Genomic DNA, 60,948 nt, shown 5'->3' on the forward strand with positions numbered 1-60,948 from the left:
AAATGGTGTTCATCAACACTCAGGCTCTTGCAATGTCTATTCATTTAATCTCAATGGTAATATTTAAAAATCCAAACTTAGTTACTAATTTTTAAAAATAATTTACATTATAAATAGAAATAACAGGTTATTTAGCTTGACAACATGCTTGAGGTGGGTCATCCCATTAGCTGAAGAGACACAAATATTCTAGGGAAAAAAGAAATAAGCCTCCAATCATTTTTCTCCACGGACAAACTCTTTGATGCAGAAATCCCAGCAGCTGACATACCAGGCTCCTCTGTCTCAGCGCACCAGCAACTTGCAGCAAAGACAAAGGTCTGTGCAAAGCTGCCGTGAGGCAGGCAAGGTTGTGAATGAAGGATGCTATCAGCCAGCCTGGGGGTGTGTAAGGGGGCCTTTATTTTGTGACTGTTGCACCCACCTCAGCTGACACCTGATCAGTGCACACTAAGGTGGTTATGTAGTTGTCTTGGAGCCAGGCTCAAGGTTCTCACCAGACAGAGGGTCTCCATGTGGAAAGCAGATACTCAGTAACTGTGCCATGCTTCAGATAATACCCTTTCTTCCCTGACCTTGGCTACCTAAAACAATGAGACAACGTGACAGGGGAGTCACCCCACATGTGCAAAACAGCTACGGTCTGGTTGCCACTGCTCCAGCACCTGTTTTGCCCAGCACCTCCAGTACCTGCAGGTATGTATGGCCAGTGATCGCGAATGAAGATTTGGGAAAGGTCATTAACCCTTCGAGCCTACGCAGTGGATTTTTTAGGTGAGACACAGTGTGCGCTGAACTGAGCCCACCCTTTAATCCTGAGGTTCATCTGCCGGGGCCGAGCGAAGCTCGGACAGTGGCAGTGAGGTCCTCAGGACATAGGTTTGTTTAGAGTGACCTTCTCTTGGATGGCCTTACAGGGCTGACGAGCTCCATCTGCCCGGGGTACTCCTCTGACCGGGAAACGAACCCGGGTCGCGGCGGTGTAAGGAGCAGGAAACAGCTCTGTGACCCTTTTCTAGGGACCCTGTGGAGCAGAAGGACTCAGCCAAGGCTGCTCTTCTCCCTGGCCCACGACATTCCTGCCTGTGCTGCAGCCAGGAGACATTCCTGTGTCTCCTCATGCCAGGGAGGGCAGGTGAATACAGTGCTCACACATCCTTCCGTGCAAGGATGCAGAACAGGGTCCAGCCCCATCTGCATACCAGCCACAGCAGCTGGACACACTGAGGCCCTCTCTGCAGCCCACCACCTCAGCTCCAACTCCCAGGGCTAAAAATACCTTCTTACTGCCAGGCTGGAGCCACAGTGTAATGAAAGCTCAGCCAGAGTCATCAGTAGAGATGGAAACCCTCCAAATTCAAAAAGCATGGGCATTAGCAGCCTCAGCCCCCCACAATAAAGGGTCAGTAAAACCCTTCCTCACCTGGTCCAGCCACTAAAGCAGGCACTGTACAGATAGCACAGTGAGGAGGAAGAAGGAAGACTGCACTTCAGACTGATAACAACCTTTACGTAAAAGCAAGAGAAATGGCTTATTCACCTGACTTTTGCTTTTTGCCATGACAGGCTGGCTTACACCTGCCTTGCCACCACACAACAGCCCTCAGCAGGCATCTGAAGTATTGTATGAGTTACCAGTGCAACCATCACACACCAGCATTGTCCTGACACAGAGCACAGCTTTGAGGCCAGGTCAGCTTCACACGGATTTTCTCAGCCTTCACATCACCCCACTGGGTTGTTCAGGTCCATACCCAGGTTTTGGGGGTGCATTACCCCTCAGAAACCATGCAAGTATGTGGGAGGATGCTGGCTGCTCTTCCCAGAGGGTAGGAAATCCCTGCCCTTCCTTCCTAGGTATCCTCTAATAAAGAAGAGAGGCAGATAGGCAACCACAGATGTGCAGGGGGGTAAATGCTGCTTTACACAGACACAATCTCCATCTTCACATCTCTCCCTATGTCACCAAATAACCTGGCTGGCACCACCACCTTCTCAGAGGTGCCTGTATTTCTCTCAGGAGAGTGTTGGTAATAGCAGGATTGAAAACTGCTGTTCTGCAAGATATTTAGAGGCTCAGTAAAAGCAGACTTCAACAAAATAAAAACCTATTCCAGCTAATCCAAGTGTCTAAAAATACAGTAGAAAAACTGCACTGCTGTGATAAACCTACATGCATTTATAAAGTCACAGAATGGCATCACAGTCACTGAGCTGAAAACTTCAATGACGATTATTAATAGAAGATGGTGAAAAGTTCAGAACTCACACAGAACAGGTATGAAGTTAACACAGAGCTCCTGACAGCCCATGGACTGCCCAGTATTCAGTAGTTATCTGAAATGCAAAGCCAGCACATTATGAAATCATCAGAATGCTGAAGGAGGCTCTGACTAGTCCAAAACTCCGGGACTGTGCCCTGCCGCCAGGGAAGCCTCCTCCACAGACTCCAGAGGAAGGGGCTCACCTCATGCCAAAGGAGAACACTCACTTTTACAAATGGGACTCAGCAATGCAAACCTCAGCACAGTCTGTATTTAGTTGCTCACAATTTTGGACCTGATACTTTCCACGAGAACCAACATTTTCGGAAAAAACTCAAGGCAGCTTGTATGCTTCCTTATTCCTGGATCTGACAAATTCTAAAGAGCCTTTAGCCCTACAATCTCCTTTTTGATGGGCCACAATAAACTATTTAGCAGATGTTTGGCATGAAATTTAAGATAAATGAGGTTATGGAGCCAATTTATTTGCAGCCGACAGTAGTCAGGTCAGCCAGTTTCAGCAGTAATTTTCATCCCTAGAAATCATCAGATCAACAGAAAAACCCCTTCAGTAGTTCTCCCACAGGACCCTCAACAGAAGGAAAACTCCAAAGTAATCTCCTTCACATCTAGCTGTGTTACCAGCTGGAGAGCTCATAATTTAAGCAGATTATTTCAGAGAGAAAGTAACATGTGCACGAACCCTGCAACAGCCCTGTGTGACACAGGACACAACAGCTGCCTTATAGATGGGTGCAGGCAGCACCTCAGAGAAACACTTCTTACAGGCAAGGAGATCTTGCCTCACACTTGCTACACGGAGGGTACTTGTTGTACAAAACCACCCACTGACACACACATTTTTCCCTGCGGCTCAACACCTACTCCCAAACAACAGTGTAGGCATGCCAACGATGTCCTTCTGGGGCACTGAGCCAGGGGTGCCTGGCTTCACCCTCTCCCTGCCAGCAACCCTATCACCAAGCCACTACTACCTGCTGCAAAAGAAACTGCTTTATTTCCTTTTATTTACCAAGAAAAAACAGCACAAAGTCCATCTAATCAGGGCAAATGCACACAGTTATTATCAAAGTTTCTGCACCTTGATAACCAGTGCCAACACGGAGACCCAGTAGATGTCACACATTGGGAAATGAAAGGATTTCCCTCAAGTGTTGAAAATAGTGTTATGCAAAACTATTCTATTGTTTCATAAATATCTTCGCAGGATATCTGGACATGTGTCACCTTAGGCTGCACCTTTTGAGGTGTCTGAAGGTCATTTTTCCCCAAGATTTTTCCTTTTTCCTGCTTTGCAGCTGTCATATTAATTAAGTAAATCAATGTGATAGCTTTATTCATGTTCAGTAAAGAGCCAGAAAGACTTTTTGTTCTGGGCCATAAGCCTTATGCTACAATGTGATGACTTCTATCCTGATATGACACACCTTGTGAAACAAAAAATTGCAACAAACACTGCCTGAAAATATTCTGTCCACAGTCATTAGGCATAAAAACTCATATCTCCCAAATGATCTTTCAGACTTTAAATTAAAAATAAAATTACATTTAAAAAATAAAAATACAGCCTAAGGGAAAAAAGTTACCAGAATACAATGGCAAGAGCTTCAGTTCAGCCATCACCTGAACTTCGGAGGCCTGTCATGTAGATTCAGCTTTAAACCTCATGACATCTAATATCAGCACTCAGTAGACACACAGAGGTGCTGACACTTGAGGGTGCCACTGGTCCTACTCACTTAGCTCTACAGATTTTAACTGGATTAACATTAACTTTTTTTCCCATCTTGCCATACTCAGACCTTGCCCACTCCTGGTGAATTTTTTCAGCATTTTTAGTTATTTGCATTTTTGACTGTTTAAGCAGTCAAAGGTGGCACCAAGCACCTTTGTGGACCATGCCTTTGCTATAAATGAAAGCAGTCCCTAGCAACAGAGCTTGAAGGAGGTAGAAGAACGAGGTAGACAAGGATTGCTGCCGACAGCCAGACCCACTGTTGACTTTTCCACCTGCAGAGCTGAGTTACTATGGGACGAGGAGGTGGGCTTGGAATTGGGATACTCACACTGCCCTTGTCACAGAGCCTGGCACCAAACTGTGGGGATCTGAACAGGATTAGAATCTGCAAGTGCTTCTCCCCTGAAATTGCACTTGCAAACACTAATTCTCTTCAGGACATTATTTCTGTTCTTACCTGTTAATTTTAAAGCTGGAAATGAGAGAAACACACATGCTTACTCCCACCTTCCCCAAGGGCAAGGAACACAATGGTAACACACGAAGAGCCGGGTGGGGGAGGGAGTCACCTGTTGTCACCGAGCTCTTCAGGAGCTCTGCAGGGAGAGAGGCACCTGCTGCCAGCCAGCCCCAGCTCTCCTCTCTGAGGCCAGGACTGATGGAGCCCCTCTGCCTGCTGGTCCTTTGCCACCTCCATTGTGCCCTGAAAGGGCGACCTTGGGTGACCCAGGCCACGTTTTCCATTTTCCCCCAGCCAGACAGACAAAAGCAATGGAAGATGTAATATGTTTTGCACATTTGCCCAGTGCAATTAGCAACAGGCTCTTAGCCGAGGGGCTGCATTGTCACACTCAGCTGGAGCCAGCTAAGCTGATTTGTCTGGGCTTGCAAAACTCCCCTTTTACAGGCCAGTGACTATGGTCAAAGGACAAACTGACAAGGTCTCATCTTGGCCCCAGCTGCCAAAAGATCCACCCCCTCCACCTGGCCCTACAAGGAGATGGGAATTTTTGAAGACTACTAGGTTTCTTTCTCACTGCTGGACAACCAGGTCTATATGCTGCAGGAGCTTCCAGGCTCCATAATTCTCCTGTCCAGGGCTGGAAGTCTCCTGCCCTAGCCTGGCTTGCCAAGTGGCTAAAATACCCATGCCAGCACTGCAAGCCAGTACTTGCAAAATACAGGATAGACAAACATAAGCATAACCATCACTTACTGTTGGCCCAAGGAAAAATGCTTGGACTCTGGTAAGCATAGAGTGTTCACCATAAGGCACGAAAGAAGCATCAGCTCAGCAAACACAGGATGCTCCATACCTGGTCACTGCAAGTTTGCTAAAGGAGATGTTGTATTAACAATAACAACAACAACAACAACAAAAAAAAAAAAAAAAAAGAAAAGAAAAAAAAAGGGGGGGGGAGAAAAAGCTCTCTTCCCGCCAAAAATTATGCGGCAGCAGGTCCACAGAGTGTCTGCCAGATGACCCGCTTGTCACACTCATAATTGCTTCCCATCTGGTGTCTGGAGCACACAAAGCCTGGCCGTTTGCCAGCGCAGGACGACGCACAAACTGGCCTACTTCTGGTGACACGGGCCCTGCAGACACCGCTGATCCCCTGTTTCCGTATGGCTGAGGAGAACGTGGCATTCATTCGTAAATTGCCGGCGGCTGATTTATCCGGCTATTCGACCCCGCTCAGCCCAGCTAACGCGCTTCCCCTTTGCTGCGCGGCGCAGCCCCGGCCCCGCTTCCGCGGCGAGTCCTCTCAGGCACCGAGTTGCCACAAACACACACCGGTCAGAGTGAGAAGTAGGCGAACAAGGACGGTGTCGGCCCACACGCCACTCACCTTTAGGATGAGGGCATCAAGACAACTCATCCCTATATGTATGTGGAAACACATCCTCAACTGCTCTGATTTACAAAGCTGATTGCTCTTCCAAACTCTCTTTCCACCTAACGTGTATGCACAGCTCATGTCATTCACACAGTTCCTACAAAGACTTCTGAGATACAAAGTATGACCACAATAAGCAGTGTTCTGAGGTGTTGGGCTTTTTTTTAATTTGCTTTATGGGTTTGTTCTATTGATTATTTTTTATTATTTTTTTAATGTCTACTGTTGTAAGAACTTGATACTCTCAGAAAGCTGAGCAAATATTCTTTAACCTATGGGATGGACTACTTCACAGAGGAGGGCACAACACACTCTAAAGAGTGCTCTAAAGATCTGTTGGTTGTGCAACAGCCAAACACCACTTTTACAAGGAGTAACTCTGACCAAATAACTGGCCAATGGTCAGCAAGGAAGTAAATGCTAGCCAAGTAGAATTCTCCCTCCCCAAAAGTGAAAAGCACCCTTTCCCATCAGACTATAACACAGGACAGTTACAGATATACACCACTGCTAGCCAAGACACAGCCCATTCCCATCTTGCTTGTGCTAAGGGCATTAATGTCCATCTTCTCTGCATCAGAGGGTGTGATGACACAGGAAATCAGAAGTCAGGTAAATAATCCAGAAGACTCTAAAAATAAACCCAAATTAGAACCCAAAATTTCTGTAAAAGGCAATAGCAGGTAGACAGGACTGCCACTGCAATAGCAACTGCATCACTAGGTGACACAGCCCAACAGCAGGCACTGTCAGAGGACTCCTTTCAGTTCTGTACCTCACAAAAAAAAACCCACACAGCAATGAAGCAGAAGAGAAAATGAAATTAAAAAAGAAAACCATACCACCAATAAAAGCTGATACTGAAGAATGCTATATTGCACATCTGTTACTCCAGATGCAAACAGAAGCTGCACTACTGAGGTTTCTTCATAAGCATTAAGGCGATATAGTGGGTATGAGCATTTAGATTTTTTCTTCGTACAGAAACGTAAGATTGCGTATAAGTGTCCAAGGCTTACCTGTTCCTCCAACACATCACGCTAGCAGAACTACAAGGATCCCATTGTTCCCTTCAGCTGCAGGGCAAGAATCCAACCCACTCAAGGGTTAAGCTGGCTGTCTCCAGGGGAAGCCACACAGACCAGTATGCTGCAGCTTCAAGAGGGACCAATCTTTTGGCTCAGCTGGCACAGAAACAGTAATCCACAGCTTCCTCATGAAAGTAAGCATTTAAGCCTATAAAGATTCAGCTTATCCAACGTCAAGGAAACTTATGAAAAAAAAAATTGGATGAGGTCTAGCATTAGAATACATCACTGTACTTTCTGCCTAGGTAGTGAACCTTTATCTGAATATTTGTCATGAAAACAAATGCAAGAATCAATATGTTTCAAAATTTTTGCTGTTTGCATTGTGTGTCACCTTGGTCACAGGTATGGTGCAACTGTGGTTCGTTAATATTCAGTGTTAAAACCTCCATTTCACAAAGCTTGATTCACTTTCAGCACTGTATCAGTTTTAGTTTTGCACAAATCTAGTAGAGTTATTCTCACGCAAAATCAGAATAACAGCAGTAGGAACTGGGCTTATTCTCACCAATCAATTCCTTTAAGACCACTTCTTCCAAGTAAAAGTCAGATCCACAAGTAAAGCTTCCAGAGTTTTCAAATAATGAAACTTAGTGTTGTAGTTACTACCAAATTTGCCGTACTGGTTGTCCATCCACTCTACTTTGTTTCATTGAGCAAAGTCAACACAGAAAAATGAATCAGTCACATCATTAGACTTCACTTTCCTTTACCTACATTTCACCTTGATTTCAGACATCAGCAGCCAGCCACAAGAACAAATGCTCTAGTCAGTCCACTTCACTTGTCCCAAGTGATGGAAAACTTTACACATGCAAACATGAGCAGGTCTGCAGGTTATTCATACAGTGGTCTGGCTGTGACAGCCAAATCCCCAGCAAAGCCCCCATAACAGTCAGAGTTTGCTTATACAGCTAAAAGCTAGAGGACATAAATTACCAGGACCTATTTCTGAAGAACTGACTTGTGTTAGTCCCTCCTGTCTTTTTCCTTCAACAGATTACCTTAATTATTTGTCATTTATATTTTGTCACAAAACTGGAAAAAGCATTACAAATTTTGTATTGAATGCCAGTGCTTCTCTCAAAATAAGAGAGTTTAAGTCTAACACTAACTCAAATTAATACATGTTTGTGAGAACTAGTAAGGGAGGGGAGAAAATAAAATCACATTGCACAGCTTACACTTGCATTTACTTCTCAAGACTCAGGCACATATACCAAAATACTTCTACCCTACGAATGAAAGGAATCTAAAAAAAAGCTTTACACTATGAACATTCATCTCAAATTGTCTCCTATACGTAAGTATTTGTGTTAAAGCTTTGAGAGACAAATGTAAACTGATAACCAAATACAAGCAGGCTTACATGCAGTTGGATTGAAGCAGGTATTACCAGGGGACTCCATCCCACTTTGTAACCCATTGATTCCCATGACTGCTGTCTCTGCCCAGTCCAGAAAGGCAGGTTTCACAAGCACACATACAAAAATGTTTTCAATAAAAGACACTTACAGTAACCTGGTACATAGATGCTTTATTTCTGACATTAACGTGGTCTGTATTGTGAGATTCTCTTATATAAAAGTAAAGTTTGTAGTACAACAAAAACTAAGATAAACAAGGCATTTGTTGCACATTATGTCAAACCTTAGAAGAAAAATATGGAGTAATATGTATCTAGGTTTCATGCAAGTTTGGCTGCTGCATGTACAATTTACCTATCAAGTGAAAGAAATGCAAATGCACACAACATTCAAAAAGTAATAAGATGCCTGACATATGAAAGATTAAAACCTTCCTGCTAAAGTAACAAAGTAGGAGTTAACTAAACGATCCAACCAATACCAACAGAAATTATTACTACTTACCATAAATCTATGCTTAAACTTGGTATAGGTAGTTTTGGTGATACCGCTTCTACTGAAATATACCATCCAGATTCTAGATATTAATTCTCTCTTAATGTCTGATTTCATTTTTTGTGAATTAAATGATGTCTCCAGCATTGAATGTTGCCGTTAAATCCCTTCTGGTAATGCATACCTAAATCTAGTACTGCCAAGAATTCCAATTGACTCCACTAAATTGTCATAGGTGAGGAGTAATCCTGGCATGATGGGCATTTTCTGATCCCTTGCTTATATAGGATTCCCACCCCCCTTGAAATTTTGATGTGAATTAAAAACTGCTAAAAATGTTTGTGCCTACTACTATCAAAGCCAATATCAAAAAGCTCTTAAAAACAAGGATTATATAAGCTTTGAGATGTTTAAAAAAAAGTTTAAGAACCCATTACCTTCCTTGTGCCACTCATCACATGTTAAAATTCTCCATAAATAAAGTCTTCTCTACCATCTTTGATATTACAGCGTTAGGAACACTTTCCACACCCTGCATAGTACTGGTTGATCTCATAAAGTTAACTAGAGAACCTGACATCATGTAATTTTACATACAGTGCATATGATGCTCGCTCTTTCCATCTCTCATAGCAGCAAGCCGATTCTGCCACTATCTGTAGCAGCACCTCCGGGAGTGGAGAGGAAGAGTGTTTGAATTATAAATAACTAAAACTACAGTGTACAGTTCTATTTACCTGTCAGTATTTGTTGAGAGCACACCATTATAACCTGCTCAAAATTAACTACGTAAAAAATCTCTACAACAAAAGCAAACCAAAACATTTCTTCAAAACCCAAAATAAAGACATAAAATAAGTGCAAATACCTAAAATAGGCAACTAAAGCAAGTGTTGTAACCTGTATACCTTTAAATAAGGACAAAGACTTTTCATAAATAAAAGAATGTTCTCTTTGCTCTTCAAACATTTAGTCAGTATATAATGGTCAAAGTTAAGTGCAGATACAATTGTTTTGAGATCCAAGGTGCCAAGTTTCTTTAAAAAAAAAAAAGAATAAAATATATATATTGAAAATGCATTAGTTTTTAGTTCCTATGCAGGACAAAGTACTCCTGGGTCTCATGTAAGACCCCACCATTTCTTTCTAAATATATTTAAACAAGGAACAGGAACAGTTGCTGTATAATACAGGTATACCTTGTCATTATGTTGTAGACCAACATGATTTTAGGGCTATAGTGCAATCCTTACATAGATGTAACACGTACAGTATAGATTTTTACACTTCACTGTAATTCTTCTGCTATTCCATATATTTTAAACTTGTCCTTTTTTAATTTTAGCTGTTTTAACAGGAAACAACATTGGCCTCTAGACAACCTGCATACATATAAATATCTACATTTAAGCTTTGAAATGGAAATAAATTATAAAAACAGAATCCTCTCCAATTTACAAAATTTTCCTTGTTCCTACATACTGTACAATACATTCAACAATCATCTCATTTTGAGATTTATGAAGAAAATACTGATGCTTTACACTAAACTTAATTCACCCCCCCTTGCCTACTTCTAGTACCATTTGCAAATAAATATATTTAACACTGTAGTTAATTCCATTGTTTTGCAGCATACCAAAAAAATTAGTAGTGCAACTTTCTATCCTTCCTTTGTACTTCTTTCTGTTGTGTTTCTTTATATACTAGAAAAATGCTACATAAGCAAAAGCATATTCAGTCATGTATCTTGCTCATTTGAAAACCAGTAACAACCTATAAACCTACTCTATATTGAAAATGCTCTAACAGATAAAAAATGCAATGCAAGTCAAAAGAATAAATACGAAAAATAGACCTAGAAGCTCTATGTTGGCAATACTGCAATGCATTTTCCCCTTCTTTATATTATGGTAGGGCATTACTCTTCTAATATTTAAGCAATACATTGCAGAACTGTTTGCAATATCCTTTTGCAAAGAATGCAAGAGCTTCATGTCTGTTCTTTGTCAGTCAAAAAAAGAAAGGAAGCTTTAAGGTAGCTTTAAGGTTTCCCTTGGCAGACTCTCTCAAAGACAAGACTTAATTCACATGTATCGTACGGGAATCGCATTCGACATTGTTTCAGTTTCAATGGAAAGAGATGGTTGTCAGTTGCAGTGACCATCACAGTATCAGAGATCTTGAATTGCTGTTGGTAGCTGTGTATGTGCTCAGATATCGCCTCGCTTGTTCAGTCATGATAAGCTGGTCTTCTGTTTTTCCATAAACAACTGCTTCCCAGTCACGATTTGGCTGCATAAAATAAAATTCTGTTAAAAAGATTCTTATAACAAACTAAAATACTTGAGCAATTCTCATACAACCTTTCAGAGTATTAATAAATTATCAAAGTCTATCAATAATATATATTACTGAGAAGGATCCAATTCTACAGTACAATACCTAAAAACTGCGACAAAGCTCCCTCTCTACCCCTTAATCCAGCTCCCCAGCACTGCATTCTGTGTTATGCTTCAAGTTTTAACACACAAAGTGAAAAACACTCTTAAGAAGGTACTAACTAGTTCAACAATACATAAAAGGGAAGGTAATTAAGTTATCTTCTCTTTGAATATTTTCCCCTTTAAATGTGCTAAGTTCAACAGGCAGAAAAACCCATTATTGACAGTTGTCTGGAGATACCAAGGAAGGCAAAATGGTTTGGCAGCTGAAAAAGAATACTGTGAAGAACTTTACTGAACCCAGTGGCAGCTGTGGATGAATGGTCAGATTTTTTTGGGAATACATTAAAAACGGTAAAGGAACTGGGAATAAAAATGATGAATGGAAGAATAATTGAGCCACTAGTCCTGCTTCTTCCATGAAGCAAAGCTTGCACCTTTGCATGATTTACTGAATCTCAAGTTGATTTGTAGCAGCTCTAACTTGGACCTGACACTAGCAGATTGTAGCATGATGAAGAACGCAAGATCCTCTTCCTCCCACATTGAGCTAGAAACTGATCCAAACGATCAGTTCTACATATATATTTATGGAGAAAATGAGCTGTTTGAGTTCCTCTATAAATTTAGCAGAACTTGATTCATGGAAGGGACTTGGGGCTAGAGAGGCCACAAAACTGAGTGGGAATTTCTCTGGGGAGAGAGAAAAAAGAAAAAGATGGTTCAATGAAGACATTTGTGAGTATAGTATGACTAAGCTCCCCTTTCAGTATTCTAAAGAGCATACTTCTGGGCCAGATAGATATATTTACCTTTGCTGCAATTCATAGCAGTTAATCCTTTTTTTTATTTCTTTATTTTAATATCACCATTAAATGAACTTCGTTCTTCCTTTTCATAAGAAAAGATCAGAAAGTAATACTGTTGTCTCTATACTTAAAAATATCATCGGTAAAGCAATTAAGTAGGACAGGGAAGAACAGGCTCCAGGTGCCCTGTCTTTTTTTGGGGATTTTTTTTCATTAATACAGAGCTGTAGATATTCTAAAAAGACAAAAACTTTATACATTAACTCCCTATGGGAAAAACTGGAACTGGTACAAAGTCAGGTCAAAGAATCGTTTCCTAAAGCTGGTGATCAAGACACACAGAGGGAAAACTAGGTTCCATGGTTTTACCAGTATGGAAAATATACAGAGGTACAAGAACGGGCATGTTACAAGAACATTTACCAAACAGAACCTGTGGATGAACTCTGCTTAATGAATCCCACTGGGCTTATTATGAAGTAAGCATCAGCCAAATTTGAGAAGCTTAAGTGCTGTAGAGGTTTAGTTTGCACCAGGTCAAGTTTTTTTAACTCCTAGTCTTGGGTACCCAGACCTGTTTTGTAGGTTTCCCCTATCCTGTTTTTTCCTCCCCACATATAAATCTTAGAGACCACTCAGTCAAACATCAGGGTTGTATTTAGAGAACTTAGCTATGAACTTTGTGGACAAATAACCAACTTACAAGAAATGAGGATCATGGAAACACTGATGGAAACTCGATCACTGATTTGAACAATTCTAGACATTCGGGCAAGACAGAAACAAAACAACAAAAAAATTCTTTGTTAACCTGCTAACAGAGCTAACAGAATTCTTTGCATCCAGACCTGAAGAGCTTTCTCCATTTTGACATTTTTTGAAGCACATGCATTCAGTTTCTTCTTAATTACTGCATTTGCTTTGTCTGCTGGATTTGTATCCTGTTTTTCTGATGTCAGGTTACATCTGTTGTCCTGTATTTCCAACAATGGTGTCATTAATAAAGATGTGGTATATGCATTTTTTGACTATTGACAAAAAAAAAGGTAGGGAACAGGAATAATAATTAGTATTTAATACAGAAAGATTTCGACTGCTGTGTTCAGAGAAGCCAAAATCTAAACAAAGCAAATACTATCAGAAAAACCCTAGGAAAGAATCTGAAGAGAAAAAGTGATGAACAGTATATGAAGAACTAGCATAGCAGGGTCCATAGTCAATACTAAGCATAGTACAACAAGCAGCTGCTAGCATGATTTAGGTATTACTGAGTAGACGGCTTCTTTACTCTAAAGCCACACTACAGCTGGTAACGTTTTGTTAAGAACAAGAACTTGATAAAGTGGTAACTACAGAACAGTTTTAAAGAAAAAAGCTTGTAATTCACTTCTAGCACAGCTCTCGTGAAAGTCAGGGGAAGGAGATTGGAGTGGAAAACATAAGATCGCATCAGTTTCAGGGGGAGGAACTGCTTTAAGAACTGAAATAAGCACTGGATGGATCATTCCAGAAGAGTTTTATATGCTGATAATGTCTATGGAAATAAAAAGAAATTAATCCAGCTTCAGTATACCAAAGCATAAGAAAGGTATATGGCAATTTTAAAGAGCAAAATTAGATGAAGTAACAGTGGCCTAAGTACTTGTTTGCTTACAAAAACACCCCAATAAACTTAAACCATCTTTAAGTATTTATTCTACCTTAGACATTAATCCTAAGTTATTGTCACAGGGATGCACCATTTCTACCTAAGGATTGGTACCTTTTTCCTTTTAAAATCAGATACTACCACTATGTTCCTGTTGCACAGCATTCCTCATGAAAATGGAGGAAAAGGAATTTTTTCCCCAGTCCTCTGCTTTTAATAGACCACAACATCACAGTGTATCTTGGTTTTAGCTTAATACCCTGGACACTGGTGATGCACAATACATCGTTGTCACAACAAGACATAACTAAGAAAACACCAGGCAATTTGTTTGTGGTTGGAAGGGCTGCAGCACTGCTGCTCCTCTTAAGAGAGATGTTCTCAGGGAAGTGGGAAATTCCCACTAGGTGGCAGAGCACCCAACACCCAAGCAGATACCTAGGCTTGGCACAGAGTCTACAAAGGCATTTAGGAAGGGAATTCAGGAAACCAGCTACAATAATCAGAAAGCAGTATGACTCAAGCACCTTAAGCATTCTTTTTAAGGACTTTGGCTCCTACCTCTTGAATATAGTCTTGTACCTAATCAAGAATCACTCTTTCAGAATTAAAAATATACAAACATTAATTTAAGAAGTAGACTAAAGTTATTCTACAAACTACAATACTAAAGATTAATCTATTCAATCATTCAAAACATTGAGCTACTTTTTAAAGGAAAGAAGGACCATCAGCCCCATATCTTCACGTCTTGGTTGCTGAGGCAGAAGTATTCAAATTCCTTCAGGCAGGGGTAGCACACAAACCTCATCTTTTACATGCTTGGTATTTCTTAAAATATTGCACTATATGAAGCAGGACAAACATGCTGCCTAATATGCAATTAGGTATCTTCAGAACATATCTGTCAGACTGTCAAGTATGCAAAGCACAGGAGCAAGTGTCATCTGGTATATTACAGAGCTTCCACATGCTGTGTATGGTTAAGTTTATAAGTAATCAGCATGGGAACAGCTGCAGTACCAAACCTGCAAAGCATTCACATTACTTTACCAGTCCTACTCTGAAGTCCTGGAAGAAAGAAGTCACGTGTGAATTCAAGCCCAATGTTCAAGTATTTCTTAAGTATTTAAAATAGTATTTCAAACTAAATGTGATTTTCACTTTCTAGATATATGAATCTAGCCTTAATCCAAAAACTGTATTTTAGTTCACAGAACAAAAGACACACAGTTCAACATTAATACTGCTGCCAGTGCTGCTCTTCAGTAGTTTAATACTTACCTGTACATCTAAACTATTATCTTCTGTGAAGCGCTGGGCACCAACTTCTTCTTTTTCCTGTGAATCTAGGACCAGTGATTTTCTGACTTTTTTAGAAGAGTTGTGCTGAAATAAACATTTTGCAGAGGAAAATTGTAAAATATTATTTAAAAGCAGTTATTTTCTATTTGAAATTATTATTGTCGTGTTACCTCCTGCTTGCAGCTTTTATACACAGTGTCATCTTCCTCTTTGGGAAATATATCTGTTCCAGTTTCCTCTTTCAAAACTTCCCTAATGTCTTCCTCCGAGAAGGCAAGTGGTTGTGACTAAACGTTAATTAAAATTGAAAAAGAAAATACAGGAAGTCTATTAGTTGTTAGTTTTTACCACATCCTATGTTCAGCTAATGTAGGCTAGAAAAGAGATCTTGCAAAATACAGCAGCAGATGAAAGGATTTAAGCTACTGTAGTTAAAAACTTCAGGGCTACATTTCACAGCTATGGAGATTTTTTAAAGTTAATTTTACTCCGCATTATTTATAGCCAGATAAAAGATATACATGCCTCAAAAACGCAAGGTAGCATTGAAGAAGACAAACTATTTGTTTGCATTTATTAGTAATGGTTATCCACTGATAGAAGGGGTAAAAATACTTTATATATACTAAATACCTATATAAACCCATATATACATATACATGCATACAGTACTAAAAAACTGTACCAGGAATGTATGACTTGTTGGGAAAGGAATTTATATCAATTTTAACACAAATCTTTGCATAAGACATTGATCGTTCTAAATACAGTGCAGAATTTCACAGAAGCCATACAGATGGCTCCTTTGTGTACCAACAGGAGAAGCATTCCCTTAAGCCCTCAAAATTTGATTTTGAACAGGAGGTTAATAGTGGACAGAAACAGGAATGCCAAACCACTCCATTTGCATAGTGAGGGACTGTGAATCTATAGGGTAACACAGATGGTGCCAAACCCTGTGGCAAAGTCTGAGCTGCCTTCTGTGTTTGCAGAAAAGAAGTAGTCAATATATATTGGCTGGAATTTTTTCAGAACTTGAAAAGCATATGTCTACTGAATTCCAAAAGTTATTACGCATTAACATACCTTAGCTAGGTTAGGAAGAGAACAAAAATTGAATTCATTTGGAACAAACAAACAAGCAAAAAAGTAACATTATCCATAGTCAATAAATACAAAAAAAACTCCTGTGACAGTCAGAAGAATCAGAGGGTCGTGAACTGCTATATTAAGACTTTTGGATTTAGGATGAAAAAATTACAGATGTCACTCAAGTTTACCACACTGTGGTGAACATCTAGTTTCAGTCCTAGCACTGCAGAAGAACGAAAGCCAGAAAACAACTCAGCTCTTACATAGTCCAGAGGATTCAAACATAATGCAGTTTTTCAAGTCAAACTTTTAAAATAACGAGGCCAGTCATACTCATCTACAGCAGCTTGCTCTCACTAGATTACGCAGTTGGAGGACCCACACCCATTCACTCTCTCACAATTTTTCTTTGACAAAACAGAATGCTAAAGTATTCAAATTAAAATCTCAGACAATTATGTAACCACCTGTAAGGTGATACATAAGGTTATACACAAGGAGAAAAAAACTCCTGATGGTTTCCTGGAAGACCCCAACACCTGGGAAGGCATTTCCAGAAACCAATAAGAGAGAAGAGTGATATGAAGGTAACACTGGACTTTTTTTGCAAACATCTTGCCAAAGGGAACACAGGAAAACAAACTTTGGGCCTATGTCATTTGTCTATCACCCCAAAATTAGTGTATTGCCACTCAAACTGCCTAAGAAAAAGGTTATAAAAAGAGACTGGACATAAGAAAAAACGGGGGAGAAGTTCCATCAACGCTGTGAGAGATGGTTGATGAGCTAGTCTTTCTCCTTCCACTCCTGGGGATGCCTGGAAGGTGAGATGTATCTTATGCATGTTAATTACTTGCTTCTAAATAACTAGAGCTTACTTTTGTTTCACAGTATTCTTAGTAAGTTGCTTTGCTTTAGAGTGTATGCTTATACCTTGCTTTATTATTATTACTACATGGTTTAAATGTGGTTTTGCAGTTAAACCCTATTCCAGACAACACAAACCCTATAAATTGTCACAAATTTGTATCAACAAACGTGTTAATTCGTGAGCTGTTAAAGTGAGTCTGGTTTTAGGTGCTGACAGTTTCGTTGATGACGAAATAACTCACAGGATAAACTTGCTGAGGGGTTTCTCTATCTCTATGAAGTGACATGAATCTGTTAAGCAAAGGGTCTCACCTAAGGAGACGCTAACAGACTGTATTAGACACTAAAAGGCTTTGATCTCCTGGGAGGACACTGATAGACAAAAAATAAATTAATACAGGTTGGACAGAAAATTCTTCTTTTCTGCCCCTTTTAACATGACATTACCTTATAAGAGGTAGAGTGTTAGCAAGGCTAGACAAATTTAAAACAACTCACAAATATGAAACCAATGCATTTAAGATTACTATGTACGTAATTATGGAATATATATACCAAATTACCATTCAAGAAGAAAATGCCTCCATACTACACTGAAGGATATGAGTCTAACAAACAAATCTGAAGCATTTTTGATTGACATTCTAGGATAATAAGGCAAGTAACTGAAACAACAGCAGTTAGAAAATGCTTTTTAAGATCACACTGAGACTTACAGCACCTCAAAACCAAGAGGGAATTTAGACTTCAACAAAGAAGAAAAGAAATAGCATCATCACATACCATAAGTCTGAGAGGACCATACTTTTTTTCCTGAGCAGCCAAAGCATTTTTAAAAGGAGTTGGTGTCCTCGGTGTTGAACCCAAAAGAGATCTTCTCATTGTGGGAGTTCTAAAACTATTCAAGCATAGAAAAGTGTTCATACATGCATTTTAATATTTTATCATTAGTAATGTAATAAAATTAATCTAAGAAACATTTTAAAATACCTTAATTTGCACAACAGATATCACCGCTATGAATCTCAAAGTATTAAGATCACCACAGTATTACCCCAGGTGTATTAAACTTTAATTGGATTTTGACAATATTTGTTTTCATTTGAGTAACACCACCAGACGTTTAATGTAATAATCCTACCCCACGTTTTCCTTTTGATCTTGTGGTGTCATTTCCTTGTGTAGAGGAGTTGTAATAAGAACTTTCTGCCCACAGATTGGAGTCGACGTAAATGCAGGATTTTCAAAGTTAAATTGTTCATTTCCAGAGCAAGTGTTGAAAAACTAAGAAAAAGAGAGGAAAAAAACCTAACAAACCTTATAGGACAAAGCTTTACCATTGTACTGAACAGTAAAAGAACCCCAAAATTATACGCATATATCTGAAAGGCTTTTACTGACAAACCCAAACACATTATTTTTGACTTACACTAGAAGACATTTCACAGAATCACAGAATCGACCAGGTTGGAAAAGACCTCCGAGATCATCAAGTCCAACCCTTGATCCAACACCGCCGTGGCTAGTAGACCATGGCACTAAGAGCCACATCCAGTCTCATCCTAAAAACCTCCAGGGACGGTGAATCCACCAACTCCCCGGGCAGCCCATTCCAATGTCTGAATACTCTCTCTGTAAAAAATTTTTTCCTAATATCCAACCTAAACCTCCCCTGGCAGAGCTTAAGACATGCCCTCTTATCCTACTGCTGGTTGCCTGGGAGAAGAAACATTTATTGCTGAAACCTTGATTTTCCCCTTAAAATCCCTACTGCTTAATTAGGTCACAGAGACAAAAGGTCTCTATCAACAACTATTTGCATGAGAAAGTGTGAGCTCAGACACAAGTTGGTCGCTGCTGCTGCCGCCCTCCCTCATCACTCTTAAAAACAGAGGAAATAGGTTTATTTAACGATTTATGGTTTATTCTTAATATATTTACCCTTATGCAGATGTTTTAAGAATTTTTTTGACATATTTGTTTAGGCTGCAACATATGACTAGGGAAGAAACTACTTATAATTTATAACTTGCTCACTGCAGTCCTCAAAGTCAGCCATATTTAAGAATAAACTCACCTGTGATGGAGAAAACGGTAGTGTTTTCACTGGTGTACGCTTTAGTGCAACATTGACAGCATCATTACACAAGCCATCATTCAGATCACTAACTGGTGATTGCCCAACACGCAATCTCTTTTTCTTTCTTAGGATAGCAGGTGGATTGCTGAACTTAGTTAAGTTTGAGGTTGTTGAAAAAACGGTTTCTTCGTCACCACTGATGCTACTACTGTGGTTTTTGCCATCAAGCATAACGCCAACATTATACTGGCACTCAGGAGCTCCTTCATTGTGTTGAAGCCGCATGAGTTTTACTGGAGCTGACTTGACAGGAGATACAACAGCCTCTGAAAGCTCAAAACAGGTGACATCACTCCACGCTACCGGATCCTATGAGGCAAGATGCAAAATACTCAAAACACTAGCATGCTTATTCAAGGTTATTTCACAATGTCCAAGCCAGTCTATCAGCTCTCTACCTCCAGAAGCCATATACTGAATTATTCTCCCTGTAACTTTCATACAATCCTAAAACACTGAATATTTTAAAAAATAATTATGTTTAAACAGCAATAAAACATTCGATATGGCTGAAACTACAGACAAGTACAAAATAAGGTAATTTTAAGAGTATTTTACACATACTCTGTAAGTTGATATTCCTAAATAAACACTTCTTTTTAAGAAGAAATACAAACTTACAATTTCCATAAGATCTAGTGTCTCTGCAAATTCTGGAATGGTTTGTAGAGGTGTTAACATTCTATTTGCTTCAACACCCAAATACTTAGGTGGTGAATTCTGCTGAACAGGTGTGATGCGAGCCTCATCCATGCTGTAGAAATCACTTGTTTGTTCCTCAAGGCTACTTAGTGTATTAGGCATACAATCCTCCATGACAAAACTTCCAGACCAACAAGGTAAGCTTCCAGCTTGCTAAAAAGTTATGAGGAAATACATTAATCTTATTCAACTTCAAGGTTGAAAAGAGTAAATTATGTGACTGCAGGGCAGGAAAAAAAAAGTAGTGTGTGGGAAGACTACGCATAAGTATTAATTTTTGCATTTTCAAATACTAATAATGTGTTTCAATTAATGCAGTTAGTCTTCTCCTTACATTAACATACACAACATTTTCAAATCGTGTAAGATTTTTATCTTACCTCTCATTCATATCTCATACATGCTTATAACTTAGATAATTATGGGTTGCATTAGAAGCCATCTCTGATCCAAGTTTTCTGTATACCTGAACACCAGTATATTATGAACTAATCTTCACTAGAGAACACAGGTATATTTCAAGATGTTTGTAGAATGCGAAACACTTCTTGTTTGATCCGATTTTTTTAGGGCAGATTCTGCATTAATAGTTTACTTAGCTTCTAAATGGTTATCCCATTTTAGTAGACTGCTTAGTACTCAAGAAACAGATTTTAATTTTCACTGGAAATCTAGAAGCAAAACAGATTCCACTAGATAAGCAGAACATTCCACTGTTTCAAAAGAATGTCAGCGATAGCTCCACCACATAAAACTGGAAGTTCACCTGTAATCTAAATTAGCAATCAATATGGTTGGGTTGGTCAGGTGCCTGATGTTCACAGCCTTTTGAGGAAATCAATGACTGTCATCTGCAAGTTACCCTAATTCCACTGAATTTATGCATAAATTGAGTACAGTGCCTGCTTATTTACTGTTAGTCATGTCCAAATGTAGATATTAGGTATTATAATATATAATACCTAAATATATAATACAAATATAATATATAATATAAAATTATAATCTACAGGACATTTTGAAATTAAATAGGGCAAAGCCTATGTATTTTTCACCTGCCTCTGTTGAGCAGATTATCAACATTGCTAATCTATAAAACTGAACGGCAGGGATATCAAATGTGTTATCTCTTGAAGAGGATTAAAATCCTGGGTCTTAGGAACAACTGCCAAACTGCTGGTCACATTTCTACTGTCTTCACAGTTTAAAAGGTTAAAACTGCACTAAAAATAAATTGTCTCAGTCCTAATATATAGATTTTGGTTTACAACTCAACAGCCATAGGTTTGATTTTAGAAGGTCAGGTGAAAAAAACACACTAAACCAAACAACCAATTGCTGAAGATTAATCTCAGTAATGCGTATCAAATATTTACAGTCCTTACAGAAGACATTTGTTTTCTTCTGATTTCAGTCTCTGCTGACATAAGTAGCAATTCGAGTTCCTTTATTTTCTTTTCTTTATCAGGATCATCGTCAATAAATGGCTGCTGAAAAATTTAAGAAAGCATTACTATTTTCCACTTCCACTACCCCTTCACAGTAAAAATTCTACATTACAACATAGCTGTATTTTTAACAGGAATCCACACATAGAGGATGATCCACACATGAGCTGTTCAAGTTGTATCATATTTTGTAGTACAGTAGTCACTCACAAGCAAAACAACTCCAATTACCAGGAGGTGGATCTGATGTTATAGTGGTATACAAGGTAGTATTTCAACACATTTCTAACATGGCCTGTAAATGGTCAGTGTGCTATAGCTATGTTCTATCGTTAATAGAACCAACGATGTTGGCACATTGGAATATGTGTTCATGTTTTTGTGTGCTTTCTAAAGTTTTGAGTTATTTATCCTCACTAAGTGTGTAAGAAAGTGTTTCAAGTTAGCATTTGCAGAGTGTCGACACAGGCAGTCCTACCGCTACTATCAGAAAAGAAAATTAACTAATTGGCTTTGGTTGGTTCGTTTGTTTTTAACCTCCTTAACACTTTCCATTACTGTTATAAACAGGTAAGTAAGGACATATGCCATGAGCTTCAAAACTAGTTATAATCCTGAGTTTAGAGAGTACTCTTCCAGAAGCACAAAGTATCATATTTTCCTGTGTATAGCAATCCATAATGTCAAAGGCCATATGAGGCTTTGTTGTGACTTGTATTCTTACACCGAATCAGGGAAGAAAATGCAACATGAAACAGATGACCTGCACAAGAAAACTTCAGGTTAGGTAAAGAGCTCTGCAGAATGCCTCTAACACATCTAGCACAAACAAAACATGCATTATTCCCTGTGTCAAAATAATTTTTTTTACTAATTCTAAAGTTGCAAAAGTTCTTCCAAGGAGTCATACCAGAAGCAAAGATCTACATTCAGTTCTGCAACATGCGAGGAATTTCAGATATATTCCAAGCAAGCCCAAAGAAGCAAAAGGAAATAACATATCCAATTTTTATTTGTTTTAAAGTTCCTCAATACTTCAGCATTCAGAATGCTGCAAAAGAGCACCTTCAACTGATTGAAAAACATTTATCACTGAGAAAGAAATAAAAGCTATTGAGAACAAAAAAGCACAGTCAGAACTGTAAGTCACAGTAAATAATTTTAACTGACAGTTTTTCAGATATATTTATTACATATATATAAGTAGTACAGTCCTGCCTTAAATGTCTCATAAGGTGGTAATACTAACAGGTCACAATTTTAACCTCATGATTTAACAAGTTTTAAGTCATATTTCTGTCAGAAATAAGGCCAAACATCATGTTTCTGGGAAATATAGAGAGCTCCATTTTTCCTATCTAGAAATACCAATGATGCCAGCAAACCTAATTATAGAGGAACTTATATAAATTTAGGTGAATGATAGACTAACAGATATATTGAAGATACAAGTTTTTAAACTCTTCATTTTACCATATAATATGCAGTAAATTCTCTTTAATCTATGAAGCCTGTTAACAAATTTACCTGAACTATGTTGGAAGATGATGGAGCATGTTCTAGACAGTTGCCTTCTGGTGAGGCATACTGATATGCTGGAATCTGAAAAGACATAAAACATTTTACAGACCCTCAATAAAAGGAGGCTATAAAATTATCTCTAGTTTATTGTATGTAAACTATTTATTATGGTTTACAAATCCTAAGTTTCCATAAAAATCACAAAAAATATTCAACCCAGCTTCAGTATTTCAGATTTATTTCTTGTTCCAAACCAAACAAATTATTTGAAACTTGGAAATACCTATTACTCTGAATTTTGAACTTACATGCGTCTGAACAGGCATATAAAATTGATTCTGAGTGTGCAAGTGTTCCATAGTCAGACAAGGTTGGGGCTGAAGTTCAGAAGAACTAGTGCTTTCAGACTTTATAACACTTTGCAAATATCCTTCCTGTTCCACTTTTCTCCGCATTGTTGAATTCCAGTGATTTTTAATTGAATTATCAGTCCTAAAATGAAAGTGTAAAACAGTGACTGGTTTCTGTATCTTAAAATTTAATATATGACATAATTTACAGGGTTTGTAGAGTAGGTTAATCTGAAGCCACAAATCCAGAAAGCTCCAGCAGTTAGACTGAAAGTTCTATTATCAGTGGTGGTTTTGGCATAATTACTAGAAGGTTACTCTTCTAAAAACTTCCTTCTACTAAACTTCAAGTCTGCAAGAAATTAAAAGCAGCAAAAGAGAAAGCCTTGGTTCTGACTGTTATCATGGGTGAGAACCTTTTTTATTGGATACTTGGAATGTAAGACAATCACTCTGGGGTCCCACAGCATAATAAGGGCACTTTGGCTAGTGTTTGCCACCGAAAGACATCTCTTCTAAAAATGTGACAGTCTGCAATCCCAGCTCTGTGTCTTATGTGCAGCTTTGTGGAAGAACATGTTACTACTCTTTGTGCCCTTCATCTTGTATGGGGAGAAGCAACCATGGCATTTTGACAAGCAGGCTGAAATCACTTTTAACACTAGAGAAGCATTTAGGGAAGAGTGGAATATAACTGCATTACAGTCTAAAATACTAGCAATATTATTCCTAGCCTTAGAAAGAGGTATACAGAAACAAAAATTGCTTAAAGCCCCATTCTTCATTTAAGCTTGACTCCAAGAAGTATTCCCCTTTTTCATCCCACTAGTGTTAGACTCTACAAATCTTCTAGGTCTAGGATCTCTACCAGTCTTCAACTAAGAGTCATCTAAGATTTATTTACAACAAACAAGTCAGTGAACTAGGAATTCCTCTGTCAAACTCATCTTCCCTCTCTGAAATTCTACTTAGATGCAATCAGTTCTCATTCCTCCAAAGGATTTTCTGTGAGTCATGGATTGTGTACTTAATCAAAACTTCTAAACACACATCTTTTATTCCACTAACGTAACAAGTGCTGACATTCCTTAGGCACAGCTAGACAGTCACCTCTGAACACACAAACTGAATTCAGAAAAGGACAGCTTAACATTGAAATTCAATTAACAGTACAAGGTAAAAGCATTATTTCATTAAACTCTTTACACACTAAAATTTTCTTTTCCACAACCATAGAAATTGCTAATCAGACTCGAAACAAATATAAGGAGAACAATGCATACAATTCATTCTTAACTTCGAAACTTCACGGTGATCGACTAGCTTTGCAATGCATGACTCCTAAGTCTGGACTTTCAAAAATTACTAATATTTTCTTTTACAAGTGTCCAGTTCAACAAGTGTTACACACACACACACAAAAAAAAAAATTCTGATCTTAAACCAAGAAAGTCACCCTCAAATGCATATTAATGAAGGCACTTTGTCATCAAGTTTGATTCCTGCATTATTACTTGCAGTTAACTCTCTTCAGCTCGACTGCAGAGGCTTTTTAAGTGATCAAGAGGATTTTGAAGGTACCTGCAAAGCATTAGAGGTTTTTTTATTGGTTTTATGGTTTTTTAAGAATGCATAACCAAATGCAAAAGATCTTAAAAATTTTTAGTATCTATCAAGATAAATATGTTGTGGTGTAAGTTTCAACAGATGCTCTCTGACTAATAAGTTACATTGGAAAGGGTAGTGAGATGACCACTTTTCATATTGCAATATTTAACAAAAACAGAGTTGCAAAGCACCTTCCAGGAAGAAGTTTGGCTATTTCAGCCCATCGGTTTCCCAAACGTTTGTGAGCTTCATAGATTATTCTGTCCTCTTCTTCTGTCCACGAAGACTTTTTTACCTCAGGATTGAGATGGTTATGCCATCTCTCTCTGCACTGCTTGCCTATTCTTCCTTTCAGGTGTTTTGCAATTAGAGACCAGCGCTTTGGACCATACTTCTGAACTAATTCAATAACCTGGAACACAGATGAAAGCACATTACAATTCCAAAACCTAGTTTACCTAATCAAAGACTGAGAACACTGATAAACTCACATTATAGAATAGCACTATAATAATCATCTTGATATGATATGAGACCTAAGGAGGCAGATAATGACTTGGGGGGTTAAAAATGATTTTTCAAGAAATCAAAAAATTACTTATTAACTCCAAATTCTTTGTGTTTAGAATATAAATATATACTGATGAAAACATTCATTTGTAAGTTTTCTTTCTGTTGCCCATTGCATAAGTTGACATTATGCAGACCATACATTCCATCTACTTAAAAGCAGCTACAGTTTTTTTTCTTCTCACACATCCCACTGTAAGTATCCATGTCACAAGACCCACCAGATATCAACTGTGTGGGAACGAACCTTAAGAAAAAGTACAGATTCTTAGCAGTCATATGGCAGTTTTATTACAGTAAAAGAGTAGAGTTTCAATTAGTTTTCATTACCCTCTGATCTTCTTCTTTAGTCCAGGGACCTTTAATCAATTCTGGGTTTAGTACCTTCTGCCATCGATGCTGGCACTGAAAATCTGAACGATTCTGAAATAGTTTTAGAAGATCAGTGTAGCTGTTAAACTTTAGAATATATAAATATGTAAGTACTTTCTAGCCAGAATTATTAGCTTATTTCAAATTAAAATGCTTATTTAGACCTTTGTTCTAAGTATAATAGCTAAATTCTCCTTTATTGTTTCTTCTTCCATTTGCTTATAAAAACTTCTTCAGAAAAAACAGCCTTGCATGAAGCTCTAATCAAATTACTTCAATGTACTTACTTGATAATTAAATTCAGAACTTACTCTTCTTTAGAGAAAAATTTAGAATTATTTTTGTCCTCATTACTCCACACTTTCTCTGAACTTTGTGGTTGATATACTTTTGACATTATCTACAACTTAAATAAGGAGAGAAATTTTTTAAGGAAATACTTTTTCTTTCAAATAAAAGAATAAACCTTTTTCCAAGTCTCAGATGAACACATTCTCAGTTCTTTACTACAGTGTTAAGGAAAACAGATTTATATCAAGTTTAGTTAACACATACTAATTAAACAACACTGCTTTTGCCGGTCAGGACAGATGGTGCTTTTCTGTAGCTTCACTAAGGATCTTTTGAAATATTGTTCCCAGTTATGAAAGAGAAGTAAGTAAGCTTTCACTTAGCTTCCTAAAAACTGTCTGTAGGAAAGGCTTGGTCCAATCCTTAGAAATATGCAGGTAAGAGCCTGCCCCAGCACAGCATACTAGCATTCCTTTTTTAACAGTGGGACATGATTATTACTCGCTTCAGTGCAAGCTGTTGGACAGCAAGTACCAACTGCAAGGTTTTGCTGGGCTTGTCTACAAGTAAAGGTGTTACCATGCTGAAGTGAAGTTAACCAAGCAGCAATCTGCCAGACCAGAAAAAACACCCAAAACACTAATATCTGAAATTATACTGATCACAATACCTTCAAAGTTAATCACAAGTAGTAACTGTATGATTAAAAGCACACTAGTTTGTTAAAAAACATTTCCTGGTGAAGACAAGCTGTAAAAGACAGACTCAATACAGAATGGCTGTTCCCATTTTGAGGGAAAAAAAATTAAATTGTGGCCTTTTAGTGTTTTTACCTCCCAGACATTTCTGAAACCATAATATATTTTTGGGAGAAGAGCAAAACAAATGATAGGATGAAACAATAAAATCATTTCAGACTGCCTTAGCTGCAAAAATTGAAGGCAATTGTGTTCCCTCTCTTGAGAGTCACCTTGAAGCCATTTTCACTTTTTGGGGGCAGAACAGAGGGAAGGTTTACTTGTGCCCAAATGAGGCTTTGAAAACACAGAAGTTTGAGGGCCTTTACATGCTAGTAATTGAAGATACACTTGGTTTTCCTAGCAAAAGACCATCAGTAACTAAGTGGTAATTATGCTTGCCTCTATTATTTGGCTTTTGAACACTGCAACAGGTCACCTAAAGAGGCTGTGGAGTCTCCATCCATGGAGATTTTCAAAACCCAAAAGGACACTGTCCTGGGCAGCCTGCTCCAGCTGACCTTGCTTGACCAGGGGCTGTGAACCAGATGATCTTGAAAAGTTCCTTCCAACATTAACGATTCTGCAGTGGGCAACCTGCTGAACAATAGCTTTCTTGTCTCTAGAAGCATTTGTTTACATCTGAAGACCTTTTTATTAAAATGCATCTTCATACTACACCTGCAGATCCATATCACCAAACATTGTATTTTCAAACAGTTTAATACACAAGCTTTTTGATATTATCACATTCTCCTCTGCCATTCACTCACTTCCTTGATTTTTAGAAGGGGATAATGCACATATAAGGAATACTGATTTGCTTATGCACTCCTTAAATTTAGAAGCTTTGACTTTATTCCCTGATATCTATACTTTGCCACCTGGAAAAAAAAATCAGAAGCATCACAGTTGCACAAATATGATGAGAACAATGAAAAGTTACAGTTGTTCCGCATTTAAAATTCAAGTCTACGTTTAGCACACAGGAATTTCATACAACCATATCATCCCACACAATGTTATAAGAACCTCAAAGGTGTGAGGGGATGCAATTTTTAATTTCTAATATTTGAATATTCAATACCACTTCCAGGCAGTGATTTCAGCCTTAGATTCTAGCCATGTTTTCACAGTAGGCATTTTATAACATTTGTTCAGAAGAGAAACAAACATCATCAATTCTAGTTGTAGGTACTTTCTATCAGTGCCTCTCATATAGCTGAAGAAACATAAATGTTTGAACCGACAGTTCTTTTACTCATTCCACCTGACCATTTGAACAGAACAAGAAACTTTAAGTGTCAGTAGGAAACTTCCATGACACCTGCTAAGGTTCCATTTGTAATAACTGAAGATATCATCAGGTGGGAAGATTTAGGTATGTTGGGGAAGCAGTCATCACTGTAAAAAGAAAAAAACAAACAAAACCCCAAAAAATAATTAAAAAAAAAATCACCCCCCTTTTCTATGGTGTTTAAGAAATGGATCCCACTCCTTTCCAGCAATCTTTCAGACGCAATCCACTCTCCTAACTGCTTCAGAAGCAACCTATGAACTGTAGATGTGATCAGCAGAAGTAATGCAACCAGTAAGAAACAGGAATATATTCCATAATAAAAACAAATAGAAAGTGAGAACCAAAGGTATCAACTATTTTTGATCATTTCAGACCAGCGTTAGAGCCTGAGCCAATAAGGTTCTCCGAGGTCTGAGCTAGGCCGCAATTCTAGAAGCATTCTCTAACATAGTTTTTATTGTTATATGCTTCTGATTTCTATTTCACCCCATTTCCAAACTAGACATATAACCAGATAAACATCAAGAGAACTTAACTGAAACAGAGGTTCAACTTACTTGTAGATGACTAGCAATGAAAGCCCAATCATCTGTACCATTTTGTTCCACCAGCTTCTTTAGCCTTTCATCCTGTTAAGACATAACCTCAGCCAATAAATGTTACATGCTGTCCCAATACAATGCTAAATAATAACACATTTCATGAGCTAACAAGATCATGTAGGAATGAAACTAAAGCCAAAAAAAAGTATTACCTCTTCACGTGTCCATTTCACCTTGCTACATATCTTCTTCAAACCTTTTTGCTGTGGTACTTCATAGTCATGATCCATATATTGAAAGTCATCATCTTCCTCACTGCAGAGTACAACAGAAGAGTGAAGATCAAAAAAGAGTTTGAAATACCTCTGAATAATGTACTTGTGTTTTTTTCCAATATGTACATATTGTTCTAAAATGACATACAGGATTTGCATGATCATAAGACCTACCCCCAGCATTTCACCGTGTCAAAGGAACAGAATTAATTTTAATTTCAAGGCCACAGACTACAACATGGACAGATAACTCATTCTGAGTCAAGACTTAAATATTAAATAAAATCTACTTTTTAAGATTCATGGCTTTGTAACACATTTGTGAATCTTTATTTTACACAAATGAGCTTATAAGATAGACTGCTTTGCTAATCTGCAAAACACAATTATGATCCACCTCCGTAACTGAAACAACAAACACAAGAGTGTCGAATAAGTGTTAACTTGAGATTTTAAGTGGGCTCCTGACTTCACTAAAAGTGTTGCCTCAGTGTTACAGGCATTAGATACAAATCTCTGAAGACAGGTACATTCCAACAAGAAATAACTATGGCATCAGTGCTGAGCCTCAAAGTGCAGAGCCAGAGGGGCAGGCAGCCAGGTACCTCTGCGACTCCACGTGGATCACTCTCCATCTACTGGAGAAATGTGGAACTCCACAGCCTGGATAAACAAAGTCTTCCAAACAGGCGGCACAGAGAAGTGTTTCATGTAAACATCGCTTAAACTTCTGTTTAAGTGACTCATGTTAGTCAGCATAAATTCAAACACATGTGGAAACCTACGTCTAACAACAAGAGCTGCAGTTCCCCTGCATTAATTATAGCAAAGGCTCAAAGAAGGGATTCCCATCCCAATACATGGCTTAAATTAAAAGCAGTTTCATACTGAAATCTGTATTTTTCTCCATTTTATTATCGGTACAAAGTATGATATAAATATCACAAACTCACGTTCAAAACTAAACTTACTAGATCTGCTCAACCTTGATAATTACGTCAATTTTTCAACCAAGAGTAAAAAAAAAAAACACAAACAACCTTTCCCAGTAATGGAATTAACTTGTGCTGGTGTCCTAAGAACAGATTAGATGGGAGATCTCTACGTTATTTTCCAGATCAGCACAGCATGCTGATTAACCACATATGCATTATTTGTCATTTCTCAAGAAGTATGTTCCTGTTAGCCACAGAGAACACATCTCATTCAAAAGCATTACCACAGGATAGTAAGTACCCACTCTTGCAGACCTAATGTATTTAAAGTTGCTTCTACATCCTACACCACCACCTGCATTTGCCCTATTTCGCTTCATGATGCAGTGGAAACAGTAACGCAAACATATTAAAACTCTGTGCAGTTGGTGAAATATAAGGCAGTAAAATTGTCAAAAGGTCAACTGTAAGTTCTTCATGGTACTTTCAAAAAAATAAGCTACAAACACAACGATTGTAAAAGCTTTGCATTAAGTAGCTTAGGAATTACAAAAATAGAACTTAAACTCAGAAGTAACAAAGTTTTTTCTTCCCTCTCACACTTCCTTTTTTTGTCTTTTGTCCACAGGTAATCAACAAACTTAAGAGGTATATCTTGGTATTATGAGAAGCATATTTTGGTATTATAAACTAATTACATACCAAACAAGCCATACAGTTCACTTACAACTAAAATTTGGCCTTGTGGTTAAGGCCTTTTTCAACATAACCTCCTCACCTACTGCACAGCAAATTAGTTCATGAACAGTTTTCAGTTATGTGAAAAGTCACAAGGATTTAAGAAAAAAGAAGGGGCTCCCTGTACACGGCAGCGACGCTGAAGAGAACACCAGTACCAGACACTGTGGAGTCCCCACCGGCGGCAGCAGTGGTTCAGAGCCCTGTGCCTGAAATTCTCCAGTGGCACACGTGTCCCACAGCCAAATCAGCACAGCCCTGGATACCTCCCTGCACTTTGCAGGTGTGAGGGCCAGCCAAGCAGGCACTAACTTCTCTTGCACCTTGATTTCACATGAATAACCACCTAGTCCTGAGGCTTGCTTAGAATAGTGCTCCAATAGATTATAAATTAAATACACATGAATGGGACTACTAATTTAAGTTTTCAATTAAGCAAAGATTTTCAAACACGTGGGGTTGTTATAGTTCATTTGACAATTCTTTTGCAGTTATGAAACTGCACTAAATCACTGCACCAAAGTGGAACACAGCCACCAAGTTTCATCAAATAAAACATCTGGACCAATAAAGCAAGTACTTTGTCAGCTCTGTGCAATTCTTGCAATTCTGTGCATCCTTGCAATTCTGAGTTGAGAATCATCAAAGGAAAAAATCAAGCTTGTAAATGCAACAACCAAGACCAGTTTAAAATTAATTTAATATAACACTAAATTAAACTTAATTCCATTTGGTGCAAAACAATTACACCTCTCTCCTTACTCAACACCTAGATTAACAATCTTGAAATCACCTTTATGTAAACTCATAGCTTCAATAATTTAGTTTTTTAGTGGAACTATCATCATCACACTTATTCAGAGATATCAACACACACTGACACAGTATTTCCCTAGGGCTACTGACCTCTAACCAAACCTTCCTCTGCTATCCACAACCCACTGTATTTTCAACCATGAAATCAAAGCACTCTATAGCCATGTGAGACAATACAAGCTAAAGCTTGACAAAAAATGAAACTACTGCTTGCAAGATCACAGGTGAAAGTCTCTTAAACTACAAAATACAGATTAGAAGTAACAAGAAGCATTCTGCCTCTGAGCTGATTCTTGCAGACAGCCAAGCACAGACAGCTCCACCAGTTAGCCTCTGCAAGCAAAGCCCCTTTGTGGCTTACACAACCAGAACCCCAAAACATTGCTTGCTTGTTTTAGTCGCAGTTTTGCAGAAAAATATTATCTTACAAACTTTTTCCATGTTAGAGAAAAACACAGAGGCAGTTTTTAACATCTGTAACTTTGAAACCACCCTCAATTACATGAAAAGTATGCGTTCATGGTAAACCCCTGATGCCTTAGGTAAATCACTGAGTATCCTTTCCTTTCTCAATCCTAATCCTTTTCTTACATTTCTTTATCACTTTTCAAAAACTGATCTTCTATTTAGGACAAGAAAAACCATAGTGACAAAACAGTTCTCTGAGACCCACCTTCTGAATACAAAGCAAAGACACACCCATTTTCATATCAGTATGACAAAAGATGTATGAAACCCATCTGGGGCTGCTGCTGGAGTTCTTGAGAAAAACATTATCTCTCAGGAATATTTCAGGATAGATTGCGATATCCTCAATGAAAGAATATGCCAAATCAGAGAAAATAGGTGCGCTGAAGATACTGGAAGAATCAACAGGCCCAAACCTTACATCAAGGCTGAGCCAAAGCCACTCGGGAGGTGAAAAGGAAGAAGTACTATTCCATCAGAAGGAAAGCAACCAGCAAGGAAAGCCGCTGAGGAGACAACGTAGTTGTTACTGACAGGCTCAGCTGTCCAGGTAAGGTACGACAGACGGCCCGAGGGAGAGCAGAGAGGTGAGAGCAGCTGCCAAGGGAAAGGTGGGATTTGTGTCCGAGAGGTGGTGCCCGCAAGCCCGAGGGAAGAGATACCTGTGCGGTGCCGGAGGGGGGAGGGAGGTGGGCAGTGACAGCCGGGGCGGTGGCAGAAGGCCGGAGCGGCGGTGAGGGGCGGGGCGGCACCTGGCCGGGATCCCGGGGCGCGGGGGGGCACCGGGGCGCAGGGCGGCGGGGGCGGCAGCGCTGCCCAGCAGGGGTGGGTGGCACAAAGCGCAGGGAGCCCCGGTCCCGCACTCACCTGCGCCGTCTCTCCGCCATCCTCGGGGCGCACCATAGGGGGGGCCGCCACGGCCGCGGGGAGCAGCGCGGAGCCCCCGAGCCCCGCTCGGGCTCCCTCTCTCAGGACAGGGCAGGGGACGTAGCGGGGCACTGGCGGGTCAGGAAGGCTCGAGACGGGCAGGGATCCTCCCAGGGCCCGCTGCTGCCCGCGGTGCCTGCAGCACCCCGGCGGCCGCCCTCAGCCCCGGCCCGGCCCGGGCGCGTCAGGCATGGCTCGGCCTGGCCGCTGCCCGCAAGGACGGGGCGCGCAGCGGCCCCTTTCTCGCCCCGGCTGGTGTCTCGCTCTCCGCTGCTGTCAGAGCTGCCGCGGGCTTCGCCGGTGCGCGCCCACCCTTCCCGGGCTGCGCTGCTCTGCTCTGCCCTGCTGTTCAGCGCCGCCCTACCCTGCGCCCGCCTGGCCCCGCCGCGCACCGGCCGCCGCCGCCGCTCGGGCTCAGCCGCCGGCGCTCGCGGCGCGCTCGGCCGGTGCCGCCCGAATCTCGCGCGCAGCCTCCCCCCCGCGAGCCGCCGTTTGAATCTGCGCAGGCGGACTGACGCCCCATTGGCCGCCGCCGCCCGCACGCGCCCCCCGCGCGCCGGGCGGGGGGGGGCGGGGCCTCGCGCCGGCGGGCGGGCGGTGTGACGGGGCCGGGGGGGGGGGGGCGGGTCCTCCCGGCGCGGGGAGCCCCGTAACGCACCGCCGCGAGCGCCCGCGAGCCGCTCCCGCGCCCGCGGCAACGGCGGCGCCTCCCGACGGCAAAGGAATGAAAAAGTAACGGCGGGGCCGCCCCGCGCGGCAAAACCGAGCGTCTCCTTCGAGCCGGAATCGAACCAGCGACCTAAGGATTCCCGCGGGCTGCGCCTCTACAGTCCTCCGCTCTACCAGCTGAGCTATCGAAGGGAGCTGTGGATTAGCACCGCTCCAAGATACAAAACCTTGCTTCCCGCCACCACCGGTAATGCGCGTCGGGATCCCCTTCCCGGGAACTGGGCCAGGATCCCCTCCCCAGGAAGAGACGGAGCGTAAAAACCCGCTGGGGACCGAGACCCGGCGGCTCCGGCACCCTCCGCGGCGCTGCCGGCGGGCCGGTGAGCGCAGGGATGCGGCGCTCTCGGCCGCTCCCGCTCCCGCGCCGGGCGCGATCTGTCTGGCAGTGCGAAGGCAGCGCTTCCCGCTTCCCCCCCTCGCCGAAAATTCCATGCCCTGTGGGTTACACGCGTGCCTGAGGAGCGGGAAGTGCGGGTCTCATCGCACCCAGCCATCGCTGTGTTACAGGGTTCCTGCTCCAGCCACTGCACTGGTTTATTGAGAAAAGGTCACCTCAAAGAGAATCACAGAATCAATTAGGTTGGAAAAGGCCTCTGAGATCATGGAGTCCAACCTATGACCAAACACCACCCTGTCAACTAGACCAGTTTTTCCTTAAACACCTCCATGGATGGTGACTCCACCCCCTCCCTGGGCAGCCATTCCAATGTCTAATCACTCTTTCTGTGAAAAAAATGTTTCTAATGTCCAACCTAGACCTCACGTGGTGCAGCTTAAGACTGTTCTCTAGTCCTATCGCTCGTTGATGGGAGAAGAGACCAACCCTCACCTTGCAACAACCTCCTTTCAGGTAGAAACATGGCACCACATCCTCATGTGGCTGCGCTGACAGACACGTGGACTCTGTGGAGCTCCTAGGGGAACAGGATGGAAGCACCTGATGTGAACACGTGTTGGCAACTACACAGCCAAAGAAACACGGAAGGGTAGGGACAGTGTTTAAAGGTGCTCACCCACAGCTCACATCCATTATAGGGCCCAAACACAAGCTTTTCCCTTTATTAAATGCAACGTGATTTTTACTTTAATGGTCAAAACGAATCACCAAAACAGCATATCGTTTCTTGTTACAAATACATTTTTTTCAGTGGTTTACTTACGGAAATTTGCTCGCCACCACCACCATCACAGTGGTAACAAGCTCGTGACACTTATCACCAGCATAAAGTACAAGCTACATTCCAGCAGAACCTTTGTGTTTTCTAGGTATTCCTCTAGACAACAGTCTTTATCTGGAATCATAGAATGGTTTTGGTTGAAGGGACCTTAAAGATCATCTCATTCCAACTCCCCTGCCATGAGCAGGGACACCTTCCACTACACCAGGTTGCTCAAAGCTTTATCCAACATGCCTTGAACACTTTCAGGGATAGGGCATCCACAACTTCTCTAGGCAACCTGTGCCAGTAAAGAATTTTTTCCTAATAACTATTCTAAACCTATTCTCTTTCAGTTTGAAGCCATTCCCCCTTGGCCTGTCACTACATGAGATGCTCCAGTTACACTTTAAATTGTATTTAAAAAGAGATGCTCCAGTCCCTTAATCATCTTTGTTGCCCTCCGCTAGACCTGCTGCAGGAGCTCCATGTCTCTCTCTTCCTGAGAAGCACAGAACTGGGCACAGCACGCCAGGTGAGGCCTCATCAGAACTGAATAGAGGGGCAGGATCACCTCCCTCGACCTGCTGTCAATGCTCTTCCTAATGCAGCTCGGGATACCATTGGCCCTCCTGGCCGCCAGGGTACACTGCTGGCTCATGGACAGTTTGTTGTCCACTAGGACGGAATTCACAGAAGTTATCTGTATAAACGAATCCCTTTATGGAGTCTATACATCCCCGCAGCATTACGGATGTTCCCTGTACATGCCCAGGGCAGTACGGATGTTCCCATACGCGGGTGTCTCCGAGCGGGAACGCCGGGCTCGCAGCACCCCCTGCGGGAGCACAGAGGAAACTGCAGGCGCCGGCACAGCGCTCACGGCACGGGAGGGGAATCGCCCACCAAAACATCCAACTTCACTCGCATCACAAACCTGCTGTTACAAGGGCGAACTCCTATCGTTGCATCTTTCATAGAGGAAAAAAAAAAATCGTTGGGGTTTTTATTTGTAGTCTTTGCCTGCTGCTTGCTAATAGACGTTCAGCACCAACCTGCCTTCCCTGTGATGCGCTTTTAGTATCCAGAAATGACAATGCAGCAGGTTTCCCCACATCAAAGCTCTGACAGGAGTCTTTGAACTACAAAAGCCATAATCAAAAAGTAATAAAAACCACTCTGAGACAGGATTTCTGTTGTCAGCCTCATATGGCATGAAATGGTATCTTTTAGCACTCATTTATCTTTAATTCAAAGTGAAAGGAGCCCAAAATGAAAATATGGTTGTCTAAATAGATACTTTCTTCTATATTCCCACAGTAACACATGTGTTCCTAATTTGCAGGAAATAGATCTTGAAAGCATTAGCTGAAACAAACTGCTAAATTAATAAGCACTGATGGTCCTGTTAAGTAGAATAATAACCTAAAGATGCAGTTTGTTATGACATCCAGTAAACATTCTCCTTGTAGTACATCAGTAATTACACACCCCACTTTTTTTTTCTTTTTTAATCCTGTTACTGTCCTGTGTGACAAGGTCTACTGTTTGGAGTTTCTTGTGCTCCTACATGACAAAAAAAAAAAAAAAGTATGGATATGCATCCCCCTCTATTTCTTTTAGTAACTTCACAAAACCAAGCCAGAGGTCTACTTCTCTCTTCAGAGACCTCACAGTAAGTTATTTTTTCCAACTGTTCATTTAAGAGTATCCCTAAGAAAGAAGGCGCAAACTGACAGTCTGTAGCAGGATAGGGAACATCTCCCCTAAATGCTACCATTTTCAGGGACTGTCCCCTCCCATTCCATCAGGACTGTCAAGGCCCACAAGCCACCAGGCTCAACCTCGATGGACTTCTGGTAGGACATTCACCAGCTGGCAACATCCGAGTCCTATTGTGTTTTCTGTCTTTGGCTGTCCTTCCCAAGACTCCCTTGTGAGAAAGGAGAGCTCAGTTCCAATCTAGACCTAAAGAACTTGACCAGGTGCAAAGACATTGCTGCAAGTTCAGGATGTCAGGATGAGGTAAAGGTCACTCCTAGCTCATGGACCTTGAGTCACAGTGGGCATACTTACAGTGGCACTTTGCCACTTCCCCACTACCTTAGGACTGTTTAGCTGTGTCTCCTGACAAATCAAAACCAAACATCATTAGAATCAGCTGTTGGCATTCGGATCCTACTTGGGTTTTGTAGTGTTGCACAAGTGCTAGCAGCAGTGGGCAACCCACTTCCAAAGACAGAACGCTCACTCTTACCTGGATGATTTGAAAGACAAAGCTCCCTGGAAGACGCAGTGATGATCCTGTCATTTTGTCCTGTTATTTATTTCTTCTTGCTTAGTTTCCTGCTGATCTACAGTGGAAAAATTTGTATTAGGCATTCATTATGGCTCTAACAGCAGACTCTGCTCTTGCTGAAAAACAGGTCCCTTTCTGTGCAATGCTGATATTTCAAAAAATGTCACCCAGTTGCAGTGGTATAAAGGTACTACGATATTAGGCCATATGTTAATTCCATATGTGTATTACTGGGCTCATTTGTTACTGCTCCAATTTGTTGAGAGTTCCATCTATTTCCTGATAAATCCTTTAATGAATAAAACAATATCAGTCATGACCTCATTGCTTATTGTTACAAAGCTGAAATGATGGAAAAACTCTGAAGTTACGTGCAGAGGATTGTAATTCTTTGCTGCTATGCATCAGAATCTAGTTGTGAATTCAGGCAGCCAATTCAACATTTATCTGGACAATAAAACAATATATGGATATTCCCCAGGAGGCACAGGGCTTAACACCACTGACATGAAGTTAAGAATAATCAGTCTGTCCTAAACCCTGTAGGTTGTTGAAAAACCCTGTAGGTTGTTTCTCTTGTAACAAGAGAAACCCATCTTTGTAAAGGTTATTTTTACCACAAATAATCAACAAGGCATGCAACTGAATTCTTGCTATGAGAGAAGAATCTAGCAAAATGCCTAGAAGGAATTCCTAAGATCAGGAATCAGATTTTTGAATTGTGGACAACAAGTAGTTTATTTCCTCAGCAATCAGTTTCCTAACCGATTGCTCCCAGTCTCATAGAACTAAGATCTATAAAGTAAAAGAAACACTTCATGATTGCTAAAATAAAGGAAAAGCTCACTGTAGGTGAGCTTACAGTTTTTTTACCCAATACTTTCCTTTTAGTAGTCTTCAATGCTTCATCACCAGTTCCCCTAGTGACTGTAATCTTCAGAGCTCAGCACTGGCTGAAACACCAAATATGTCAATCAAACCACATGCATCCATCAAGTCTTCAGCTCAGCTGCTTGATTTGGTTGGAATTCAATGTCATAGCACCACTCATTCAGCACCCAAGGTGTTGTGGCTTGCATCATCCCTGTGGGGGTTGAGTTTCCTCCCCACGTTTGGAGAAATTTCTGATGAAGAGCACAAGGGTACTCACCAGATACTCTTTTAAATTAAAATCGTTCTCCTTATGACAGCATGTTATTACCTGCATCTGCTCCATGTCTCAGTACCAAAGATCCAAGCTTGTCATTCATACTTGAGTCATGTCACAGTCAGTTCAGGGAAGCTGCAGTTCAGTTTCAACTTGCTGTGTGCCTTCAGAGTCATACTTACAGGTTTGCTCTTTTCTTTTTTCTTTTCTTTTTTCTTTTCTCAACTGTTTGTTATTAAAGTTTCTGAAGGGCAACTCATGGCTGCTGAAAATTACCTGATTTTCTCTCTAAATGCTTCTTATAACATTTTCCTAAGATGCTAGGTCTTATAGGAACAACAACTTCACTCAGAAGAGCTAGCAATTCCATGCACTTTGACTCAACCTACTTATACAGCCTTTTGGAGAGGGAAAAAAAGTGCTGTTACCTCTGCCTAACCCAATTAGCCTGTGTTCTGACACAGACGAATTGCATGCACTTTGTGATTTCATGAATTCTGCTTTACTGTATCAACATTATTCATGCTAGTGTAGGGAGAGTGGAAATGTAAGGCTAAAAGGCCATCATATCACAAAAATACCAAAATAATCACGTGTATCTGGATGGGCTCAGAATTTATGCTCATGCATTAGCCTCCGTGACAATTATGCACACAAAACATCTTGCACATTTCCAAAGCAGCCCATATCACCTTATCAAGGAGGCTGTACAACTACCTCAAGAATTCTGAGGTGGCCTTGGGATGAAGCCTTGAACTGAAAACAACAACCACAGTTCCCAGGCTCAGAAGATCAATTAAGCAGCTCCAGAGACCGACACTAGGATCCTCTTGCTCAGAATGCAAGGAAGTGGTGTCAGTGCACAGCTCAGATGGATGCTGCCACTTCGAAACCAAGTCCTAAGCCTCACCTCATCTGCTATGCAAGGACAGCGGCAGCTACACTGATTGACAGTATTCCTTTGAAGGGACAAATTTCATTTGGCAACCACATCACTTATGGTTTCCATGGCATGGGCATTAATTTATATGAGGCACTATCAAGGCAAACATTACTTTATAAGGGCTAAAAGTGGAACAGCCTTGAATCAATCAAAGGGGGAGAAAACAATCCTATACTTACACTCAGATGTTACACTTCAAGATTAATTATAATGTTAATCTCAATTAACAAGTTTACTAATTTCTTAAATGCCACTCATATATTTTGGAAATCATGGAGGAATAATTTTATTAGTTTTGGTCAGGTATGCAAATATTTTTTTAAAAATTTACTCCTTTCACAAACATACTTACAACTTTGGAGACCAAAGAGAACGTTTGGAAGTCACCTGTTAATCATGTATTACAAATACATATTGTCCCATGCTGTTTTGGAATTACATTCTAGTAGGTCATCGCTACAAATGCAAGAGAAGTCAACTTAATCCTTAGATTTTGTTCACCCCAGGAGTAAACAATTAGTCCTAATGAAAGAGACTAAAGCAGTCGGATCCAGACTGAGCCAACCAAATGATCGGGCAGCAGTAACAGTGTCCCAGCAGCAGCCTAAGCTAGATTCAGGCAAGCAGCCTAAGTTCAATAGTATCCTGAGAATAGAAGAAAAGCACTGGCTTGACTTTCTACCCCAAAAATCAAAACTACTTTATAAAAAGAATAGTGTTCTGATCTCCAACTTTCCAAACCAGCAAAAGGACTACTAAAAGACTCCTGACTACAAAAACAAGAGTCACAGAGGCAAACCTGCCTATATTACACCTAGCAGTCCAAAAGGTACTTGCCTCTGCTGCTTGCACAACTGTAGTTTACCTCTTTTTTTCCAAGGCACTGTTGCTCTCGTGCCCTGCAGAATTCTAGCAGGAGGGGAGAAGAGAGAGCAGAGGGTGCTTACAGATGAAAAAACTGCACACGTCCATCCTGGCTCTACTTCTGCAGTCAGAAAGAAGTGTTCATGAAAGGTTCTTAGTTACTGCAAATGTATTTACCAAGTCTGTGAAAGGACTCAAGTTTATGAGTTTCCAATGTAGAACCTCAGGGTTAGGGTTGGAAAGATACAAAACATTAAATAAAAGATTACTTTCACAGTGGACAATAGATATCTAGGAATTATTTTTCTACGGGCTTAATAGAGACCTGACAGAGTTCAAAGTTTCCAAACTAAGAAGGGAATGGGCTATCTCAGCTGACTTCAAATGCATGGAAGAAAACAAACAAAAATGTTGGTGAATGTGGCAGGGTAAAGAAGTACTTAAGGTTAGGAGAAACAGAGGGAGCAAAGAAATAAATACTGGCATCTAGTTTCTTCTAGTGTACCATGCCTTGACTTCTTATTCTGAAAGCAAAAAGCAGCAGGTACTCTTGACCTTTATTTCCTGCATCCCTCCTGCTGTCTGAAAAAATAATTGCTATTTCCAGCATGTGTCTCAGGAAGCCAAGAAGTACCTTATTTTAGAAAAAACATAGGGGGGAAAACCAGTATTCTTGTATGTGCAATGTTCAGATGTAAGATTTAAGTATGTACTGAGCGACACTTGAGCAGATTTGAGCACACAAAAAATTAGGAGTTATTTCATTCCCCATGCTTTTAAGTTACGCCATTGCCTTTTCCGGCTCTTTTCTTGCTGCCATAAAACCTACACCATCATGGGGCAATGACTGGTGACATCTCACCCACCGGGTTGGAAAGTATGTATTGGCAGCTTCTGCTTCTAGGAGAAAGGACAGGTGGATCTCAGGGGATCCCCAGATTTACAGCGAGACACTGCAGCTTCTAAAGTTCCACCATGGAGATGGAACACTGTGGAGGTAAAACAACACAAAACACAGTTGCCCTACAGAACTACTAGCTGAATTTTTAGAAACATGGATAAATCCTTATGTATCTTCTTCCCTCTCCTGAATATGCTGACAAGTCCTGTGCTCTCTCTAGGAATCTCCCTTCATTTCCTTCTGTGCCATACAAGGCTTCCATGCTTGTAACAAGGTTTTCATTTCCATCAGTTTAATTTTTGTGAAATTGGATCATTTGTTGCCTTTGACTCTAAAAGCAGGAATTCAGAGGGCAATAAGCTTACAAAAACATTCATGGTAAAAATGATTCAGAAGTCCAAGTTACAGATGAAAAGCAAACAGGAAAGCCAGCCCAACATCAGAAGAGACTGCACAAACGCATGTGGGAAAGGAGAATTTAGGATTAGGAGGTAGCATCTGGCAAGTATCCCTCTATCTTTACACAACAAGGCGACAATCTGAAAGAAGTTTCATTTTAAATAAAATCTTATTGACAAAATAGCCTGTAAAATCAAGCTTTCTTACTGTGAAAGAAGTTGCTTGAACCATGCCTTAAAGGTTTCTAAGAAATGACTGTGCATTTCACCCAGCCAGGCTCCACAAATTGTTGGGTAATTAGAACCACAGCATCTTCTAAACCTTCTTCTAATTTCTGGTAACTTCCTTCCATCTGCCATCTTTCTTTTAATTCTTCACTTATTGAATACCAGTTTCCAAACAGCACAGACCCAGTCCAGATCTACAGGATCACTTTTGAAGTGAAATTAGATTTGCTACCAGCGAGACAAGCCACTAGAAGTATTATTTCCAGCAGAAAACAAAATTAGGTAGTCTTTTAAAAATAGAGGTGGATAAAATCCAAATACAAGTCTGTGCAGCTGTCTCATAATCAATGCTTTTTCTTAATAGAGAATAATAGTCCTTTCTGAAGCCTCTTAAAGCACCTGCAAGTTACTGCAACAGAGGTCACGCTTACACTGAAGCCTAACGTCTTTGATGGTATTAATAAATGTTCAGAATCACCCAGTGTACATCAATTTAACTAATTCAAATCCAAATAACCCATTTCAAACCAGTTGTGGCAACTGGGTTTCTGTAATGTCAGCTTGGCCATCAAGCCTACTATGGATCCAAACACCTACTTCTTTTATCAATTTTTGAATAATACTCTTAAAACATCACAAATCAGTAGAAGCCAACATATATCAAAACCTCCACATCAAGCAAAGAGACATCGTTTCGCTTCACTTTTGCAGTCAATATAGGTGTTTGAATTGACTCTTTGTAATACCAAAAGTACCTTCCACAACTCACAACACCTGCTGATGAATAGCCAAGGTTCACTCTCACCCTGATCCTAGGAATAAGATTGTATTTTGAGGAGCCTTTTTCTGAAAGGAAGCTGGGGTTTTGCAGGGATGCTACAACAGATGTACTATGGACATATATATGAAAAAAAAAGAGAAAAAAAACAACAAAGAAACAATAACCAACAACTCAAACCCAACAACTCTAATCTAACATAAAAATTTAGACAGATATTAAGACTATACAATTAATAGCAGAAGTAAAATGAAAACACTTTGAAAACACACTTAACTTTGTTGCTTCATACGTTCAGTGCTGGTTTTGGCTCACATTATAATCACTGCATTAATAAAGATGAGCAAATTTCTAGCTTAGCATTAAGCATTTAAGCTTTTGAAATACAAATCTTCCAAAGGATAATTTTCAATTCTTCATGATACAACATGCAATCAAAATTAAGTCCGTGTATTTACACTCATCATTTTAAAGAATGCTTTAATGCTAGCACACTTGGAATTAAAGCCTTTCAGTAAATACAGGAAGAAGTAACACAGGGTTTTGCAGATGGGTTTTATGGCTTCTTTTTAGGCTCAAAAGTTTTGATTAAAGCTGCTTTTTGAAACAAAGTACCACATGTAGCTGGTGGAAAAAGCACAGAAATACTTTAAGTAGTTGTCAATATGTTCATCTTTGAGTATTGCCAAATTTTCAAAAGCCTAGTTCTTCCAAATTATACCATTCATACTTGAGTATTACGTGCACACAGTAAAATTTTGCTTTGAATACATTTTGACCAACATTTCAAATCACAGATTGCAAGGTATCTTAAATGTCATATATGACTTGATCAGCATTTTTCTACACCCTCTTGGTGATAACTTTGGGAAAAAAAATAGATCTTGCATTTCGTTTGCAAATATAGGAAACATATATTGTTGAGAAATCTCTCAAATTCAGAGGTCCTATTTGTGTAATGAAATATTCAGAACAGGTACAAGGTCAAAGAAACACTGTTCCTTAAAGAGCTTTCTTTCCAAGAAGTTTCTTTTAAACAGAAGCATTACTAAAGGAAAATGGATGACATCAGATTTTACTTTTCTAAGAGTTGTACCAGCTTTTCAACTTCTGTATGAGTATTCATGTATGCAAGTATAACGCGATTTATATGCAGAACTTAGAATATATTTTCAACTCACTCATTTTGTAGCCAAATCAGTGTTAATTAAACAAGCTAATGTGTGAAAGTCTAGATAAAAGTTGCACCTGATAAAACCAAAACAGATGTTTTAACTTATAGTTTTAATATTGCAATCAAAGAAAATTCCAAATACTGTACAGTGAAGTGTAGTATAGTACACTATATACTGTTATAATACACTATTGTTACATTACAGATAAAAAAATCAAATATAATTAGTACAGCAATCACAAATAAAACAAACCAAACCTTGCTGGATAACAGCCAGTACTGTGAAGATGGTATAGCTTCTATGCTAATTTATTTTTAATTCAACATGTAAAGCACTTTTTAAAAAGATTTTTTTCTAAATATATACACTATTTTAATTCCTATTTATACAGTTTAAATAGCATTCCCTCCTAAAAGTGCACTCTTTCATTTCTTGGCAATAATCCTCATTGAACATAAAATATTTCTGAAAATACCACTCTTGTTTCAGCCTTTTATTGCTCAACCACAGGCATAAGGGCTCAGAGGGAATCCTGCATTCTAAAGATCTTAAGCAACTTCTTCATGAAGCTAAACTGATATCCACAAGCAAAACAAAGAAACCACTCACTGTTGTGGTTAACAAAAGGATCAACTTCGTATTCGTATTCATATTATTATTTGACAAAAGCATGTAGATTCTGATTTTTGAAAATGGGAGCCAAATAAATGTAGAGATAACAGTGGCATCTTCTTAAATCATTCACTTTCCATACAACTCAGACCAAGCATCGCTCTCCCATTTGTAAGCATACTGTGAATTTTATTACCTGGCATTTTCAGTGCACTGAAAAAGTAGCAAGCAACTCTGCTAACCCTGTGACAGTGACAACAGACTCTACCTTATCTAAGACTGTAAATAAAGTATTTTGGTCTTGAAAGTATGCCTGCTGCACAGGGCTGTCAGCACACAGCCCTGTGGCACTGTGCCTCTCTGCCTCTGCTGGAGTGTTCTGTCGGAGGCAATGTCTAGCTCACACTTTGTAGCCAGCAAGACTAGTAAACTATATGGGACTCACAAAGCCAACAGTGCCCATTGCAGTTTTGTGACTACAACAGGGAAGACATCCCAAATATATTTCTTTGATTTCATTTGAAAAAAAAAAAAAGAGAAACTGCACTATCAAAAATTCAACCTTACTAAGCAGCCAGCCATTTGAAGTAGTAAAAGTCTTACATTTTCCTGGAAAACTGATCTGTTCTCCTGAGGTTTCCCATATGCTCATCAGCAATCAAGTTCATTTCCCTTTTTATTTCCACAAGAGGCCTGGATTTTCAGTAACCATCTTTCCTTTAGGTTATACGTACTAAGCCATAGTAAAGTTTAGGATTTTCTAATAATGTGTCTTCTTTGACACAAGATACAGTGTAGAAGGTGGTTGGTCTTTAGACAAGAAAGGAATCCAGGTGGGTACTCAAAAAGAATTTAGAACCACAGCCTCTTTCCACAGGCAATTCAGTAGCAGGAATTTGGGTTGGTTGCTTTTATTTTCTGAGAAAAGGGCACCCTTCTTGACATTTGAGAAGTCCTACTGACACATCTTCACGTCCAGAATGAGTCAACGTCTTCCTTGCCCTCATATCCCATCACCATTTTCCTGACTAACAGGGAAATCTAACAAGCACACGGGTGCTCCTAAGACGGGCACACAGATTTGTCTCAACTTACGTTTGCACCCACTGCTAACAATCAAATGAAACATCTGTTCCAACTTGCACTTTGGTGTTCTTTATTTCACTTCTCCTGTACAGTCACACATCTCACCGGCATGTAGATGAAGTTTAGCTTCACTTCAGAGTATCAAAAGCCATCTTTCTCAAAACCACTGATATTAAACGCATGGGAAAGCCACATGAAATAAGAACACTGCAAAGAAACATGCACAATCCTGCTTTACACCAGAGGAACTCAGACCAGTGGATCTTGTGACTGACACCATTTTACCATTCCTTTGAGACCATCTTTTTCAGGAACTGGAGAGTTCTGAACTACACGACTCCAGTGGGCCCAAGACAATACTAAGGGTGAGTCAAATAGAGCTATTATCTGCTTCTACTTCTATTTAGTTAAGAAGAAAAATGTCAAATTACTGCTAAAATGGGAAGTGTGTCAAAACTAAACCAAGCCTTCCTCTTTACACAGTAAAAGGCACACAAACTTCTGTAGTCTTACCAGAATGGCATGAAAGAAGTAAGCATTTTTCACTGAACTAAGGACGATGTACAATAAATATTTCAATTTATTTCAGACTTAAAATTCTCTCATATACACTGCCCATAATTTCTTCAGCCAAGAAAAAATAACCTTTTCTAAAGAAAAGGTTAAAACTGTCAAAGTGATGGTTACTTGGTTTAAACTGCAAGAGATCCAGGACATTGCTCCCCCTCAACCTCTCCTGATTTAAACTCCTTCCCAGGAACATGCACTGATATACTTTTTGAAGCCTCACACTGTGACAAAGCACAAGCCTCTGCTCAACATTTTCTATACAGATGTAGCCCTCAGCCAGCTAGACTGATTCATGGGAGACTAAATGTTTTCAGAAGTCATGGCAGGCTTCCAGCTGCTGCATGTGCATCCTGTTTCTCACTGAATAAGCCCTGCCAGTTAATCAGTGCATCAGCAAGGTCAGTTCTGGTGAGCCAACTGCTTCATACATTCCAAGCTTCCAAATTGCTAACTTACTGGGTAGCAATTTGAGATCTTAACATTTTTCATTTATTTGTGAAAAGGTGTTCCTTAATTTTTACTTCTAAGTAGTGTACTAAATAATAAAGTATTTGTTCCATCTACATAAAAAGTTAACCAACAGAGGCATTTTAATTTACCTTGACAAAAGAGAGGGGCTATTACTTTAGTGACTTGCTTCATTTCAGTTTTACATACAAAAATAAATCCTTCCTCATGGGACATTTTATCATACTAACGGTTAGAACTGTTCAAGTGACTAGAAATGTAAAAAGTGAGGAGACTTTTCTGAATACAAACATATACAACACAAACCACATTAGTGAACTGGTAAAAACCCACATGTGCACAAACACAGACTTCAGTATTTAAATGCTCTTAAATCATTTGAAGCTGTATTTAACATCTTTCATCCATTCAATGTTATTTTACCATGAGAGGAAGCAACAATAGTGCATTTAAATATGAGTATCAAGATAGGAAGCAAAGTGCAGTATCAGAAACACATTCCATCCTTAGGGAGCAAGCACAGTGGCTGCTTCTTAAAAACTAGCACTACAGGTCTGATGAACACACTACTTAAGTGGATACCAGTTATATTATCACTGATGCAGGGAAATCTGCATCACAAACTGAAGTGTGAGGCTGAGAGAGGTGGGTAGTCTTTATGGACACTGAAACAGCATGTATTCCTTGTTCCCACAGAGTAAACACTGAGCTTCTAAAAGCTCAATTATCCCCAAACACTTTAGGATAATGTATGTTAGAGTAATTTCCTTTCAATAAATTCTTATTTTGCTCTTAAGAGGACAGCTGTTATTTAATTTTTGCCATTTCTAACCAATGCTAGTAATCAAAGTATTTTAAAAGAAATGGATTTGCTGTTTGTTGTTTATTGAAATTGCCAACTTCTCTCCTGTAATTGTCTTAAAAGTTGCACAACACTTGACTACCTCGGTATTTGGGAGGAAATAAAGACGTGCTATCACTTACTAACAGAGCACCAAAATGGTTGTGTTGGCTCAGACAGCCATGCATAACCACACCACATTCACTTTATCTTCATCGTATGCTAAGTAGCCTTTTTACTAACTTTCTTAAACTGACAATATGGAGAAATTAGAGTTTGCTAAAGTCACACACATTCCAAGATTTCTGAGAGGCGTAAACAGCTGTATGAATGAAAAAGTTATTAAACTGCAGAAAGTGCCAGCACAATGTAATTAAAAGTACTGTATATGCTACATTATCAAATTTAGCAGGAGTTTCGTTTCAGTTGCTTTTTGAAATGTATGTATCATTCATGTTTATAGTGTATTTCTGACTGTAATTAAGTACCTGGGACAGAATTAACTTCGTCAAATTTCTAGTTTTGCCTGTTCTAGCCTTTCCAGCAACCTTAAACTAGCATGGTAGGAACCTTGCATGGGCTTAAATTTTAAGACTTTTAAGGAATTAAAAATTACAAAGAATTTTCAAGAACCCACATGTACAGCAGATATTCATCTCAGTGCATTTCCTAATAACTAATTTACAGGTAACAGAGCCAGCCTGGGCAGCAGTATGGTAATATTGAAAGCTATTGCCAATCACACGCTTATCATGCACTGAATAAGATGATATAATCTTTGACATACATACAAGATTTAATAACTAATCACTTTGTGTGGCCCAGCCAATAAACATTACATTTGAACAGTAATTTCTTCTACCCTTATTAGATTTTAACCTATCAAGAGTGATCCATTGGCTCAGTTGCATTAGTGATTCCTGCATCTTGACTATCCATCTCCTCAAGCTCCTCAACAGAATTTCCCTTTTGTGCTTTAGACCTCGCAGGGAATGTTGTTCCCACAGAATTCACCATGTTACCATCAGTTGATTCGGTATTCAAGTGTTCAGTACCACCTGGTGCAGAAAATGATTCGGGTAAGCCAGCCTGAAAGCTCCCAGCTTTAGCAGTTGAACTCACTGCCTCTACTTTTCTTTGAGATACATCAACTGATGCTGACTGCTCTGTATTCTGATCCCGCAAATGTCTATCCATTGAAGCCTGAATAGAAGAGACCATTTCCTGCAACTTTTTTCTCTGTGCCTCAATCAGAGTGGGGTCAAGCTGCCTGCTGTCTCTCATTGTCACAACTCCCGGAGCAATTCGGATAAGCTCACTGTTACCAGAAGCAGCTGTGAATACAGAAGGCTCAATTTTAGCAGAAGGACTGAAGTCTGTTTCTGTGCTATGCTTTCTTAAAAGTGGTGTTTCCCTGGCCCTTTGATCATGTTGTTGACTACTAGATGCAGTTCCTAGGGAATGGCCCTTTCCTTGAAATGCAGTTACATTATGTAGTTGTTCAGATTTCTTTTTCACTACTCCACCACTACCCAGCTTCAGCATTCCGTGCGAAGGACTCGCTTCCCTGCTTCTTGAAGTAGCTTCAGCTCGCACTTGGCTTAAGGCCTCTTTAACCAGCTCTTCAACGTCAGGACCAATTGGAAAGTGCCCAGCAGCATCCACACACAGCTCTAATCTGTCTTCTGCTGCATTGTACACAAAGTTTTTACCAGGTAGATGTGGAAAAGTGCAGTGCTTGCCATCAGCCAAACCTATAAAGATAGAAAAAGTTATTCAAAGTGCTAACATATTTTAAGGCATCTCTGAACACACAGTAATTATTGTATTTAAATTTACTGAACCAAGTATGTAAAAAAACCCACACTGAAAGTTATTACCTAACACAACAGAAGTTAAAGAAATAGAATATGCCTGCAGTAACACAAACCAAGCCAAACCCCATCACTACCACCATCCCACATTCCCACCCAAAACAAGACAAAATCAACCAAACAAACACCAAAACCAGAAAACTGCCAAGGAGCACATTTCAAAACACTATCTGTAGAAGTACTATCCAAGACCACTTCCATACTAGTCAGAACTGTAGTAGGATTTCAGGGTGTGTAACAATTGCTAAGCCTGAGGAATTTCAAATTTGGTATTTTGTCTTTTTCTCAGAGAGGAAGTGTTGCTAGATAAACAAAAGTGTTTCAAGCTGACTATGTTGAGTAGTCCTGGAGATTATAACTATTAACCTTTACAGAACAAACATAAGGCATAATATTTTTGATCTGCTGTTTGTTTCATTGTCCCACTTAAAATTTGACCAATCTGTAAAAACAGAAAGTTCACTAGATAATTTTAAGTTCTGAAGATTCTATGTGTCAAAAATGGACAACATTCATTTTTAACAGTTTATCATCATAAAACACAAAATAACTCTTTCAACTCCATCCCATACAGGCTTTGGTAAAGCAATAAGGTATCACTTCAGTGATGACGGCTTCCTGTGAGTTAAAAGCTATCTGCAGATGAAAACTTGGCTGCAACCACCCTCTTCACTTGAGTTCCATCAGCTATGCAAGGAGAGCTACAATGAAAACAACACTGTTTAAAAGGTGCCAGGAGTAGGTAAATTATTGGGATTTTTCCTCACATTCTTAAAATTCTTGAAGAAAACCACCAGAAATTATTCAGAAGAGAAGAAACACATCAACTAAATTCAATTTCTGTGTTATCAATACAATGCACTCAAAACGAGTATTATGGGCATCAATGAAAAAGGTCATTCAATAATTTGAAATGTTATTGAACTGTTCTCATACTGATGAACTAACTGACCAGTCTCACTCATCCACCACAGCTTCTGATTTGCACTTGCACAGTTGCAGAGATCTACAAATAGGATTTTATTTCAAGAGCTTCAGACATGTAGCTCCTTCTTTATATATTCATGGAAGCCAGTAACAAAACAGCCAAAACACAGAACAAAATTTACCCTCGAACACCTACCTGTCTAACTCAGCCTGAAGAACATATTTTAAGTACATAATTTACCAGCTCATTTGCAAAGAGGGAGCTGTAACAATTCCTGTGATAGACCAAAACTGCCTCTGAAACTGCAATTCTGAAATCTCAAAGTAAGATCTTAAACAATATCTATTAAATCAAACTTCAACTGATTAACAGTACCTACATTTGATAAAAAGTTTTGTTCCAAAGGTCTAGGACAATAGCTGCATTATTACATTAGCTAAAATATTAAAAATAGGTAAGGGGCTTCTTTAAGTGGAAAGATTAGTCAGATCGTTGCACACTGAAATTGTTGTAGTAGTGTGTTCATGTTGAAATAGAAATTCTACCTACCAAGGTAGTGTAAAACACCTGCATACGTAGAAATGGTCACATACAGACTGTCATCTCCCACAGCCTTATTGCTTACCTTGTCAGTTGGCAAAAATTACTTGTAAGTCAGACATTTTCTGTAAGTTAATGACCAGCTGGGTTATAAATCCCATGGGTTCATTTCGAGTTCTCAACTCTGGCTAATTATCAATTGGTCAAAAATGCCCTTTCCAGCAGGCAATGTATGAGCTATAATTCACTTGCCACAATCACAGCAGTCTTTACAAGCACAGTAAAAGAAATAATACTAAAAGGAAACAGATCTGCTATAAGACATTTGCACACTAATTCTATTATCCAGGCTAATAATTGAGTGAGAGGTGGTGGCCATTGAATATACCATCCATTTTAATTACTGCAAAGAGAACAGAAATTACATGGTAAAATACCTGTTTCCAGAAATAAGTAAGATAAAGTTAAGGTTGAAAAAACTGCCAAAGAACAAATTGGACAGTAAGAAAGAAGTAAAGGAATCATTACAATAGATGAAACCACAAGAGCTAAACTATGAATGTAAAAATTTCAACAAGAAAATAAACTTTAAAGGAGAGAAAATAATTGATTGGTACTTTCTTCTCTAAAGAAACATATACTATTCTTTGTAGGTAGTATTTGTAAAAAAAATAAAATATACTCTAACTACTTGCTTGGTTATTCTACATAGAGCCCAAGATGTGATATTCATCAATGGAAGAAGGAGATGGATAGCTTTGCTTTTGAACCACCACCTTAGGAATACAAAAGACAAATTTAATCAACCTTTTAAATTTAAAACTTGCAGCAAAATATCTAAAAAGAAGCACACTAGAAAGATAAACTCCTTCTAGTAACTGTTTTAAAGTATAACAGCAACAGCTCCTATGTTTTTCTCTTTGTTTGATCTTTACGGGGGAAAAGAATTTTTTTAAAAAACCCATTAACTTATTTTGGTCATTCTGTCACCAAAAAAAAAAAATTGTTTGTACAATTCAGGAAGCAAAAAAATCAGAAAATAAGAGGTTTAAGTTCAAAGAAGTAGGCTTAGGGAGATTGCCTACTCTTAGGCTCTCTGAGGGAGCATAAGAAGTTCCACAATATTATAAGAATGAAAAGGTACCAGACTAATAAAATAAAATAAAAACACATTTATGCTTACAAGTGATTCAATACCAATTTACAGTTTGCAGGATTTGAAAACAGAGGAAGAAAGGGATAAACAAAAACCCCAGAAATACCTGTTGTTTTCTTCATTATGCTGTAGAATACTCCACCCTGCTGAAACAACTGAGGAAGCCCCTTTGCGTAAGACCAAACATCTTCTCCTGTAAAAATCAAACACAACCATTAGAATTAAACAGTCATATTTTAATATTATAGACAATGGCTGAAAATGTAACTCCTTGAATCAAAAGCTGAGTCCTCACTCTCTTCTATGCAATTAAGAATTTGAATTTTTACTGCAAATTCACAGAACAGGAGCTCAAGACCTTGAGAAACTTTCAGAAAAACATACTACTGTCTGCAGTCAAATATCCCACATGTTCTAGTACAAAGGTTCCTAAATTTGATTTGATCCAAATTTGCAGCTCCTGGTTCTTTGCCAGGCCCTAAACACCAGTCTCCATTCCCTTCCTACCCACCCTTTCTACATTAAACTAGGAAATTACTAACATACTTCGAAAATTCAAGCACATACCCTTGCTCATTAAAACCTTAATTCTATATCTCTACACCTTCTCAAAAATCAGAGATCAATTTCACAGCTGCCACAGAGCAGACTTTATACTGCAGCTGAGACACAAATGTCCACATAGGCAGCTGCATAGAGGCTGTGTCTGTACCTTGCTTTTCTTAAGAGTTAGAAACAAAACATCAACAACGAGGCCCCAGCAGCCCTGTGTAACTGGCATTTTTCAAAGATGCCAAAAATGGCATTCAAATGCAATAACTTTAAATGATGCTGAGAGAAAAAAGGAAAAAAAAACCAACCTAGACTATATAAGGAGAGGAATACAAGGAACAGAAAAACTGGTTTACAGTGACAGAGTATCAGTGACCTAACAGAACCTGCTCAATCAGTTCAGATCTGCATTTTTGTCTATACCCATTTCCTTATTTTGTTAACCACTTACCTGCTTCAGAGAAGTGATATGTGATGCAGCTGTCAAAGTAGTGCAAATGGAAAGTACTGATAAATTCCATTCTCCTGATGCAGAAGCAACTACTGTGCATACACATTTTCAGAAAAAAATTGCTTTTCCCACTTTACATCAAACATTTAGGGAACATACTGAGGTATTTTAAATAGAACTTGCCCCCTTCTTTAGAAAATGAAATCTCAATAACCATATGTCTCAAATTTATTGGAGACTGTAAATCTTAAACTAAAGTTAACTGGATGTACTAAATGCTTACAATAGAAATAGCTGGAATGTGTCAGGCTGCAAAATATTAGCCAGCAATATTTCTTTGCTTATTGCTATAAGAAAAATAGAAGTAAAAAGCTATTTTTAATAGCTTCCACATGCTGAATATATGGCACATCTGAATTGATCCTTTTATTTCTTTACTGCGTATCCCACATGGTAACTGTGGCTATTTTCCTGTCCCACCTGCCTCAGGTGAGAAAATGTTTCACCCACATGACAGCGGCATTATATGCTACATCACGCTTTAAAACCCTTCAAGCCACTCTCCAGCTTTTGCTTCCACTCCCTGACAGGCATGGGAGGCATGGGACTCTGTACACTGCTCATCTGTTCCCCCATCACAGTTCTGTCACTCACCTCTCCTCTTCAGGCATTATTCAGGTCCCCATTCTCTTACAAAGGTACAGTGCACATTCATCATGTTCTGTCTTTAGACATTTTTAAAGAGAGGAGGCCTACACAATCCGATTAATTTTGAATGCATTCCCTCAAATCATATATGCTTGGGCTCACTGCATTCATTTGCACATCAAGCTCACAAATTTGGCCTTCACTTCCTAGCAAGAACATCCAGGTAGTAAACCAACTACTCTTCTTTCTTATTTTCCATGGTCTACTGAAGAAGGAGGTCTTGTGTCACTGCTACCTGCATCTTTATTCTCATTTACAATTTGAAATGCATATCCCTATACACAATAGCTCCAAAGCATCACTGCTGCGGCTCTTCTGAGTTCTCATGATGGTTTAAACACTGCCCACAGGAATCAAAGTAACCACTACACTGATACGTAACAGAACACGGCTGTCAGTCCACCCAAGCCTAAAGAGGCCACAGACAGCAGCCAAACAGTGGCTGACTCCATACTACGGAAGGACTCCTTTACTGCTGCATCGAGCAACCCATTATTATTTGAAGGGCTCCCTTTCCTTCCACAAAGAAGAAGCCCAGTTTTAGACATTAGTGACATTTTCCAAGCAAAGATTCCCTATTTGCTGCGGGCATGATTTTTAAAGCTTTGCACAAGGGAAGTACCACTGTTTAGTTAGCCTTTTATGCAACACTAACAAGGACTAACTACATGCAGGAAAGCATGGAGAGCAAGGCTCACAAAACAAAAGCATCAGCCACTGAAAGAAACACAAACTAACCAGGCTGTTTTGACAGAGATCTCCCATTGGAAGATCAAAAAAACCCCACAACTGCAACTGGACTTCCCCAGATCAGAGGAACTGTGTGACTCAACTAAACTACATCTGAGGTTTGCACAGTTTTGTTGTTAGTTGGGTTTTACCATTTGTTTTGGTTTTATTTGCCATGGCAGTGAGATGTTTATAGGTCACAAGTTAATTTGGATGATCATTTAGTTAGATTAAAAACTCCCTCAAGACACTACATTTGTCACAGAGATTATGTTCTCTGCACTGTTCCTACTCCAGTACACACTTCCTCAGACCAGACTCCAACTCCAGAACATTAAGGTATGACAACAAATCAAAACTATCCTATCCACAAATACGCCTCTTCTGCTGGTGTAGGTTAGTCTGCACCTGCTGCAAGCCCAAGACTGTCACTTCATACAGTGGAGAAAACACACAGAAGTGCAAAACAAATAAAAAACTCAGCTGATAAACACAGGTTTTAAAAACAAGCTGTTTAATTCCAAGAAAATCCTGGTATCAATTAATAAATTTAATTTAAACCTAGCTATTTTGATTTTTGTGTGCTGATGAATTCATCAATGAAAAACAAACCACTCAAAACAGATTCATCATACTTGGCTCACACGTATCCACAGTGCCTCTGCATGGACGTAATTAAATCTGTTTTAAAATATAACACTTTAAATATGTTAATGTAAAATTACAATTCCTTTAGTCTTTTCCCTATAGAGTTCTGTTTCTTGAGCTAAAAAAAGAAAAAGCTTTAGAAAAAATCATGCATAATATGTTAAATAGTCAAAAATCACAGTATCTAATTTCCCAGGGCTTATTTTTAAGTTATATACAGAAAAGTTAAAGAACACGATCTAAAATTCTAATAAGTTAACTAGCTGAGACCAGAAAAGAAAAATCTTAGTAACCAAAATACAAAAGGAGTATTTCAGCCTATAGGAGACTCTGTATGAAAGAAAAGCTTTTAAGCATCCAGAATGAACAGTTATGGATGTTTGAAGACACACTTTCACTAAAGACAATTGGGGAAAAGAAAAGGAAATTGTATCTGGCCCAGCAAGCTATTTCAACATCATCTCCTTCCTACACATTCTGATATGACTGTATTACAAGAATGCTTTTAACAGAACAAAGTTATAAAAAGTTAAAAAGTTACAAAGCTAACTCTCAGAACTTTGCACCACAACTTTTAGCAGTACAGAAATGTCATTGGGAAACACTAAGGCTTCTTGTCCCAGAAAGGCTGAATATACCACCCTGAGGAACTGCCACCCCAAAACTTTTTAAAAAGTGCAAGGACTTAGGAAGTTTCTCAGAGTTTGTTAACCCATTGAAAAATCACAACTGTAAACAGTCAAGTAACTAGATTTTTTTCTACAAATATTTTAAAGGAGAATGAAGACCAAGGGAGAAAAGTGATGATATAATAATAGCATCTTATTCAGTAGCTGCATAAAGTTTTATAACTGGTTTATCCCTTGCTGCCACTTTTACTTCTATTAGTAATGCAAAATGGATGCAGTCAGAGAAGGGTGAGGTAAATTCTATTCTAACCTGTGCTCTGAAAGCAGAATCTAACAGCAGTGAGAGGCAAAGACAAAAATTGTTTCTTGCATACAAGATCAGCTCACAGTCTATGGATAAGTATCTGCAAAATGATACACCTTAATGCTCAAGTAACCGAGATACTTTTAAAGCATGTTGAAGTTTTTTTAGGCAAAAGCAAATAACTATACTTTCAGCAGTATTTCCTTCAGACAGGAAAGCACTCTTTTAAGTTTAATCTCAAAATTAAGACAACTTTTAAACCTAACCTTTTCTTGCACTTTGGAACTGGGGTGTAAATGTCAGTGTGACGAGGTGAGTAGTGATTCAGCACCTTGTCTTACAAGAGACACAGGAGTACACTATCACACTTGGAAAAGAATCAAAGTTCTGCTTGATGAACTTCTGACATACCACTCGGTGATTACGTAATTGTTTCGTTTCTGAAACAATCACATGCTTTAGCCACACCAAATCCTTCCAGCAAGAGGGAAGGCTCCCACAAAAAGAACCCAACCCGTAAACATGGTTCATAGAGCTGAATGTATGATAATTACCGTTCTACTTCCTGCCAGGAAGCAGCAAGAACTGTGAAACCTGATGAAGAAAGTACACAAACGAGGGTCCAGGTCTCCTGAGTTCAAAAAGGAAAATAAAAACCACAGGCACCTGAGAAAAGTCCTTTCATCTTGAATTATTAGAAGATTTACATGACTGATAGTTTATAAGTATACCTTTTCAACCCTATGTTCACCTTTGGGATTCAGATCCGCGTTTAGATTTATTTCAGAATGTAAGCAGAGGAGAAACTGAAACATAGTTTTCCTCGTTCTTTAAAAAGACCAAATCTTCATTTAAAATTAGCAGATTAGCTAAGGAGACAATGTCATGTCGATTTGCTTAAACCAACACAACTCCCTATGGAGAGACATGCCAGGATTTCATCCTACTAATAAGGTGAAAATTTGGTCCTCAAACTTCCAATGAGCAGACGCTCAGCATCCCCTTCTCACCTTTGCTATGAATTTATTTCCTGAAACTTGAAGGAGATGTAGGAAAAAAGAGAGCATGTACCTCTCACACATACACTTCAGATGTGTGCCTAATGAGAGACAGGAAAAAACAGGGGAGAGCCAGGACAGCAGAGGCAATGCAACCACTTCTAACCAGCAATTTTTAAAAGAGGACTTTATAGCAAAGAAAGAACTATCTCATATACCTCATATACGCATTTTTAAAAGTCACTGACAGCATGTTAAATGCACTTCTAAGAAAGGAACTAATCTTCTCCATCATTACAGAATAGAAAAAAAAAATGTATGTATGTAACTACAGTTTGAAAAAATGTTATCTTCTACTTAAAAACACCATTTCAAAGTATAACACGAAGTCAGCCTTACCCATGAGTGTTGCCAGAAGACAGAGCGAATACATCTCCTTATCCACTTGCTCTTGCAGATCCTTTGATGAGATTTTACTGGTCACAGCAACGTCTTCATGCTTCACAGCATGGGCTGAGTGTGCTGAGGCAGCCTGCCTGCCTTCCTCCTTACCCTTCAGGATTTCTATGGCAATCCTGTCACCATGCTGCAAAGGAACGGGCTCGTTTTCCATGCCTTCTTTGGGAGGCAGAAGCTCTTTCGGAGGAAAGCCATAGCGAATACATTGCAAATAGGGAGGAATATTAAATTCTCTCGCTATGCCTTCCTGCAGTTCCAAGAAGGTGGTGGTGCACTTCAGGGTAAGCATCGACTGCCTCCCATCATTGGTGGTTATTCGAATTTTCTTTTCTTTTGTGGATGTTGGAGAATATGGGGTTTTTGTTGGTGTAGCAGGTGCAGATGATGGCCCCTCACGAACAGCCCCAGGAGAAGCAGTCCTGGGTTGTCCTTTATGCTCTTGTTTCAATTTTTCACTTTTCCGTTTCTGCATTACAGAGGCTTGGTCCGCAATGTTCTGCTGAATAGTTCTTTCAGCTTTGCTCATATTCAACTCCTCCTTGTGCAAAGTTTTTGTCTTCTGTCCAGTCAAAATAATTTTGGTTGGAAGTTGCGACTCTAACTCTTGTCCTTGCTGTACATCATCAGCTCTTTGGGCATGAGCACCATCGATATTTACAGGGGTATAGTCATCGGGGTTCTTTTTGGCAGTTTGATGCAATATTGTGTTGACAACTTTCTGAACAAGAATCTCACTACCAAATTCACCAGGGAAGTGCTTGGTAACAAGTTTCATGGCGACATCATACACATTACTGTTCAGAGATGTGTCACTTTCGTACTGGAACCAGTAGACCGTCTCTCTCACTACTCTTCCACCCCACTCTAGAGTAATAGGAAAAGCTTCAGGCAGATTGTCATATTCTTTACCTTCCCAGTAGTGCTTGAAGCCACAGCCACATTTGCCACCTGTAGACCTAGTATTAGTTCTGTCTCCATCAATATATGAAACAGACCCATCTTCTCTGACGCGACGCATTAAGTTACCATGACACCAGTTACAAACAGTCAAATTGCTCAGGCCATAGTCTGGTACCAGCACATCCTTCGCAGGGTTGTAAGAACACACCAAACTGTTCAGGGGAAAACTGTAATTTTTGTCGGGCCTTAGCTGGCCATGGGTGCTTTTTGCCAGGTTATACAGCTTCCCCCCGGGAGCCAGCCACTCTGGGGGAACATGATGCTCTGAAAGGGCCCCGCAGATGAGGCACCTGTGAAGGCGGTTGTCCATCACTGCTTTTTTGGCAGCTGCGGTGACCTCTTCAGGCTGGACCCCTATTACACCAGTCCTTCTGTAGAAATACTGATGCACATCAGCCACAAGACTGGGGTGGATACCATGTTTACTCATGAAAACCTCCTCCATTGCAGCAACGAGCCTCATCAAGTACTTGTCCTGCAAACTTCTGTCTCCTCCAATGATGCAACCACCGTCCTCCTCTAACATGATGTACTTTTTGATGAGGTCTTGAGGAACTCCCCAGGCTTTAGGAAGTAGCTTTCTAGGCAGCTTAGGTAAAGCAGCACCTTTTATTCCAACGAGAGGAATATAATGGTTACGTCCTGAGCTACTCCATGCAATGCAGATCGGCTTGTTCAACATGCCATCTTTTCCCATGCATTTTTCCAGGGGTATCAGACCGGGGAGGAACGTCGCTGAATAATCTCCAGAGCTTCGCATTCCACTCAAGGAGTCTAACAGGATAATAGGCCGATGAAGCACGTTGGCCAGACCAAAGATGTGAATATTCCTAAGGCCCATTGGCACACCTTCTGGAGGAACAAACAAAGGGTCACATTCATTGATAATGTCCTCCCACTCTGCCGCATCGATAAAGTCGTGGAAAAGTGCCTTGTAGTGACTCAGATTCTCCTCAAAATGCTTCTTTAGATTCTCTCGCAAAGCATGCCAGAAGAGTTCCCTGCCAACCAGCGCCCGCGAGACTGCGTGGACAAGGCAGTGGCCATCTCCATCCACGTGGACAGGGATGAGGCACTCTTGACTGTTGTTGGCCTTCTTTATGTCTTCCAGGGTGTCATGCAGGTAAATGAGGCTGCCGGAACGGTCCTTCCCATAACCGATGGTTTCAACGTGCTCCGGCTCGATGAGGAAAGCGCGGTCGCCCAGGAGGGAGCAGTCGAAGATGTCTCCCTGGTTCATCTCCGTGAGGAGCTTGGCTTTGCCAGTCTGCTTGTCCATCCCGTAGCGGGCCAGGATGGGGGCCAGGAGCTTGCAGTGATAGTTGGAGAGGCCCATGACTTTGACGAGCTCGGTGTTCCTGCGGGGCGGGCCGGCGCCGCTGACGCCCAGCAGCGCGTTCCGCAGCAGGTTGTGCAGCACCAGGTCGGGGTCCGTCACCTCCTCCACGGCCAGCAGCTGCCGCTGCTCGTGGCGCCGCCCGCAGTCCGTGCACTCGATGCTGCCGCTGCCCTGCGGCCCGTGCGCCGGGAAGAACAGCCGCGCCTGGCATTTGGGGTCGGGGCAGGTGCCCGAGAAGATGCGCCGGTCCCGCTTCTTGGAGGCGGCCGGAGGCGGCGGCTGCGGCTGCTGCTGAGGGGACGGCGGCGGCGGCGGCGGCGGCTGCTGGGGCTGGGACATCGCTCCGCTCTGCCCGGGCTTCACCCGCACCCGCTGCTCCGCCGCCCTCACAAGCGCATCCCCTGTGCGCCGGACAACGACCGCCGCCCCTCAGCCGCCCGGTGCCACCCGAGTACGGAGCGCCCCCCGCCGCCCCCCGCCCAACGCGGAAGCGCCGCCACTCTCACCGCCCCTCGGCCGCCTCAGTGCCCGCAGCGCCGCGGCCTCGCGCACTTCCACGCCGGCGGCGCACGCGCGGCGCCGCGGGAGCGGCCGGGAGCGGTAGTGCCGCCCGCCGCGGCAGCCCGGCGTGGGGAAGGGAGGGGGCCGGCGCGAGGACTACAGGGACCGCGAGGCCGTGCGGCGCAGGGGGGCGGGAGGGGCAAGCCCTCGCGGGAATGCTGGGAAGTGTAGTCGGAGGTGGGTGGGCCGGGAGGGGCGCGCGGGGCGCTCGGCGGCGCTTGTTGCGCTTCCTGGGCAGGCGGGGGGGCGGGCGCGGGTCTGAGGGGATATCCCATGTGTGCATCCCTCCTGTGTCCTCCCCGGGTGTTGGATCTGAGGTGACACCCCACGTGTACATCCCTCCTGTGTCCCCTCGCCCCCTGGCATGAGCACGGAGATGAGGCTCCCCCCCGTGTCACCTGTGCCCCTGGACAGGCTCCGGGGGCAGAGGCGGCTCAGTCCCAACAGGTTGCCGCCGGCAAGAGGCTGCTACAAAGAGTCAGGGCAGGAGGCTGGCTCCAGCCTGCCCTTCAGCAGTGCTGCACAGAGGGCTCTGAGTGCCTGGGGATGACCCCGACGGATTCCTGGGCACGGAGGTTTTCTAACAGCCCCGCAAACAGCACCTCCTGCCAGGCAGGATCCCCTGCGGGCGTGGGCACACGAGCTCTGACCCCAGCCTGTGCCCCACAGCCGCCGCAGCCAGGCCCGGGCTGTGCCTGCCCTTTGAGCTCCACCGGCTTCTTGGAGCTCAACACACCCCCGTCGGGGTTTCGATTCCCGAGAAGCTCCGCCGGGCTGCTTCTCCGGGAGGTGCGATATCTGAGCGGAGGTGTTCCCCAGCTGCCGGCTGCTGATAGCGACAAAACAAGGCACAAGGAGACGCGAGAGCACGTTGTTAACACGAGTGATCCCTCCAGCTGGTGCTACGTAAGGAGATAATGAGGAACGGAGCTGGCACTTACGTTATCTCCAGTGGCCGTCTGAAATTATTCTTTTGCAGAAATGAAATAGGATAATGTTCACAACTTCCAGCCTAATTACAGTGGGCTGGCAGTGTATGCATGCGGAGAGCTCAAGGAGGGTTGCTGTCAGCAAACAGTGGGGTTAAGTTCTCTGAAAGCTATTCCAGATAGAGATTGATCCTCTAATAAAGGAAAA

The 60,948-nt window shown here is 40.5% G+C and overlaps 2 protein-coding genes, 1 long non-coding RNA gene and 1 other non-coding gene across 8 annotated transcripts; 1 reads left to right on the forward strand and 3 right to left on the reverse strand.

Moving 5' to 3' along the window:
* Positions 1-8,526: 8,526 nt before the first annotated feature.
* Positions 8,527-33,170, reverse strand: MYBL1 (MYB proto-oncogene like 1). 5 transcript variants are annotated; one of them, XM_027748224.2, is made up of 16 exons: positions 32,720-33,170; positions 28,833-28,935; positions 28,636-28,707; positions 25,709-25,801; positions 25,000-25,220; positions 23,159-23,342; positions 22,857-22,931; positions 21,267-21,368; positions 19,801-20,034; positions 19,117-19,488; positions 18,181-18,323; positions 17,823-17,937; positions 15,248-15,364; positions 15,057-15,161; positions 12,973-13,152; positions 8,527-11,166 (listed from the first exon to the last, which is right to left on the reverse strand). In XM_027748224.2, exons 1-16 carry the CDS (start codon positions 32,737-32,739, stop codon positions 11,038-11,040), a joined length of 2,265 nt encoding a protein of 754 aa, XP_027604025.1. In that variant the 5' UTR covers positions 32,740-33,170; the 3' UTR covers positions 8,527-11,037. The 5 variants fall into 5 exon arrangements, with proteins under 5 accessions (XP_027604025.1, XP_027604026.1, XP_027604024.1 ...); XM_027748225.2 differs by having other exon boundaries at positions 12,973-13,098; positions 21,267-21,371; XM_027748223.2 differs by having other exon boundaries at positions 21,267-21,371.
* Positions 33,171-33,550: 380 nt separating this feature from the next.
* On the reverse strand, positions 33,551-33,640 carry TRNAY-GUA. The gene is given in 2 exon segments: positions 33,551-33,586; positions 33,604-33,640. It is a non-coding gene; the product is annotated as a tRNA-Tyr (tRNA).
* Positions 33,641-34,239: 599 nt separating this feature from the next.
* Positions 34,240-37,283, forward strand: LOC120322633. Its single transcript, XR_005562445.1, has 2 exons — positions 34,240-34,494; positions 35,022-37,283. It is a non-coding gene; the product is annotated as an uncharacterized LOC120322633 (long non-coding RNA).
* A 6,205-nt stretch (positions 37,284-43,488) lies between these two features.
* On the reverse strand, positions 43,489-59,783 carry VCPIP1 (valosin containing protein interacting protein 1). The gene is made up of 3 exons (XM_027748222.2): positions 56,892-59,783; positions 51,580-51,666; positions 43,489-48,729 (listed from the first exon to the last, which is right to left on the reverse strand). Exons 1-3 carry the CDS (start codon positions 59,587-59,589, stop codon positions 47,858-47,860), a joined length of 3,657 nt encoding a protein of 1,218 aa, XP_027604023.1. The 5' UTR covers positions 59,590-59,783; the 3' UTR covers positions 43,489-47,857.
* Positions 59,784-60,948: the final 1,165 nt, after the last annotated feature.

This window comes from Pipra filicauda, unplaced genomic scaffold, assembly GCF_003945595.2.
Source record: "Pipra filicauda isolate LSUMZ 115617 unplaced genomic scaffold, ASM394559v2 scaffold138_size1969278_pilon, whole genome shotgun sequence".
NCBI classification, from domain to species: domain Eukaryota; kingdom Metazoa; phylum Chordata; class Aves; order Passeriformes; family Pipridae; genus Pipra; species Pipra filicauda.

Bases quoted from the DNA above. Each gene is read 5' to 3' on its own strand.
- MYBL1 (XM_027748223.2), bottom strand. From the start codon at position 32,739: ATGGCGGAGAGACGGCGCAG. The intron at 17,938-18,180 runs GTAGGATTATTA...ATGCTTGAATAG, and splicing joins GATCAAAAGGAAAACGTGGG to TTTTAGAACTCCCACAATGA. The intron at 13,153-15,056 runs GTAAGTATTAAA...TTTTGTCAATAG, and splicing joins ATAATAGTTTAGATGTACAG to TCAAAAAATGCATATACCAC.
- VCPIP1 (XM_027748222.2), bottom strand. From the start codon at position 59,589: ATGTCCCAGCCCCAGCAGCCGCCGCCGCCGCCGCCGCCGTCCCCTCAG. The intron at 51,667-56,891 runs GTAAGGCTGACT...TGATTTTTACAG, and splicing joins TCTTCTGGCAACACTCATGG to GAGAAGATGTTTGGTCTTAC. The intron at 48,730-51,579 runs GTATTTCTGGGG...CTATCTTTATAG, and splicing joins CATAATGAAGAAAACAACAG to GTTTGGCTGATGGCAAGCAC.